The sequence below is a fragment of the Rattus norvegicus genome, chromosome 2, assembly GCF_036323735.1.
Source record: "Rattus norvegicus strain BN/NHsdMcwi chromosome 2, GRCr8, whole genome shotgun sequence".
Lineage (NCBI taxonomy): Eukaryota > Metazoa > Chordata > Mammalia > Rodentia > Muridae > Rattus > Rattus norvegicus.
Window position 1 is genome coordinate 174,969,328 of NC_086020.1, and position 72,089 is coordinate 175,041,416.

General features: G+C 42.8%; 1 protein-coding gene, 1 non-coding gene and 1 pseudogene across 4 annotated transcripts; 1 reads left to right on the forward strand and 2 right to left on the reverse strand.

Annotated features, from left to right (window-relative positions):
* Window positions 1-11,977: 11,977 nt before the first annotated feature.
* On the reverse strand, window positions 11,978-12,111 carry LOC120101284 (small nucleolar RNA SNORA17). Its single transcript, XR_005501658.1, has one exon. It is a non-coding gene; the product is annotated as a small nucleolar RNA SNORA17 (small nucleolar RNA).
* Window positions 12,112-22,898: 10,787 nt separating this feature from the next.
* On the reverse strand, window positions 22,899-35,850 carry Fcrl2 (Fc receptor-like 2). 3 transcript variants are annotated; one of them, XM_039102396.2, is made up of 9 exons: window positions 35,731-35,850; window positions 35,497-35,633; window positions 33,528-33,548; window positions 31,152-31,418; window positions 30,662-30,943; window positions 29,459-29,767; window positions 28,797-29,075; window positions 24,562-24,882; window positions 22,913-23,527 (listed from the first exon to the last, which is right to left on the reverse strand). In XM_039102396.2, the coding sequence occupies exons 2-9, from the start codon at window positions 35,525-35,527 to the stop codon at window positions 23,508-23,510; spliced, it is 1,530 nt and encodes a 509-aa protein (XP_038958324.1). In that variant the 5' UTR covers window positions 35,528-35,633; window positions 35,731-35,850; the 3' UTR covers window positions 22,913-23,507. The 3 variants fall into 3 exon arrangements, with proteins under 3 accessions (NP_001101172.1, XP_038958324.1, XP_038958325.1); XM_039102397.2 differs by having other exon boundaries at window positions 35,751-35,769; NM_001107702.1 differs by lacking the exon at window positions 35,731-35,850 and having other exon boundaries at window positions 22,899-23,527; window positions 35,497-35,650.
* Window positions 35,851-57,902: 22,052 nt separating this feature from the next.
* Elp4-ps1 (elongator acetyltransferase complex subunit 4, pseudogene 1) lies at window positions 57,903-59,521 on the forward strand (annotated as a pseudogene).
* The last annotated feature ends 12,568 nt before the right edge of the window (window positions 59,522-72,089 follow it).

Consider the following 72,089-nt stretch of genomic DNA (forward strand, 5'->3'; position numbering starts at 1 on the left):
CTTTTAGATTTTCCAAGTTGGTGGAGTCCAGGTTTTAAAGCATATTAATATGATTCTTTGGATTTCCTCACTGGTATTGTTATGCTCCCATTTCATCTCTAACTTTGTTAATTTGCATATTCTCTTTTTGCCTTTTAGTTAATTTGGCTGTCTCTCAATCTTGACGGTTTTCTCAAAGAATCAGCTCTTTATTTCATTGATTCTTTGTGGGTTTGTTGTTGTTTTTTGATCATTTGTTGTTATTTTATTGATTTTAGCACTGAGTTCTATTATTTCTTGCTGTCTACTTCTTTGGGCTGATATTTCTTCTTTTTATTCCAGAGCATTCATGTGTGGTGTTACGTTGCTAATGTGAGATCTCTCCAATTATTTATGTAGGCACATAGTGCTATGACCTTGCCTTTCAGAACTGCCTTTATTGTGTTCCGTATGTTTAGTATGTTGTATTTTCATTTTCTTTCAATTCTAAGAACTTTTTAATTTCTGTCTTGACCAATTTTTCATTCAGTAGTGAGGCGTCTAGTTTCTATGAGTTTGTAAGCTTTCTGTTGTTTCTGTTGTTGATATCCAGCTTTAATCTATAGTGGTCAGATAGGACTTTTGTATCTGTTAAGACTTGCTTTGTGTCCCAGTATGTGGTCAGTTTTGAAAAAGGTTCCATGGGCTGCTAAGAAAGTATATTCTTTTGTGTTTTAGTTAAATATTCTATAAATATCTGTTAGGTTTATTTGGTTTATAGTATCATTTAGCTCCATCATTTCTCTGTTTAGCTTTTGTCTAGATGATCTGTCTATTGGTAAGAGTGGGTTATTGAAGTTTCTCACTATCACTACATGAGGGTCAATATGTGATTTTAGCTCTAGTAGATATTTCTTTTATGAACTGAGGTGCCCTTGTGTTTGATGCATAGATGTCTAGAATTGCAATCTCCTCTTGGTAGATTTTTTTCCTTTGATGAATATGCATTATTCTTCCTTATCTCTTCTGATTAGTTTTAGTTTGAAGTCTATTTTGTCAGATATTAAAACGTCTATACCCACTTAATCATTGGGTCCACTTACTTGGATAATGTTTTTCCTTCTTTTACCCTGAGGTGATGACAATCCTTAATGTTGATACATGTTTCTTGGATGCAACAGAAGGATGGATCCTGTTTCTGAATCTAATCTGTAAGTAAGGAATTGAGATCATTAATGTTTGGAGTTATCAATGAGCAGTTTGTTGATTCCTGTTAATAATTTTTGTTCTTTTTTTTCTTTTCTTTTTTTTTTTTTTCCCGGAGCTGGGGACCGAACCCAGGGCCTTGCGCTTGCTAGGCAAGCGCTCTACCACTGAGCTAAATCCCCAAACCCCAATAATTTTTGTTATGGTGTAGGCTTCCCCCACTTCTTTTGAATTGCTGCCCAGATATTATTTATACCTTGTGTTTTCTTTTATATGATTAGCCTCTTCAGGTTGAAATTTCTGTTCTGGTGCCTCCTGAATGTTATGTCTCAGGCCCTTTATATGTCTAGAAACAAGCTCAAGCTGGACTATGACCATTCTGCTTATACCCGCGTGGTGTGTCTACTCTGTGCTCTCTTGAGCTATCTTACTACTCTAGCACTATCTTGCTACTCTCTATTTTCTGGGTTTCTCTGTTCTCTCATTAGGCTCTGTCTCTATCTTCACTATGTTCTCCTGATTTTCACTTCCCTAGCCCTGGCTATGTCCAGTCTGCTTTCTTTACTCTCTGCTCTGGTCTATTCCAGAAGCCTCTGGATATTTTCTCTCTCTTATCTACAATAACCCCACCCCCACCAATGGAGCAGCCATATTGGCAGTTTCTTTATTGTACCCTCTCACACTACACTGTAGAGCTGGATTAGTAGAGAAATACTGCTTAAATTTGGTTTTATCTTGGATTGTCTTTCTTTCTCCATTTATTGTGATTGCAAGTTTTGCTGGGTATAATTATGCTGGCATCGTTGGTCCCTTGGAGTTTGTCCAGGCTCTTTGGCTTTTAGAATCTGCATTGAAAAGCTGGTGTTATTCTAATAGATCTGCCTTTATATATTTCTTGGACTTTTCCTTTGTGACTTTTAATGTTCTTTCTTTGTTCTGTATGCTTAGTGTTTGATTATTATATGTTGTGGGGGAATTTTCTTTCAGGTCCTATCTATTTGATGTTTTGTATTCTCCTTGTATATTGGTAGGTTTGGGATTTTTTCTTCTATAATTTTGCTGAAAATATTTTTTTCTGCCCTTAACCTGTGTTTCTTCTTCTTCCTCTGTTTTACTTACTCATAGATTTGGTCTTTTTTATAGTGTCACAGATTTCCTGGATTTTTTTGTTTAGATTTTTTTTTTTTTAGATTTAAGTTTTCTTTGACTAAGGTATCCATTTCTATCTTGTCTCAAACACTTGAGATTCTCGCTTCCATCTCTTATGTTCCTGTTGGTGAAGCATGCCTCTGTAGTTCGTGTTTGAATTTATAAATTTTTTCATTTCCAGTGTTCCCCCAATTTAGATTTTCTTTTTTGATTCCATGTGGGAGCATGTGTAAGAAAGCTGTAACTTACTGTGAACTATGGATAGGACAGAATGGTTTTCTCACAATGTGGCCTTCTAGAAAGAATTACATAAGCTATGATAAATTACTGTGCTCAAAAGTGAGGGCATGAAGGGAGTCCCCGACATGTCTATATTATCTTTGTGAGAAAGGCAAAGGCTTGAGAGGAATATTCTTCACTCTTTTCACATGATCAAAGATGATAAAGACATGACGCCAGGTGTATTCCCTTGTTGTACTTGTAAATGTCACCTTCTATTTTACTTGCTTTAATAATAAAAATGAAAGCTGCTTTGTTTACACTACTCTTGAGCTTGAAAGTCTGGAGTCCCTTGGTTCCCCATAAAGGTCTTTGGAATATCCTTCAATACTTGAAAACTTAGCCTCACCAGTCATAGGGCAGGTTAATAATTCCATTTCCACTTTCATGTTGTAATAAGTTTTCTTCATCTCATTCTATGGTTGGTTTATGTTTTCATAGATTTCATTAATGGATTCATTCATATCTTCTTTAAGGTCACATTCATAATAGCTATTTTGAAATCCAAGTCTTGCTTCAACTATATTGTATTTCTCAGGGCCTACTGTAATAGGTTTGCTGGGCTCTAATGAAGACATTGCCCAGTCTGTTACTGATTGTGCTTGTACACTGGTGCTTAGGTAGGCATCTGAGCTCAGATGATTGTAATTTCAGGTGCTGATATTTGGTCTTGTGTTTGTTGGGTGGGTGTTTGTTCTTTGGTTTCTGTTGCCCTTTTTTGTTCTTAGGAGAGAATGATGGCCGTGGGTTGCCTGGTAGGGAGTGTATATGAGATCTTGCTTGGTATGGACACTGAGGATCCTGGGTTGGACTAGAAGGACTGTGATGGTTCACAGGAGGGAGGAAAGCTGGATATGCTACCAAGATCTAAAAAACCGCTAGAAACAGGGTCAAAGAGGAAGGAGAGGACACAGCAAGTCATCTGCCACAAAGCTAGGGCCAAGACTGAGCGGTTAGAACTGGTGGAGAGGAAGAAGGGTAAAAAGCATTGACCTGATTCCCTAGGTAAGAGGTTTTCCAGGAAATACCCATAAAGGCTGTGGCTGAGACAAAGGGATGAGGTGGTGGAGGAAGACCACTGGAGATCTGTGATCTGCTGGGAATGGGGTCAGAGAGGAAGATGAGGCTGCGGCAGATGGATTGTTAGAAGTTGAGGTTTAGATTGGAGCACTGGGATTGGAAGGGAGGAGGGAGAGTGAAGGTGTTAGATGTTTTCGTAGTGATACACTTGTTTTCTAGCTTCATTTGCTTGGAATAAATTTTTTGACCTTTCACTCCAATGTAGCATCTATCTTTGACTGTGAGGTGCAGTTTTTAGAAGTAACAAATGAGTGGATTCAGTTTCCAGTCTACTAGTCTCTGTGTTTTGGTGGGAGCTCTGAGACCATATTATTGGAAGGTGTGTGCCAATGCCTGTAACTATACTGGTTCTCTAGGACTTGCTGTTTGTTTACTCCATTTGTTTAATTGCTGTTCTATCACCATCTCCTCTGTCTTCTACCATTTAGATATATTTATCTTTTCCTCCAGTCTAAAGATTTCTTCCAGCATCATTGGAAGAGTTTAAGCCAACTCTTCATGGCCATGAATTCTATTAGCTTCTCTCTCTCTCTCTCTCTCTCTCTCTCTCTCTCTCTCTCTCTCTCATTCTCATTCTCTCCCTCTCTTACCTTTAGTCCCTTTTGCTGATTAGTGATAATCTGAGCACTTATTGTCTTTCAGGACTTGAAACATGTTATTTCAACCCCTCTGGGCTTTTAACTTTTCTGTCACTATCTGCCGTTATTCTGCTTCTAATACGACTTGGTATTTTCTCTTGAAGCCTTAATATACTTCCTTTGTTTTATTAATCATAATACAATGTGGATTGTTTTCTAGTATTGAGTATTGAGTATTCTAAACGCCTCTTGTATCACAATGGGCCTATCTTTTCCTAGACTGAGGAAATTTCCATGATTTAATTGAAAGTATTTTTATGCCTTAACATGACGTTCTTTCCCCTCACCTTTGCCCATGATTCATGGATTCGGTCGTTTCATGTACTCCAACATGTTCTGTTGGTACATTTTTATTAATTTATCCTTGTCATTGCAGAATGTTCAAATCTCTCTACCAAACTCTGATATCCTGTAATCCCCATTATCTCTTCTATTGTTGAGGCTTTGCACTAAGATTTTTTTGACTTCTTACTTTTTTCCCACTATTTCTGTTTGATTTTTCATCAGTATTTCCATCTCTTCATTGCAGCCCATTTTCATCTGTATTGACTTCCTTATTCGATTTGGATGTCAGTTTGTCTCCCTTTGCAATTCACTCAGTTTGTGACCTGTTTGTTCCTTTGGACATTTTTATAATCAGGAAACAAAATTCTTTGGAATTTCATCTAATTCACTAACTCCCATTAGGGATCATTAATATATGAGTAATAACTTTTGAAGTAAATATATTGTCCCCCCTTTCATGTTTCTTATACCTTTGTTTCAGGATTTGTGCATCTGGAGTTGGGTTGTTGATTTAACTTTTTAAAGCTTATGTTACCTTTATGGTGGTTAGAATAAAAATAGCCTCCATAGGCCCATAGAAACTGGCAGTTTTAGGAGGTGTGGCCTTGTTGAAGTAGGTGTGGCCTTGTTGAAGTAGGTGTGGCCTCTTTGGAGGAAGTATGTCACTAGGGGTTGGGCTTTGAGGTCTCAGAAGTTCAAGCTTTGCCAGTGTATTATTGTCTCTTCCTGCAACCTGTGGATCTAGATGTAGAAGAAACTGTCAGCTACCTCTGCAGCACTATGTCTGCCTGCATGCCGCCATGCTTCCCACTGTGAAGATAATGAACTCTAAACTCTAAAACTGTATGCCAGGCTGAATTAAATGTTTTCCTTTATAAGAGCTGCCATGGTTGTGGTGTCTCTCCACAGCAATAAAACCCTAGCTAAGACACTTTTATTCTTTCAGAGGAAGTGATTACAATGTTTAAGAGTGACTAATTGTAGTAAGGCTTAGGTGGTGTTTCCCTCTGTTACAGGGTGTTCAGGGCACCAGACTCTGTTCTCTCTGTATTCTAGAGAATAGAATACTGCCTGCAACTGTTATTTCCACCAAGGGCACACCCACAGTGAAAAATACAGCAGTTATCAAATAAGAAACAGTCATACTGTGTGTTAAGAAGAAGAGAGGTAGTCACATCATTATTAATTACTGTTGGTGTGAGCAGAGGAGAAAGGGATAGCAGAATAAGGGTAATGATTGTTATTGGACTGGTAGATAGTGGTGGGGGCACTCAAGGTAGACTGGAGAGAGAGAGAGAGAGAGGGGGAGGGAGAGGAAGGGGGTTGGAGAGGGAGAGGTTGAGAGGAAGAGGGAGAGGAGGGGGAGGGAGGAGGAGAGAGAGAGAGGATTAGATAACAGAACAGCCTCAGGCCTCTGGAGGTTGACATGAGATTCCATTCCAGTCTATAGTTTTCTTTTGGAAAGGAAGATGAAAATAGAAGCAGAGTAAGGAGAGAGAAGAGAGGTGTATAGAATCAAGAAGAGAAAAAAAAAAGAATCAAGAAGAGAGCAGGACAGAGCTGCCCTGCTAAACTGCCATAGGGTATTAAGAACACAAAAGGTACTCTTGAGCAGAAGAAAGCCCGATAGCAGTAAGGTGTTTGGTGCTGTCTGGCCTGATTGCTGGAGTCATTGTTTTCTCAGTGTTCTGATCTCACCTCTGGTCTTCCTTGGAGAGATATGGTTACAGATGCTTGCCCAGTCTGTAGATGCTTTACAGTGGAATCTTAGATGCTGGGTCACACCTCTGGGGAGTCCTCAAGACTCCGGTCGGTTTCAAATGCTGGCTCTGCTCCCCAATCCTTCCTACTGTACAGAGTGCTTTTTGGAACTCTTCTGCACCTTTTAAAAGTGTTTCTTGTTGAGGGTGGTGGGATGGAAGAAACACTTGGTTTTCCTTTTGGGGAGCAGAGGAAAATCCCCCTTTTTCTGTTGCTCTCCTAGTGGCTTAAATTTTGACTTAGTGGTTCCAAGGTGCAGAGCTGTAGTGGAGCCCAGAATGCCTGCCCAATTTCAGAGACCGTGTCAGTCACCACGAAGCAAGAGTTGGGAGTTCCCTGCCTAAACCTTGGGACAAAGGGCAGGGGCAGGACTCCTTGGGGAGGTGGCAGCAAGAGCTGCTTTTGTTAGGATTTCTTTTGTTAGCTCCAAAATCACTGTGAGAGGACCAGGGAGGGGCAGTGGTTATCACTGATTCACACTGGGGACTTCCACAGGCCCTGAAATTGTTTTCAGGGAACCCCGTGTTGAAAGGGCTGTTCACTGCTGTCTAGGGTTTGGCCTGCTAGGAGTGGGGCAAGGTACAATGGGTAAGCCCTTTAGGGTTCATTTGCCAAGCTAAGGAGGTTTGTGGAGGCTCACCTGTCAGGTTGGCTAACTCCCTCTGCACTGCACTCCCCCATGCCCCCATCCTGGCCTATCTCAGGAAGGCCTGGGCATCGCCTGTCCTTGTTCTCCGAGTCCACTACACTCAGGCTCTAGTCGGTCTTGTTGCAGGCTCATGTTTTGGAAGCAGGGCACTGGGTCCCTTCTTTGGAGTGCAGCTAGGAGAGTGCAGAGGTGTTGAGTGTTGGAAGGTGGGTGCTGGGGGATGGTCCTTGCTGCCCAAGGCACCTGGTAGACCCTTCTTAATCTCTCCCCCACTTCCCTTCCCTGGGATGGCTTTTTCCTCTTCTGGCACCTCGGAGCACAGAGCTCTTCTGGCTTCTGTGGGTACTAGGCACACAAATGGGGCACAGACATTCATACACATAAAATAAGTAGGGTTTTTTAAAAAAAATATTTATTTATTTTATATATGTGAGTGTACTTCAGACACACCAGAAGAGGGCATCAGATCCCATTACAGATGGTTGTGAGCCACCATGTGGTTGCTGGGAATTGAACTCAGGACCTCTGGAAGAGCAGGCAGTGCTCTTAACCACTAAGCCAACTCTCCAGCCCCCAACTAGTATTTAAAAGTAAAGACAGAGTAGTCGGGTGGGGAAACACAATCAGAATCATCTCACATGTTCTTGAACAAGAGGCGTTTGTCTTTACTGTACAAGCCGCTGTAGACAGCTCTTTGTTTCAGCCTCTGCTTCACTAGTAAAAAAAAAAATAAAAAACAAAACAAAAAACAAAAAACAAAACAAAAACAACAACAGCAAAAAACCCCAAAAAACGCTCACCCACCTTCCTTTCTTGTTTTTCACAAACTCCCTAACCTCCTAAAACACTGGGCTCTCCTGTTCCTTTTTTTTTTTTTTTTTTTTTTTTTGGTTCTTTTTTTCGGAGCTGGGGACCGAACCCAGGGCCTTGCGCTTCCTAGGTAAGCACTCTAACCACTGAGCTAAATCCCCAGCCCCTCTCCTGTTCTTGCAATGTCTTCTTTCTCCTGTAGGAGTTCCTTACTGACCCACCACACCAACACATGATTTTAATTTTTGGTTTTGTTTGTTTGTGTTTGCATGTTTGTTTCTTCAGCCATGTCGTCTTGGCTGTCCTGGAATTGTTCTGTAGACCAGGCTGGCCTCAAACTCTGAGATCCACCTGTCTCTGCCTTCCAAGTGCTGGGATCGAAGGCCTGTGCCTCCACTTGCTGGCTGAACATATGGATTTTTACAGATCTATGGTATTGTTATTTGCAGGGCTTTGTTTGTTGCTAGACAGAGCCTAGCCCCTCTTCACATACACTCTTCCTGCTTTCCCCACAACCGTCAGCACACTGGTAATTCCAAAGAATAAGGTTTTCTACTGCTTTCCCAAGGAAGTATGACTAGAACAGCAACAGTCATAATGGATTCTCATTTCATATATTTCTTATCTCATTCAGCACACATTCCTCTGTATCCTGATGTGGAAAAAAATGACAAACAAACGAACAAACGAACAAAAAAAAAAAAAAAAAAACCCCAGAAACTCTTTGAGGCAATGACTTGAACATTGGAGCTATGACTGCTATATGCTTGGTGGCATTCCTTAAGAGTCTCCTACTACTCCAGTCTTAGATCTGAATGTTAATTTGTTTTTAGACAATCTCTTATGTATCCCAGCTGGTCTCAAACTCTTTTATTCATTTATTTATTTTTTGCCTCGTGCCCCTCCCGCCTTTATTTTTTTTTTTCCAAACTCTTGACTTCCCTGCATGGGGTGTGTGCCAGTAGACCCATTTAGCTTCTGGGTTTAAGTCCTGTGTTGATCTACAGAATTCACATTTTAGTTCAGCATTACCTTTCCTCAGATAACGGCTCATTCTTGTAGACTCAGATTAGGTGCTATCTACTCTAGGAATCATATTTTGGATATCCAGGTGTGTAAATGACCCATCTGAGGGCCTTCAGCGACAGCGGTCCCTACCTGTACCTTAGCACGGAGTGTTAGGGTAAGGTGCAGAATTGCTCTGGGACGTACACATGAAGCAAGTTCTAGAAGACTTCATTCTAGGACAAGCAAAGTTCTCAGGAACAGACCCCTAGCTTTGTCCTCAGGTGGCTCAGAGGGTGAAGCGTTGAAGGCATTGCTTTTTGCCCTCTGCCCTTTTTATTTCTTATCTCTCATGACAATATTTAAGAAGCAAAGCTTCCTTTTTATAAATAGAAAAATAATCAGCATTAATTACAGAGATTTAAAGAATATTGAAAATTAGGGGGAAATAGCAGAGTATAGTCTCTGAGAAGTAAGCGAAATGAATCCTCTACCACTCTGTGGTGCTGAATGCGAGTGGTCAGTGTGGCAGTCGAATCACTTGGGAGACACGTCTGTGAAGTGGGAAGACTTGCCCACTGGGGGTAGTGCCATTCTGTGGCTGGGATCCCAGGGTGTAAGTGATGAAAGGGAGTAGGACCACAGGATGCTCTCTGCTCTCTGCTCCCCGATTGTGGGCGGGGCCTTCCCAGCTGCTCTAAGTTCCTGGCTTAGCTTCCCTGCTGTGATGGAATATTTCTGGAACTGTGAGGCAGAATAAACATTTTTTCCCTCAGCTTAATTTTGTTCAAGATATTTTATCACAGTGACATTCTATTCATTGTACGATTTTAGTTTAATTCGGTTGTGATCAAGTGATAAACACAAAATTATAGACATTTTGCACACATGGGTAAACTAGTCAGCACATTATAGAAAAGACCTGCAGACATGGGAAGGGGTAAAGAAGGGCCAAGTAATTTCTGGAATCCCAAATTAAGAGTACTTTAGTTTATATTTTAGTATATATTCACAAAAATCATATTTTTACACACACACATACACACACACACACACACAATCTCTTCAGAGTCCAGAGTTATACAGTGGAACCATTTATACCATTTGTCTTTAATTTAATCATAATTAAATAAGAAACATTATAATTTAGTTGATAAAATATTTTATTTTATTTTTTTAACTTCTCATTGGTTCTTTGTAAATCTCATATCCTGCACCCCAATCCCACTCATCTCCCCTTCCCATGTGCCCACCCTCTACCCTTGCAATATCCCCCCAACTGAAAAAAAATCTAATTGCAGAAGTTGGAGTGTGTCACTGTGTATTACACAGTATACCCTTTTGTCTATATTTCTTTGCTTGCAAATATTTGTTGCAATGACTTGTTGGTCTGGTATAAGGTCTCTGGCTTCAGCTATTCTATCAACAATGGAACCTCATTGGGTTGCCTCTTGGATAGCCTTTTGTTACCCTGTGTCATGGAAATCCTGTGGTTTTGGATCTGTAAGATTGGCCCCTTCATGCATTCTAGCAGTTCATCTCTGGGGAAGATGTTGGGTGGGTCAGTTCAAAATCCTGGATCTGGGCTCGAGAGGGTATCTAAACTGGTTATCCTGCTATCTCTCCCATTCTCATGCCCTCAGACTGACTCACTGGCAACCCCCAAAACAAGCTCTACCCTGATGCCCAGGTGAGGTGCAGGGTCCCTTCCTCCAAATGCTGCAGCCGGTGAAGGATGTGGCCAGTTCTCCAATTCTCATGACCCCAGGACCAGTTCTCCTACTTGCCATAGGTGACAAGGGACAAGCATGGGGAGAATGGCATCCCTCCCCTGTCCTCGCCATTGTAGGGCAGGCAAGACCTACACTCGAACCCTTGGGGCTGGTTCACCTACACCCCCCACTACAGGTCAGCTCTACCCTGCTGCACCGATGAAGTGCAGGGCTTCTTCTCAAGAGTGTTACGCAGCTGAGGGGCAGGACCAGCTCTCCTGCTGATACAGTGAGAACCAGGAAGGGGAGGGGATCTCTCTCTTGCCAATGCAGTCACACAGGAGAGGAGAGGCTGTTTCTCAGAACTCAAGGCCAGCTCACCTGCAATCCCCCACATCTGTAACGCTGCCCAGGCAAGGTGCAGAGACTACTCTCCTAAGTGCTGCAGTAGGTGAGGGGCAGAGCCAGCTCTCCTGCCTGCCTTAGATGGCAAGGGGTGGGGGCATCTCTCTCTTGCCCATGTCACTGCATAGCAGCTCTCCCACAATCACACCTTTGGGACTGGCTTGCCTCTGCATCTGCCATGAGGGTCAGCCCTACTATACTGCCTCAGTAAAGTGCAGGGCCTGCTTTCCCAAGTTCTGCAGCTGATGAGGGGCAGGGACAGCTCTCTTCTGCCCTCATGACCCCAGGATCAGGTCTCCAGTGATGTCTAAGTGAAGGGTGAGGTCAGTTCAGCACAACCCTTAGACATTAACATGTCCCTGGGCAGGGGCCCAGACCGGGAATATCTCCCTAGACTTTAGTGGCAGCAGACCTCTGCTGATGCATGCCACAGAGCCAGACATAATCTCTGATGGCAACATAGGCCAGGACCCCACCATGGTCCCAGGTGGCATCACTGGCCATTCACATCAGGCTGTTCCTCACTACCTCCGAGTATCCAGTTCTGCCTCTTTTCATTGTGCCCACATCCTTCTGTTTTTCTTTCTCTTCCATTTCTCCCCCACTTACTTGATTTTAGTGGTACCCAGGATCGCTAAGTGTCTGGGGTTGTCTCGTGAGCAGTCTCAGGAGTGCTATACCCTGCTTGTGCACTTTGGCACCAGGCAGAAGTCATCCTGAGCATAGTCTACTTCCCCCACCCCAGGTCTGTGAAGTACCTGAATGGTGGTCCTCTCAGGCTAGCTCCTTGTCTGGACTCACGGCACCAGTCTGGTGGTTGTGTCAAGCTGCCTGAGTGGTCCCATGTGAGAACCGTCTGTCTCTGGCTTACTTATACCTGGAGTCCAAAGTCCCAGGTGGGGTTCTAGTCTCTGGTAGCTTCCTGCTCTTGGAGCTAGTTTGGACCTGTGTGTACCAAACTGGTGGTAGTCTCAGGCTAGGTCCTGTCTGGGGCCTCTGGCGCTGGACTGGTGGTTGTCTCTGGCTCACTTTTTTCAGGAGCTGTTAGGCTACTACTAGCCATTCAGATGTTCACGGGTCAGAACACTGAGCATAGACATGGCCTCTCTCCTCTCTGCCACCTACTGACGCACATGTGACACAGCAGCCACACCTGCAAGGCTTTGGGGGCAGGATGCATTTTATTTTTAAGAGAAAGTGTGTGTGTGTGCGTGTGTTTGTGTGTGTGTGTGTGTGTGTGTGTGTGTGTGTGTGTGTGTACAGCTGTGCACTAACACCCCTTGGAAGTGAGAAGAAGGAGTTGCATTCCCCTGGAGCTAGAGTTATAAGTGGTCGTTAGCAGCCTGGCTTGGGTTGTAGGCTTTAAGTAAAGAGTTTTGATGTTATGGGTTTTCCTCCTGATGGTTTATGTGTCTCATTTGTTTTTGTTTTTAAAAAAATGATTGGGATGCTGAGAAAGGAAAGAATGAGTCCAGCCTGGGTTACACAGTGAGTTTAAATAAACAAAAGCAACAACACAAACAGGCAAACAAGAAAGACTTAGGCTGTACGAATTGGCTTTACTAATCCTTCTTAGCCATCACCATGCTCCTTAGATAACAAGGAGAGACAGTCGAGAGTAGGTATCCTTAGATAAACAATTGTTGCAGTACCTTGGCCAGACTGTACTTGCTCTCGTCTTCAGAAGTGGAGTAGGTCATGTTTTATCTAGGTTTTCATCAACTTGGAAAAACGTTGTAAACCTTGTTTCTTGGTCTTTGAAGGGTGATGGAAGGGGGAGGGGGACAGAAAACAAAAGAAATATGAAATAAGACAGTCTTGAGAAATACCAGGTAGGCTTTTGACCTCAGGCTGGCAAGTCTATCTAATAGCACAGTGTTCAATTGCCTCTTCTGATTTTGAGTACAGTTTAAGGAAAGAAAAATTTTTAATTTTGTCTTTTCTCTTTATTGGCTGGAAAATAACTAGGATTAATCTGTTCCAAGATGAGGGCATGCGCTCGATCCCTTTCATTTCTGATACTTGATTACACATAGGAACAGACGAACAGCACACAGTCTTGGGGACAAGTGCCTGTACCCCTTACTTTTCTTACTACTGAGACAAAAACCTGGCTTATGGGTTTATTTTGACTTACAGTTTGAGGGGACACAGTCCATCGAAGTCAGGTAAGAGGCCGAGTGATCACATTACATCATGACAAATGCTCATGTTTGCTTAGCATTCTCTCTTTTATGCTTTCTGGCTTCCCAACCTTCAGACTGGTGCCACCCACATTTAGGGTGGGTCTTCACATCACAATGAACTAAGTCTAAGTAGTCCTTTACAGACGTGCCCGGACTCTTGTTTCTAGATCTTGTCAAATTGATAGTCAAGAGCAACCGTCAGGATGACATCAACTCTTACACTACTCTTGATTTATCATTGGAAACGCAGAGCGGAGAGATTGGAGGTCAGCCTTCGGGCTGAGGCTTTCAACTGTGGAAGGATGCCATTTTCATTTCTTCAAGGTTTCTGCTCCGATTTTTCTGACAGCCAAATGTCCTCTTGTTCTTTTCTTTCTCTCTTTTAAAAAAAAATTTATTTTATTTTTTAGTTGATTTATTTATTATATATGAGTACACTGTAGCTGTTTTAGTTCACACCAGAAGAGGGCATCAGATCCCATTACAGATGGTTGTGAGCCACCATGTGGTTGCTGGGAATTGAACTCAGGACCTCTGGAAGAGCAGTCAGTGCTCTTAACCACTGAGCCATCTCTCCAGCCCCTCTTTTCTTTCTCTTAAGTTCAATTTTAAAGGCCTTGGAATGTAAGGAGATTCAGCTTACCCTCCATATCAGTTACCTTTGCATCACGGTGACCAACTCACTTGCCAGAAACCATGGAGGAAGGGTTTGTCTACACTCATGGTCTCAGAAGGTTACAGTTCACCCTCGTCAGGAGGACTTGGCAGAACTGCTCAGTGGGTTGGTGACTAGTGCATTCTTATACCAGTGTGGAGCAGAGTGGGGATAAGAACCTCAGGCTTGGCTGCAATGTTCTAAGACCCAGGCCGAGTGAAGGACATCTACCAGACACCTCACGCTGAAAGGTTCCACAGCCTCTCTCCAGACGGCACTGCGAGCCAAAGAGCCATGCAAGGCACCTCAGACTCAAACACATCTCCTGGCAGCAGGTTTCTGTGTCTTCAATCTTAGTGTTCAGTATCATGATTAGATTTATCTTTTCCAGGGATTTTTATAGGTATTTGTTACAAAACTAGAGGACAGCAGGTTAGAAGCAGCTTGTCAGGTATTTATTGACTCTCTGTATAAAGTCTGAGTATGAAATCCAGAAGGCTTAATCCATCATAAAGTTATCATTTGCTTTTATAGGGAAGGTGGCTTACAGTTTTTGAACCATTCAGGAGTGGGAAGAAGCATAGAGTAGGGTTGCTAGTTCAAAACACACATACTCACTCTCTCCCAGGTTGTCCACATAGTTCCTGCACCATGGAGCCAGTGTAGACAGTCAGGACTAGGTGTCAGAGACCACAGCATGCATTCTTTTCAGGGGTTTGCAGTCTAGTCTGCCTCCCCTGCTCATGCCTACAGGTAAAGGAGCAGGCAGGCTATATGTGGACCACGGCTGTTGGAGAGGTGCTTGCCCATCTTTATCAGTCTTCCCCCATTCCTGCTTCCCGTGTGGTAGCAGGGGCACCTCTGGTCGGGAGACTTACATGGGGAATCCTGGGAAGTGATTCAGGCGGAGCAGATCCCTGTGACAGAACTGAAACCATGGCATTTATGGGGAGCGTAAACAAGAGCAGAGAGGAGCTAGGTATGAAAGACGGTTGAGAGAAAGAAGGTCAGAGAAGCCAACTGTCAGGAAATAAAGGTCCTTCAGAGTGATGGGGAAATCATTATATGGTTTTCTCCACATGGGTCCTGGGCCAAAGAATTCCAGGGAGGATAAAGCAGAGGATGGTTGAGAGGACCCTTGAGCAGAGGAATGATCAGAGATAAAGATGTTATACTCCTAGCCACTCAACATCTTTTTTGGCCTCAAATTTAGGCTAGATATGACAAAAGCAGAGAAGTACCTCAGACAGTGACTCTCAACCTTCCCTTCCTGGTGCTGTGACCCTTTAATACAGTTTCTTGTATGGTGGCCCCAACCATAAAATTGTTTCTGTCACTACTTCATAACTGTAACTTTGCTACTGCTATGAATCATAGTGTAAATATCTGGTATGGTATGCAACCCCCATAAAAAAGTTGATTGAAACCCAAAAAGAATTGTGACCGCCAGAACCGCTGATCTAACGGCTGGTGCCAGAGCTGGACAACCCCTTTGCAGCCCACGCTGCAGTTCCTGAGGTTTCTAAGGGACTAAGAGGGTTTGAGACTGCAGAACCCCGTCTGTGCCAGAAGAGGGCACTCTTTCCTAACAGACTGCTCCTACCAACCTTTTAAAAGCAAGCCACACTGACTCTTCTCTCAGCTAGAAGAGACACACTGGGAGCTTTATTCAGAGTTGGGGCACTGCCGCCTATGCAACACAGCCAACAGAACTCCCTGATTCAGACCAAAGGGATAGACTTGGGATCTTATGTGGCTACACACCCTTGACTCCACAAGTGCACAATGAGAGCTGCACACATCAGCCTCTTCCAGGAGAGGCAGATGAAGACGCGGCGCTCTGTAGCGATTGATAAATGTGTATGTGCTAGGATGACTTTAACCATGGTAATAAAACCTTTAAGACATTGAAGAAATACCCGGCACTGCTAAGGGGATCATGATCTGAGACTGATGGGTCATGGGACTAGGGAGAAATCCTAATACTTACTCTGTGAAGGGAACATAGCCACAGAGTGACTTCTAATGACACACTGCCTTGCTATACAGTAGACGGGAACTGACTCAGAGAGTCCCGAATGGACAGTGAGTACAGTGAGAGACTTAGGAGCACCCTGACATAAGTGTGATGTCTTCATAAAACCCTTCCCTCAGGACTCAGGGAGCTACGCAGAAAAGAACGTCGTATATTTGCAAGAGCCGGAGGTGATGGTTGACTGCAAGGAAATAGTGTCTTCCAGAAACAACTGGACTGGGAGGGAGAAGTAGATATGGGCTCTCAGCCTTAAGAAAGAAACTATCTACAATTGATCCCTGCTCAAAAAGGGAAAAATTAGACTGCGATGGAGTCTCACTGGGTACTGACCACCCGCCAGGGTAGGCCCCACACCGGGGAGTAGCTGACTGACACAAAATGAACTTAATGGTGTTTTATAGATTTTTTTCTATCTCATTTGATTTGTTTGGATTTAAAAAAAAATATTTATTTTAATGTATGAGTGCTCTATCTGCATGTACACCCGCTTGCCAGCAGAGGGCACCAGATCACATTACAGATGGTCATGAGGTACCTTGTGGTTGCTGGGAATTGAAGTCAGGATCTCTGGAAGAGGAGCCAACACTCTTAGCTCCTGAGGCTGAGCCATCTCTCCAACTCCTGTTTGGGTACATATATATATTTGTCACATCAGTCTTTTGCTTGTTTAGTTTGATTTCCATTTTTTGTGTGTGTCTATGTGTGCGTTTTTCAGGGTTTGTGTGTGTGTCTTTTTTTTTTTTTTTTTCCCGGAGCTGGGGACCGAACCCAGGGCCTTGTGCTTGCTAGGCAAGCGCTCTACCACCGAGCTAAATCCCCAACCCCCCCCCCTTTTTTAGAGAGAGAGAGAGAGAGAGAGAGAGAGAGAGAGAGAGAGAGAGAGAAAGAAAGAACAAAACTGGGGAGTAGGTGGGTATAAGATCTGGGAGGAATTGGGAGAGGAAAACATGCTCAAAATACATTGTGTGAAATTCTTTTCTCGATTTGAAAAAGAAAAGATGTGAAGTACCTTGAATTAGAGTTGTAGGCCTGCCGATTCCTGTGTGTTCCTACATAATTTACTTAATCTCCCTAGGCTGCATTGTTTTTATCTGAAAGAAGTAAAAAAATTGGCACTGATTTGGGATTATTCTAAAAGCTGAACAAAAAATTCACTTCAATTAAGGCATTCTCATTAAAAGATGGCTATCACTCTTGTTCTTCTTATGAAGCTTGTGCCCCAGGAGGCCTGCCAACAAATGGTTGTCAAGCATTCTGTGTGTGCATGTATATGGGTAGGTGTAAGTGTATGTCTCTATTCCAGGGTCTCTCTCTCAGATGCCGGGGAGTAGGTGGGAAAGACAGATGGACAGCACCTGTACAGAGAACTTGCAAGGTATACAGTAAGAGCATATATATGGGTATGTATATACCCATGTATACATGTACACATCTACATATATACATTTCACTGTTCTCAAGGAAGCATGGGCTTTACAGAGCAAAGCTGGCTTTATTCTCATTTGACCTGGGACTGTCACTTCACCTCTCTGGTCCTTGGTTTCTGCATCTGCTGAGGAAGAAGATCAGCCTCCCTCTGGTGTTGATGGTGGTACTGCCCTCTGGTGTTGATGGTGGTACTGCAGGCTAGTAGCCATGGTGATGCTAACACCCTGAGATCTGCCTGGTGATTCAAAAGCCCATCACAGGGAGTTCCACAGACTTCCAACTCCACCACCAACCCTGTGGTTTCTCATGATGCCCTCTGGAGACATCTTTGTCTTTTATCCATAAAGAAGGAGGCTTGGGGTCAGGGTAACCTCTTAAAAAATCCTTCCAAGGCTAGTATTCAGGTTTCCTGCCAGAAGTCTCAATCTTTTTGTTACTTCATGTGTCTGTAAAGACGCAGATGTTATTTGAACAGATTATATTGTTTGAGTTAAGTTTTAATCGATCAGGTGTGAATTGTCAAGTCCTGTGACTAGAGAACTGCTGGCAGTCACTGCTGATGGCCAAGGAGGAGGTCACAGTAGAGGACTCCTGGATGCCAAAGGGTGGCAGTGGCAAGTCCTTTCTAAATAACACGTGAACTTTCAGTCATTCGCTAAACACGTTGAGTTGGCGATGGCAGCCCTGAATGCTGTTTTCGGACTTTCTGGTTGACATGGCCCTTGCGTAACTTGAAAACCACCCTGCTCAGACCAACATTAGAAAACACAGAAAGCTCAGGGAGACACCCTGTTGGGTATCAACGTTAAAGAAAAGGCAGCACGCACTTCTCCTTCACCTTGAAGGATGTGTTGGAACTCGTTGGAAGGGTTAACTCTTCCCAAGATTCCCCATGCCTGACGGTTCAGTTAGTTTCATTCAGAACACACTGTCTGAGAAACATGTAGAGCTCTTCCTCACTACACAAAGTAAACCATGGTGCTGACATGTCCAGAGGTTACACTGATGCTGATGCTGATGCTGATGCTGATGCTGATGCTGATGCTGATGCTGATGCTGATGCCCATGCTGATGCTGACACAGAGGTAATGCCTGCTGTCAATCAATTCTTCATGAGCTTTGCTGGTGAAAAAGGGTTTGGTCAAAGAGTATGAATTCTGTAGCTCTTGGGAAAGCAGAGTTTGGGAGATGTGTCTTCCTGCCTTGCTTTCTTCATGGGCCATTGCTCTTCAGATTTTCTGTCTCCAGAAAAACCATGGACTGTATTTTTTTTATCCTCCCAGCAACCTTCAATGCATCTTGTTCACTCCTGCTTTCCAGGGCCTCCACACCGGCACACCACTGTGTCTAAACAGTGTCTCCCTCATGTCCTCTGCAATCCAAAGCAGTGATGTCTTACTTCTCTCTGCTATCTGCCGAACTGTTGCCTGTTCTGCTCAGTTTGAATTCACTCTCGGGGAAGAGCAGAGACAGCAATGGATTATCAATATAGAAAAAGCTCTGACTGTGAACGGCAGCTGCCACCTAGCAGTGAGGCGCTTGAGGGAATTACCCACTTCTCTTCTTATAAAATGCAGAGAGCATTATCTCCCCGTGGGCTTCTGAGCACTCAGGGTGATCGCGCAGATGAAGCTGTGCAGTGTAGAGTGGGAAATAATCCAATCTAAAAAGCAAGTTCCAGAAATCCTTCTCATGGAGGACTGTGTCAAGCTCATTTCTATCTCGTTATGCCATGTGTCGTGCCTAGTACACAATAGGGTCTTAATAACGACTCTGAGTATTTTTTTATTTTTTTATTTTTTGGTTCTTTTTTTGGCCTTGTGCTTCCTAGGTAAGCGCTCTACCACTGAGCTAAATCCCCAGCCCCGAGTATTTTTTTATTAAGAATAATTTTTCATACGATATATTCCTGTTACACTTTCCCTTCCCTTTTCTCCTCCCTGATCCTCCTCATCCATCCCACACAATCCCTCCCTCTTCTTCTCTCTCTCCTTCTCTTTCCCTCTCCCTCTCTCCCTCTCTCCCTCCCTCTCTTCCCCTCTCCCTCTCTTCCTCTCTCCTTCCCTTCCTCTCTCCCCCTTTCCCTCTCTCCTTCTTCCCCCCTCAAAAACAATGTGTTTGAAGAGAAGTCAATTTAAATTTAGCACAGTCTCGTTGGCACTAGAACTATTCCTTGGCCTTTGGATGTCCAATCAGCTGTAGCTTGTTTGCAGAATCATAAAAAATAAGAATCTGGCAAGGAATGCCATTTTCCCTTCCGATCCCGTTTATTAAGGGCAGCCCAAGCATCTAAGCACAGCAGCCACAGGTGATCACAGCCCGGCTGGGACACAGGGCAGCCTTTATAAGCAGAGAAGACAGACAGATGCCTTTGCAATATGAAATCCGTTCAAATGCTTTGCTGCTTATTTTTAGAACTCAGTGTTTTGAAACGGGAGCAGGAGGAGAGGCCTCTCTCTCTGAACCCCACTCTGTGAATGTCAGTTCTCAGTCTGCGATCTCGAGGAGACTGAGAGGCGTGGATGACACATATGCACACTTGCATGCAGAGTGAAAATGCTTGCTATGTCTAGCTTTGAGCCACCATGGAAGCTTCTGCTCAAGTAGCTGGAGACTGTGCTCTGTAGGCCCAGGGCCTCAGCAGCCCAGTCCCGCAGCCTGCACAGGGCTCGGATCTTGTGAACCTTAGGAAGAGCTCTGATCCTCTAACACAGAACATCAGGGTCGCTGCTTATGGAAACAGTGTTCTGAAGTGGCAATGATATAAGAAATGGGGGAAGCACGGCCTTAAAAAATAGTTCAGAATAAGGGACTAATGATTAAATGCTGTCTTTGTGGATTGATAACAAATAAGAGAAATGATAGAACCCAGCAGTCCAAGGCAGAACACGGGTAAGGAGAATTGGTTATTGGGAGAAGAGGCTTTTGTTTAAGATAGGTTTACTTAAAGTATTATTAGCCTAGCAGAAATAAAGTATTCTAAAGAGACAACATGTGTGTCTCAATCTGACTATCAGACTATAAAAACATCAAATCCTAAGGGAATGAGAATTTCTCCAGGAATCTCATGCTGGGAGAAGCAATATGGGATAGCCTGAGGGGGAGCATGCCTCCTGGAAAGAGACTTCACACTGTTCTAACAACTTGTTAGAGCACCTTGCAGGGTGAGCCCTGAAGTCCAGGCAAGGCTGGGTCAGTGGAGGGCGGGACCACGCCCTGACCAGCCCTGCTTAGCCATGCTATATTTAGCTCCTATTTACTTTAAACTCGCTGCAGGACCCCGAGGGCTTTGGAGAATTCACAAGATCTACTGTTCTTGCTTCCCACTGTAGCCAGGTTGAATAAATCTCCTTTTTTAAAGAAAAGAAAGTTGGATTTTTTATTGGACTGTAGAGGACAGGTAGTCAGACCTGATGTGGAATGTGGGCTGTGACTCTCAAGTTTGATGGTGAAAGTCAGTATGGATTGACCATGCAGAAAGTTCTAGTGGTGAAAACGTCTTCTAAAGGTTTATTTTATTTTATTTTTATTTGTGTGTCTGCCACATATATATGGCCAAAGCTTGAGAATTGACTGGGATGAAGACGGCTATAGATTGGATTATAAAGATATTATTCAATCTTTTCTGAACCTTAGAAAGGTTAATAATTCGTGGAAAGATACTCTGAAGTAATGTTTATCAAGAGACGTTTGTTTCTTTACATTTAAGTTCAATTCCCATTCAAGAAAATAAGATTGACATGTGTTACATGAAAATAAGATTGATATGTACATGTTTGTCCCAGGGAGTGGCACTATTAGGGGGTGTGGCTTTGTTGGAGTAGATGTGTCTCTGTGGGCGTGGGCTTTAAGACTGGAGTCCTAGCTTCCTGGAAGCCAGTATTCTGCTAGCAGCCTTCAGATGAAGATGTAGAACTCTCAGCTCCTCCTGCACCATGCCTGCCTGGATGCTGCCATGTTCTTATCTTGGTGATAATGGACTGAACCTCTGACCTATAAGCCAGCCCCAATTAAATGTTGTCTTTATATGAGTTGCCTTGGTCATGGTGTCTGCTCACAGCAGTAAAACCCTAACTAAGACAACATGCTTATACCAAGAAAATACAAAGGTACCACAAGATTAGAGGAAATTCTCAGGGAGGGTCAAAGTAGGGAGCATAATGGAATGATGTGGTAAAAAAGCAGACAAAGAGAGCACGTGGGGTTGGAAAAGAACCATCTAGAAGGAGACAGCATAGGGAAGGCCAGTGGGGGAGGGCAATGACTGACAACAAAGTATAATGACACATACAGATCAAAGTGCCACAAGGGAACCTGTTATTTTGTTTGCTAACCTAGAAAGATTCGTTTTTAAAGTACTGTTATAAAAATGGTTTTCGAAGAGGAAAATCTATGAGTAGATTCATGGAATCATATATCTGGTAGGGTGTCACACTGACTAAGACATTTATGGTGCTGCCATTTTATCACATGATCCTGGGCTTGGCAGTCAGGTGTGTGAGGACCCTGCTCTTCAGAATTCTCCGCCTGGTATCGTTCTTGGTTAGCACGATCCACAGGAGATATCTTGTGCCGTATTTGTAAACTAGCTGCTATCCTCTTGATTTGATTGAAGGGTTGTGAGTGCTTGGCCCTGCTGCAGCTCGCTTCTGTAGCTTCATCACTTGTTTTGCTGGTATGGAGAGGTAACCAGTAGGGATTCCAGTTCTCTGGATGACTTCTCAGCTTCTCAGCCTCCAGGCCTCCTTTCTGCTTAAATTAGTGAAAGAAGCCTCCTTCTCTCCCAGAACTTTCAGAGGAGTTCCTGTTGGTCCTGGTTCCTCTCCTGACTCAGCAGAGGCCTGGTTGTCTCTGCTAGGTAGTGCCACTGCTGCTGATTTCGTGTTTGCTAGTCTGACTCTACCGAACTGGACTGCTTGTGCATCCATGAAGTGTTTGTGAGTGGATTGAGCTGCTGCTGCTACCTGTGAACTGCAACGGCTGATTTCCTGACAATGAGATGGGATTTGTTCCAAAGAACAATTTCTAAACAGGTCCACTTCCCCTGTATCCTTTCTTTTCTACTACCTCTGGTGGGTGGTGGGTGGGCTAGAAGGACGGTTGAAACGTTTAAGAACCATCATTAAAAGTATGCTTTGAAAAATTAAAGTTACAGAGCAACACACAAAACCAGACACAATAGCACATACCTGTAACCCAAGCATTCAGAAAATGGAGGCAAGGGGAACTTGAACTTCTGTTCAAGGTTATGCTTGGCTATATCACAAGTTTGAGGGTCATCCTAGGCTACAGTGATAGCCCATCTGAGAACAAACAAACAAACAAAATGAAAAGGAATACAATTTTAGAATAAGGAACACCAGTGTAAAAGTGTTTACAATAATTTCGAGAATGCATATACACATCTATGTGTGAGTTCTGTTCATGTATATCTATAGAGAGTCCTTAAAATTAAGTTGTTGAGCCTGGTGTGGTGGCACGTGCACTTGGGAAACAGAGGAAGACAGATTTCTGAGTTTGAGGCCAACCTGACCTATAGAGTGAGTTCCAGGATGTCCAGGGCCTTACACAGAGAAAACCTGTCTCCAAAAAAAAAAAAAAACCCTAAATAAATAAATAAACAACACACAAACAAATAAATAAATCATTGAATTTAGATACTAAAATAACGTGCAGTTTATAAAGCAATCGATTTAATTGTTTAATCATCCATTTATACAAATTCATTATTCATAATTCCTTTGATTAGAAACAGCTACTTCTGACTGTGTGACTTTTGGCTGATTTTTCTTTTCTACATATCACTCTTTTTTCCAATTTGCTTTATATCTATAACTTAAGCAAATTGTTTAAAAAGATTTTAAAAAAAGCTGGTTTCTTCCTATGTCAAGAAATGAACATAGACACTCAGAGTTTCTTTTGCTGTATGTGCTTCATTAGACCACATTCTATTCGATGGAAACTCAGGCACACGTGATCCTCACTTGTGCCACCTCTACATCTGCCCAAGGAGGCAGCTAGAAGGAACCAGAAAGGCAGGGAACCTGGACAAGGGAACAATTTTTCCAAGCTTGGCTTCTGGGGACAAGGGAAAAGAGCTTTCTTTGTAGCTGTTAGGACAATATCTCAGAGCAGATTGTTTCGAGTCCTCTTGAAGGATAAGCCACAGATGAAGTCCGGAAGTCCACTGGGAGCTACAGACTATTAGGCCTTTGAGGCCAGAGTGCAGAAAGTAGGAGGTCTGATGGTCTCTGGTCTCTATATCTTCAGAAAGTTCTGGGTATGACTGTGTGTAGAGGGAATGAGAAGAGGTTAGGATGCAGAGACCCAGTGAAGGGCTGTACAGAGACAAATTTTCTAAGGAGATGTGCAAAACAGAGTGAAGACAGGAGGCGGCCTGAACCACAGAAACCCATCAAACTATCCCAAATCAGCCCAGGGGACTTCTTCCTACACATGGACTTTCACCAAAGGTCCTGGATATGCACAGTCCTAATTTTATCTTGACTCAGTGAGGTCTAGACACCATGCTTCTCTGACAAAGATAATCAGTCACAGAGGTTTGTTACTTCCGGGGATGGTATATGGGGGAAGCCAACCTCAAAGACTCTGTAGACCCCCATGGGCTCTACAGAGCCTAGTCCTGGTTCCACTACCTTGAACAAGCTACCTCCCATCTTCCAAATGTCTTGCAATGGGCATGGTACCAGTAGTTCTAATTCTCGTTTTACCAAAGTCCATTCATGCATTCAGTGGGCTGAGGCCAGGGAGGACAAGTGTCCCTGGCTTCCTCTCTAGTCACAGGCTCTGTGGAGATGTGGGAACTTGCAGCAGTCCTCAGAGTTCTTTCTTTTGCTTTGACTCTCTGGAATCTGCCTTTTATAGCCTGATTCCTGGGCCTGACTCTTGGGACCACCAATGTCTTTCCAACACTACCATTAGAATCTAGGGCTTCATTCCAACTGATGAAGTTGCAAAGGAAAAAGCTCAAGAGAGTTTAAGGGACTTCACAATAATGTTAGCATCATCATCCTGACTGAAAACCACCCAAACTGTATAAAGTGATGGCTTTGTAATGATTTTCTTCACATCATGCTCCAACAGCACAACCATAAAAATACTAATGTTTTGTCTTTTGAGATGGCCAATAAGGACTGGTAACACTCGCTCACAGACAGTTTTCTGTAACTGTGGGCCAATCTAATGTGATCTAAAGTGTTGCCCCAAGAGCATTCTACTGTAGAATAGGTCCAGGAAGGAAAGAAAAAGGTGGCAGCCTAGGGAGGGACTGAGCCGCACGTCAGCTCTGTCATTGCTCACCTTCACACACAGCTCCAGCATCCTCGTCATGCCCACAATCAAAGGCCTCGACCTGGTCACATTCAGCCAGGGTCTGTTCTGTGCCGTTGCACAGGGCTACCTGAATGAGCACAGGCAGAGCTTCGTCAACTACTGGAGGATACAGTGCGGCGATTGGTGTGTGCCGGGCTGCTCCACAGCCCAACTCTCGGCACACCACAGCCACGTCCTTCATGTCCCAGCCATCGTCACAAACAGTGCCCCAGTGACCGTCCTGTTCCACTTCTACGCGTCCTTCACAGTGGTGGGGACCATTCACCAAACGCACTTTGGGCGGGGGCTCTGCAAACAGAGTAGGTGAAAGTATATTTAAAAAATGTGCCTACCGTGAAGCACTCCCACATACACAGGTCTTTAGATGCAGTTCATGTTAAAGGTTGGTTGACAGTATCTGGAATCGCCTAAAAGAAAAGTCTGTAGGCACCACCTATCAGCGGTTATCTAGGTCAGGTAGGCTGGTGGCCATACCTATAGGGAACCATTGATTAGGTTAATCGAACTAAGACTTGTCCACTGTGGGTGCTAGTATTCCCTAGGCTGGGATCCCTGACTGCATTAAAAGGAGAAAGATTGCTGTGCACAACTGTTGATAGCTCTGATGATTGTAGATGTGATGTGACAGATGCTTCAAGCACCTGCTGCCTTGACTTCCCTACCATGACCCTTGAACTCTCATCTTTCCCACCATCTCGGGTCACATCACCAATGTTAAGTGAGCCCTACAAAAGCTTCTGCTTACACTGGGAAACACAGAGATTTAGGGTTTTTTTTTATAAGCCAAAAAAAAAATATCTAGAAAACACAGAAGGATATAATTAAATCTTCCCTAATGATAGAAACTGAGATATAGAATGGAGAAAGGCCTGGTTCGATTGTTCTGCGTCCTTTTTTAAATACCTGTTTAATCTCCAATTTCTGCTTATTTGTTATTTGTTTTTACTTAGTTTATTAAGATGGGGATGTCACTTTGTTTCCCAGACTAATCTTGAACTTCAAGCAATCCTCCTGCCTTTGTTACCCACTATGCCCAGGTTTCCTTAAAACATAAAGTTAGAGTTATTAGAAATTAGAAAGGGATTCTCCAACCCTGTCTGTCTGTCTGTCTGTCTGTCTGTCTTTCCTTTGAAGCCCATTTTTGCCTTTAACTCACAATGGTCCTCCTGCCTTAGCTTCCTACACATGTGGGGTTGGCGGCCATGCATCATTATATTCTTTTGATACAGAATCTTTTACATAGTCTCGAGAGGCCTTAAACTCGGATCATTGTTCCTTCTCTGAGATCTCTCAGATAAAATATAGCTACAAGATTAACGTTGGTGGCCAACATTGCTTGTCTGAGAAAGAAGATGGCAGAATGAAGATGAGAGCTTGCAGATCCCAACCCACAGGGAATTACATCTACTACTGATTTCCTGTTAGCATCGCTTATGGGAAGAGGCAGGTCAACTGGGACAAAATTTCTATCATCATCAGCGAGCATACCATCTTAAAACTACTCGGATCTTGGCAAGATCCCCGAAGAAGGCAGATAGCAACATAGGTAATAGTAATGCAGACAAACCAGGAAAGTCACAGGTAATAACAATGATTTTCTAAAGTAGGCTCGGTGGTACCCACCTTCCATCAACTCAGCACTGAGGAGATGGAGACAGGAGGATCGCTGTGAGTTTGGGTTCAGTCTATAATGAGTTCCAGGACAGCCAGGGCTGAATAGTGAGAGCCTGTCTCAACAAAAGCGAAGCAAGGCAAAGCAACAAAACCTTGGTAGATTATAGTTCCCAAAACTTGGTAGATCAATGAGACCAAACACATATAAATAACATTATAGAGACTGAAGTATAAGACTAAATAAGAAAGTAGTTTAAAGAAAAACAATCTAGACTCCATATATACTCCATTCACAAACAAAAACAATTTTCCACAGGAAAATTGATAGCATGCAAAACCATTAACAAAGTTTCAACGATTTCTTTGAAGTAAAAATTCTACAGGCCACATTTTAATAAATGCTAAATACAAGAGCAAAGGTGTATCTAAGAAATTAATAATTAAAGATTGATGCAAAGTTAATTATAAGAAATTATGAGTTCTTTTTAAAAAAGAATTGAGAACCCATGTTACACATATTGTAGACAATAAGCAAGTGAAGATATTATATATCAAAACTTTTAAATAAAAGAGAAAAGCAGTACATGAAGGAAAACAGTTTTAAATATATTTCTTAGAAAACAAAAAAGATGAAAAAGTATTTATGAAATTAAAAAAAATGTGAAGTATAAGAAAGAAAATATATAACAGATAAGTAAATGAATTAGAAAAATATTTTGAAATAGTAAACTAATATGAACTTGAAGAATCAAAAAAACCAAAAAGTACAAACAAATGAAACAGTAAATTAATATGGACTTGAAAAATAAAAAACAAGCAAAAACAACACAACCCCAGAATATTTTTAAGATTTATTTCATGTATATGAGCACACTGTAGCTGTCTCAGACACACCAGAAGAGGGCATCAGACCCCATTACAGATGGTTATGAGCCACCATGTGGTTGCTGGGAATTGAACTCAGGACCTCTGGAAGAGCAGTCAGTGCTCTTAACCACTGAGCCATCTCTCCAGCCCCAACCCCAGAATTTTAAAGAGAAAATATAGCTGAAAGATCTCTGGTAAATCTGGTGGGGAAAGGGGGACATCCGGGTACTTTAGACATGGGAAGAGAGCATAGTCACACACTGGAAACTAAACACGGATATAGTGCTCAAGAGTCTGTGACAACTTGGAAAATCTAGACTTCCATATGCCATTCATTTTGTGGGGGAAGGCAGAGAAACAGTTGTAGAGGGAGCTGAATGAGGCGTGTGTGGGCCTACAGTGTGTGCACGCTGAGGGAGGGAGGCAGAGGAGGATGCTGAGTAGCTTCCTCCAGCGCTCTCTGCCTTGTTCTTGGAGACAGGCTCTTTTGCACAGAACCTGGACCTCAGCAGTTCTCAACTGCTAGTCAGCAAAACCCTGCAGTCCTCCTGTCCCCACTTCCCCAAACAACCATGTTGAGGTGGGCTCTGAGGATCCAACCACAGGTCCTCATACACGTGAAGTCAGTGATCTTACCTACCCAGCCATCTCCAAGCCTGATCAGAGTAACCATGTAACAAATGATTGTCTTAAGATAATTTTTAAAATTGAAAAGGCCGATTAACAGAAAAGATTTGACAGTAGAGGTAACACTCTACTGGTCTCAAAGAATCTTTGGCTAGCTCCAAAGACTTCAAGTAGTAGGTAATCTAAATGTTTTAACTTTCTGAACACAGTATTCTCGGCTGCTCCCTGAAACCTTTCCGGTGAAGCTAAGCTATCCCTGGCAAAGACAAACAAACACTCATGTGTTAATAGGATGCCGGGAGTCACAGAGCACATGCTTAGCACACTTGAAATCCTGAGCGTGATACCTAGCACTAAATAAACAGACAGATGCAAACGCCTGAAATAAGACATTAGCAAGTCATATAAAGCCACTGAGATGAGTAAGATGAGCTTAGAAGGGAAGCTCAGTAACTGCTCCACATTACAAAAATCATGAAAAATTTTCTCTCCAATAATGGATTAGAGAAAAACAAATAAAAGATCACGCTGCCATCGGGATGTATTCACACAGTGGCTCTGGCTGCCTTCAGTTCCATCCTTGTACCTGTTCACCGTAGTCCTATTAAATAACCTTGGACAAGCTGCTTAAGTTAAATCTTATTTCTTTGTTTGTGTAACAATTATGTTGCCATGGAAACTAAGTGAAGCTATCTAAATAAGCATTTGAATCCCAGAATCTGTTTTGTTTGCGGCTTTATTTTTTTCTTTTGTTCTTAACTACAAGGGCTAGTGGGAGCTCCCTAGTGGCTCTGAGTGAGCCTCAGTGAACTCTGAGGACATCTGCCTTCTCTCTCCATGCTTTAACTAGGCCACCTGCCACACCACCCAGGTCCCCGGTGTTACACATATGTGATTCAACGAAAAAGCAGACAGGAAGAACAAGCAGTGGACGGTGATGCTACTGTTAAGACTGAAGAGCACACCTTGGGGTAAGGATGGTCCTCAAGCGGAGCTCCAATTTCCGGAAGGGTGCGAGAGTACAAGGAGAGGAAGAAAGCATGGCTCAGCACAATGCAAGCTGCACCCTGGAATGGGACATTAAATTGTCCTACCTGTGACATTTAGCGTTACCACCTCACTGCGCTTGGTCCCCCAGCCATTGTCAGCCTCACAGGAGTAGTTCCCAGAATGCCCTGCAGTCAGAGAGAGCTTAAAGGATGCTTTTCCTCCAAAAGGTGCCGAGGTGTTTGCCAGAGTGATATTTTCGTGATAAAACCGGTACAGAACGGGAGGAGACGCTCTCTTGTCTTCACAGTGAAGCTCGGCCACATCCCCGATGAAGGGTAGGACCCCAGGAACGCTGATGGAGAAGAGAGGCTGCAACACTGGAACTGAGAGCACAGCAGAGATTCAGAGGGAAAGGCTGGGACTCATAGCCTACCTTGTTTTCTCCCAAACTCTCCCACTCCAGCCCCGTGGTGCATTCGTTCCTAAGGTCTCCCTGCTTTATCTAACCATCTACGGAGGTTCCAGCAGAGCGGTTACGCACTGAGGAAGATTTCTGGGGAGCACGCTTCTGGTTACCCCATACCATCTGCCTCCTGTTCCATATCCGTGCCCTCTTTCAGCTCCCGTGCAGCACTTCGACATCCACCACCCAAACAAGAACTCTGCTGTGTTCAAACATCTTCCCAGCCTCTTCCTGCCTTCCTTGTACCTCGTCATCTCTTGGAACACTTTCCCCAGCTAGGAGTCGTTGGGGGATGCCACTCACCTTTCACGGTGATGTTCACTACTGCGCTCTGGACAAGGCCGTAGTTGTTGTCTGCAGTGCAGTAGTATCCTCCAGCATGGCTTTCCCTGATAACAGGGATCTCTAGCTCCACTCTCTGGGAGCGCTGACTTTTACTTCCCACACTTTCCTTCGTGTCCTGCCTGTGCCAGGAGAACATGATTAGCCCCGTGCCTTTAGCCACAGAACAAACAAGGACCAGTGGCTCCCCTTCAAGGCCCAGTGGCTCCCCTTCAACTCCCCAGCCCCTTGAAGGCTGGATCTCCATGGAGACTTGAGATACAGGGATCCCTGTGTGAACAGAAGATAATTGTTAGAGACCAAATAGGGAACTTCACGGCAGGTAGAGTCCAGTGTCACTTTCTAGGAATTTTAGCACGTAAATATTTGGAGTTGAGAGTTCACCCTGCTTGCTTGAGTGTTTTTTCATGGGAATGGTGCATACTTAGGGGCATTACCTGGGACCGCTCTGCAATCCCATCAATACTCAGTAGCAATCCTATTCTCAGCTTCCTGCACTTTTCCCTACCCACACTCATGACCACATCCCTCTGGGTTCTGCCCTCTCTTGCCTTCCTTGTGAACCTGAGGCATTAGGAGAGGGGCTGGAATCTCATCTAAAAGGGGGATTTTCTGACCACAGTAACGATTACGTTCTGCCATTTAATAGTTGCAGAATCTGAATAAGTCAGTATCTCTAATCTTCTGTTTTCCTCAGTAGCATTTGGATAATCATAGTAACCTCACAGAGTTCTCTTGAAGATTGGTCAAGACACTTACACAAAGCAGTCTCGACCAGCACTGTTCAGTAATGTCAGCTAGTGCTGCTGTTATCCTCTGACAGGGCTGGCTAGGGAGTGCTAGTAAATGTTTAAAGTATAGTCACGGTTTAAATTCTGGGACTCCGTGCTGGCTTTCCTCAGTCAAGTCTCTAACAGCTCTCCTCAGAGACAGAGGCTGGGCTTCACTGACCTTTTGTTTTTCTGAGTAAAGTTATTATTATTGTCTCTTTTCTGAAAGGCAGGGCAAAGTCATTGGAAATTATGCCCCTACAGAAATTAGTGTTCAAGAATCTCGGTGAGCCATGATGTCTTCCACCCTCAGGGATAAGGAGGAGCCTACAATCTGGTGCTCCTGCTGTCCCTGCCGTACTCAGCCCCATCAGCCCAACCCACAGATGCTCACTCTCCACATCTATATAGGACCGGTAACTCTGCTTTGAGACACTGCGAGAGGCGGTCATTGCTTCACACCAGTAATTTCCTGAGTCTTCCTTCGATATTGCTGAGATTGTAAATTTCGGTGAGGTCCAGCCCGATTGCAAAGTGTGGCCATTTTTGAAGAAGGAATAGCGTAACTGGGTCGTTGCCCTGTCTGAAGGGAGCCTGGTGTTGCAGGACAGGGTCACTGAACTCCCCTCTATGGGCTGCAGGAGGCTGGCAGTCAGCCCAGGTGTTGGAAACAGCTCTGGAGGAAAGGTAGAAAGGACCACCTGTTAGTATAGAAGACCATACAGTTCTCCAGAAGTGCCTTAAGGCAAGACACACGTATCCGTACTCCAGGACAGATTGTCCACTATCATTTATCCACCCCCGGATAGTGTCATAGGCACTGTAGCCTGGCTCTCCTACCCGGACACTCTAGACACAGACACTTGAAGAATGACGCCCCCTACCTTGGACATTAAGCCACTTGGATCCTGTTTCTTCTGTTGTGTCTATAAATAGGAACAATTTCCTATCTGCCTTACAGAAATAGTAGCCACTGTCACCAAGTCCTGCATTGTCAATGGTGTAGCTCGAAGAACCGCTGTAAGTTGCTATGTGATGGCTATTCTTGAAGTACTTCACTCTCTTTATGTCACCATTGTTTTGCCCCGTGCACCTTATAACTACTTGGTCTCCTTCATAAGCATGCTGTGGAACGCTGATGCTCAACCAGTCTGAAAGGGAAGCAGAGGTGCAGACCGTGACAACCTGGACTCCACCTTGATGCCCCTGAGAGGCTGATGACCCACAGCTGCCTGGGCACCCACTAGCTTTGCTAATTTTCTGCCTCAGCGGAGTGGGCTCTACTTCACTGGGTGATTTTTTTCAGACATGCATTTTGTATGCATGTTAATAGATTTTATATTGTAGTTTCCAACTTCCAACAGCTGTACTAACCATGGATTTAAAAGGAGCCCACCGGCTAATGGAGATAGCACAGCTGTGGGATCACAGCTATTCATGAAGTTGGAGCAGGTGGGTCACAGATGCAAAGCTACAGATTAAGTTTGGAGCCAGCTTGGGTGACTTAGACTCCGACTCACAGCCAGCAATAACCAGCGGGGCTGGGCATAGACAGCTTAGTGATGGGGGACTTACCGAACACATGCAAGACCCTGGCTTGAGCCTCAGCACTTCTCTTCTCTGTACTAAAGATTCCACTCGTGTCTACTTACACCTATTGATGTGGTCTCACATCCCCCATGGCAGCCATGATTAACCCCTCTGCTTGTCTCGTGCCTTGGAAACCTTGCTGAGTACCATGATAAACTCAGAGTCCTTCCCATGCACACCAGTCTCCTTTGATAAAATTAGTGGGGCTACTGAGGCACAAGCTCCGGAATCTATGTTTCCAGTCTCTGGAGTCAATTAAAAACTCTTTCGGAAGTGTTTGCAAATTATTGTGATGCTTGGCCCTGTAGCATCCCCACAAAGAAGAAGTGGGGCCTCTACTTAGTCATGCCATTGCTTCCCCTGGCGGGCAGTGGTAACCTGGGATCTAATGAATAGCTCAGGTGTCTTGGATCTGCCACAGCACTCTAGCACTGAACTAAATTCTCAGTTTACCTTCTCATCCTTCAGGATGTTCGGTTTATGTATGTATTTTTCATTGTTCACATATATCAATGTACACCTCTCTACATATCTATATCATGTTTGAGCTGCTCATGCAGATGGTTTCAATAGGACTAAGTGGCCAGCCAAGCTCAAAGGTACCTTCTGTGCAGTTTTTACTGGCTTCGAAAGATAACGGAAGTAGAGGTAGACGCCAGGGCACAAAGGTTGATAAAGAAGTGGTGAAGGCCAGTTTTCTTTTTCCTACATGGTGAGGCTGGCTAATATTTTCCTGTGGGTATTTTAGAAATAAACTCAGCTTGATTAAAGAAATATTTGAGAAGTTTATGAGGCCAAACTGAGAAGATGGAAGGGCTAGGAGACAGAGAAACATTGTAACAGTTTTCCCTGAGACTGAAATAAGGATTTAACTGCAAAACACTTGGGTTAGTGGTCTTAATTTCTGAGATTTTACTTAGAGCTGTTTCCTCAATGTGGCCACAATTATGCATCTGAACACATTTTCTCATAATTTCTGAGAGTTCACTGGATGCCATGAGGTTGCTATAGAGACCTCCCCTACTAAGTATTTTAAAAATCCTTCTTGTTTAAAATTACAAACCTAGGTACAGAAGTATCATCTCCTCTCCATATTGTAGAAGGAATGTGTTCTCAAAGGCTTAAGCAAGGAAGAAAGTATAATTTCCCGGGCTGCCATGAAAGTGTTTTCTTAATTTCATTATATTAAAATTCCAGTAAGAAAGGAAAGCACATTAGGCACTGGATGGCTTCTGTCCCAGTAGGGAACTAAGGGTGTCCTTGCCTTCTGCAGAGCACCAACTTTGCCCTTGCTGCCTCTCTGCTGTAATATATTCTCAATCACCGCTTGTGGTGGCCATGAGGATCTTTTCCCCCAGTGGCTACACGATGGCTTTCCCTTTGCAGCTATTCCTTCCTGTCTGCCAGGTCAGCAGCAAAGGAGAAGTAATTCACTGCCTTGAGGGAGTCAGGACTCTGTCTTCTTCCCATCCAGCAGTAGCTGACAAAACAGAGATGGTATACTCTGCCTTGGCTGACCAAGGGTGAGGAGAGTGCGGTGCCCCAATCCTGCCTCTCTCTTCACCCTAACTCTGCTACCTTCTACTAAAACACTTTACTAGGCAGAGCCTCCCATGCCCAAGTGAGTGAGGTCCCAGAGATCTAAAGGAACAAAGAGAAGACTTGCTTACCCGACTGGACTCCGACAGGAGCTGCAAGGGAACAGAGTCAGAGAGATTACACAGGACCAAGGTCTTCTTAAAAGGTTCTAATCCCCTGAGGACTCCCAAGAACTTCCTTCTCTTTGTCTTTTTGCTTCTTCCTCCCCCTTTCCCTCCTTCATTTCCTCTATAGTTTCCCTCCATCTTTCCTTCATCCTTCCTTCTCTCTCTCGAACAACATTCCTATGGAACCCCGGGTTCATTTTTATAATTCCAAGCATGATATAACCGGTTCTTGTCCGTTTCCAGAAGTTTGTCTTTTGCAAGCAAAATTTCAAGATCTTCAAGTCTCCTCTTCTACCTTTTTAATTTAAATGTATTGAAATTAAAGTTTAATTATATCATTTCCATCATTTTCTCCCTTCTCTTCTCTCGCCCCAACTCTTTCCCAAATTAATGGCTTCTAATTCAGTCTCTCTCTCCCTCCCTCTCTCCCTCCCCCTTTCTCTCTCTCTCCGTGTATATATACATATGTGTGTATGTGTGAATATGTATATGATGTATATGTATATACATACATCACACACATCTATATATAATACAATCCAGTCAATCCATGTTACATATATATATATATATATATATATATATATATATATATATATATATATGATTTTAAGGCTGACCACTTGGTATTGGATAGCCAATCTGGGGGCTCCACCTCGAAATTGTCCAGACTATTTTGCTTAAGGGAAATTACCTACACAGGGGCAATCTAGGTGCCAGGAATATCCACAAAAGAAACAGAAGGTCTGCTCATATTTCATTGGGATTAGTTCCCCTCCTTTCTGCATTCTAGACCTACTATTATGTATGGGGCAGTGTAAGAGAGTCATGCTTATAGGCACGGCCTACAATATCAACTATGGTCAGTCAGGCTTGAAGTCTATGTAGTGTCTAAATGTATGGAGATATGAGTTCAGTTAAAAATGATGAAGCCTGAAGTCGAGTATGAATTTGGGGTGTGATATTTATGTGGGCTGTGTTCACTCTAACGGAAACCACCTTTGAAGCCCTTTTAATGAAAATGCACTGTTTTCCTAAAGATCAAACAGAAATAATAGATAAAAATAACCAGCCTTTAGTAAAGGGACACACACACACACACACACACACACACAATCACACACACACAATCACACACACAATCACACACACATAATCACACATACACAACCACACACACACAATCACACACACATAATCACACACACAATCACACACACACAATCACACACACAATCACACACACACAATCACACACACACAATCACACACACACATAATCACACACACACAATCACACACACATAATCACACACACACAATCACACACACACATAATCACACACACAATCACACACACACATAATCACACACACATAATCACACACACACAATCACACACACACACAATCACACACACATAATCACACACACACATAATCACACACATACAATCACACACACACAATCACACACTCACACATAATCACACACACACATACAATCACACACACACAATCACACACTCACACATAATCACACACACAATCACACACACACACATAATCACACACACACAATCACACACACACAATCACACACACAATCATACACACACATAATCACACACACACAATCACACACACATAATCACACACACAATCACACACACAATCACACACACATACACACAATCACACACACACACACACACACACACACACACACACACACACACACACACAGTCTTCTTTTCCTGGGAACCTTGCTCTGCCCAGCTCCCATTTGCATTATACCTGCTAGCACTGGATCAGAAGAAGAAACCCAGTGCTGCACACCCCAGCAGAGAGACATAGCTCGAGTGTCCAGAGTTGCCCAAGCAGAGGTAGTCCTGCCCTGGAACCACCCCAGGCCTTTTCAGCATCCTACTTACCAAATACCAGAAGCAGCGAGTACAGCAACATGAGACTGGAGGCCAGCGGCTCCCTTCTAGGCAGGCGCAGCTCAAGTCCTTTGGACAGATGGACCAAGGATCTGGGATAGAACACTGAGGTTCAGCAGGGATCTTAACTGAAATAGAAAAAGAAGGAAGTGGCAAAGCTGTCTGTCAATCTGTCCATACCCCAACCCAGTGGGTGCTGCAAACGCAGTCGTCCTTCCTCTTTACCGACGTGCTTCGATACTTGCATTGGTGGGATGTGATGCCTCCTGCGTAGGGTGCCTTCCTTTTATAGACATGGTTTCCGTTGCATTTGACCTGCAGAGAATCCTGAGTTTGGGGCCCACTGAAATTCAAATCAGGCTCTTGGTAGTTTTGAACATTTAAATCTCCTCTTAGCACTCAAGAGACCGTCCCTACTAAGCGTCACCATTGCCAGAGATGGATTGACTCCTCTCCAGAGGTCAGTCCAGACCAGATGATAGAAAAATGGGAACTTGTAAGAAATGATGACAGGTTTAACATGTTATCATTGCTATGTTAACATGTTATGCATGTTCTGGGCACCTAGAAGGTGCATTTTTCTGCTCAAGACTTCCTGTTCATTCAGGAGATGTTTTAGTCAGATACAAGTAGGAATGAAGAATGAAGAAGCAGTATGGACACTGGAAGGTTTATCTCTGAACCGCAGGAGAATCTGAAGGGTTTTGACTCACATAGGAAAATTTCTTCTTCCTCTCTAAATAATGTGGAAGGACAAAGTGCAGGGAGGTTGCATAGCTGGCTATGCCAGTTGGTTTGTGTCTGACACAAACAACAGTTTTCTGGGAAGCAGGACTCTTGACTGAGAAAAATGCTTCTATAAGAGTCGCCTGTAGGCAAGGCGGTAGTGCATCTTCTTGACTAATGGTTGATGTGGGTGGGCTGAGATCTCGGGGAGTTGTACCACTCCTGGCCAAGAGTACTGGACCACATAAGGAAACAGGTTGAATAATGGGGAACAAGCTACTAAGCACGATTCCACCATGGCTTCTGCTTTAGTTCCTGACCCTAGGTTCCTGCCCTGACTTCCCTTCACGATGGACTTACCTGGAACTGTAAGCTGAAATAAACTCTTTCCTTTCCAGAATGCTTTTGGTCATGGAGTTTTTCAATAGTATTACAAACTCTAACTAAGAATATATATATATATATATATATATATATATATATATACATACATATATATACATACACACACACACACACACACACACACACACACACACACATATATATATATATATATATATATATATATATATATATATAACTGGTTTCAGGGATTTTGAGACTAGCTTAGAGTGGGGGTTCCTCAATGGTACCCTACAACTCTCTCCACAATTTGAGTAAAGCTCACGTGTATTGCTTCACTGTCTCGGTGTGGAGAAGACTACTGGGGGAATGGGAAGCATCATTTGAAGTAAAAACTTGAGGGCTTTTTGAAAAGCCAGCTGTGTTAGATGGTGATTGTTGAGACAGACACATACTGGAGTGTTTTTCTAAAACAGACACAGGTGAAAAGATGTTCTGTTAAAGTAAACACATAAAAAGACATATAATAAAGGATTTCTTGCTAACAACACACATATATTGGTTTGCCTTACACTGTGTAGTTGAGCTCCATTTGTTGGGACTCCACAGAAAAAAAACACACCAAAATATCCTTTTGATATGTGGTGGCTTCTTGCCATTTTTTCGGACTGAGGCCGACTGACAAAATGATGTCAACTGATGCAGACTCACATAAAGTTTTGTTAAGACAGACTCGCATACTAAGAAAAGACATGTAGTGAGACAAGACCCATGGAGGACACGTGATGTTCAGAGAGATTATAAGTAAGACTCAACTGACTAAGAGCGGCTTACTTATAGAACTAACTGCACAGCACCGTTTGGTCTCATGTCTTTGATGATCTTTGCTGAGAGACGCATAGCAAAAAAGTTCTCCTGGCGTCCCTGTTGGTCCTGATCCTGCTGACTTGTGCCTGTTTGGCTGAGGCCTGGTGATCTGATGGGTCTTAGCATTGCTGCTGAGTCCTGTTTGCTATCCTGACTATAAAGCTGGACTGCTGGTGTATTTGTAAAATATTTGTGAGCAGATCAATCTGCTGCTGACCTATAAACTAAACTATGGATTTCCTAACAGCACAGATAAGATTTAAAAACAAACAAACAAACAAACAAACCAGGTCCACTTCCTCCATATCCTTTCTTTTCCACTATCTGTAGTAGGTGGTGGACTAAAAGAGAGGTTAAAAGGTTTAAAACCCATCATTAAAAAATAGACTTTAAAAAATTACAAGTTACAATCATTACAGTAATGGTAATTTTCTCTGTGTTGAATGATATTTAGAGCTTCAGGGAGCAGATCCAATGAATTTAGAAATGGTCCCTCTCAGGACACCAGAACCCATGACTGGAAAAGAAGTTTCTCTGGCAATGTTCTAGGGGGCAGATTTATTTCTGTGCTCATCTCCCAATGGTGCATCCTTTATGCTGGACTCCTATACCCTACCAAACCTAATCGACTGACACTGTCATACAAAGATTTGAAAGAGCAGATTGGAGTGGTTTTCCTTAGTCTAGCACAGGCTCTGAGGGCAAGCCTGGAACACGTGACATGCCTGGACAGTAGGTGATAGCTACAGGAACAACTTTTGGTCTGGCCAATGGCTTAAGTGCACGTAGAGAGACCCAGGGTTCAGTTATAGACACAAAAGGATCCTACTTGTAATAATAATCCAAACTCTCGCCGTTCCAATGCACCCTTGTGTAGGTAGGAGCTCCTGTCTTTCTCTGGGACTAAAGATGGCCAGGAAAACACAAAAGTGCAAGCACAAGGCTCTGCTTTCAACTCTGGAGATCGATGGCATGTAGAGAGTATCGAGAAAGTTGAAGTCACTTTGAAAGAGTAGGTGTCCAAGCACCGTTCCCAAGAATAGAGAGACTCGAGGCTCTAAACTGACATTTGTTTGACATTTGGGTGTCTTTTTGCTATCAGGGAGGGAAGATGGAAATGTCAGCAAGTTGTTCCTGCCTGGGAAAAACCCCCAAGGTCTAAACAGAAAAAGAACAATTCTGTCTGTCTCTCCATCTCTCTGTCTCTCACTGTCTCTGTCTCTCTCCCTTCCTCTTCTCTCCTTCTTCCCTGAGCCCCACCCCTCAGATAAAACCCAGGACCTTGAAGACATAATCAGTTCTACACGCAGTCCCAATGATGTAGTACTCCAGCCTGCCAAAATAAAAATAAAACCCAGTCAGCTCAGGCAGGACAGAAGCTTCTCTCTACCAGGTTTGTCAGGACCACAGGCAGACCTAAGATTAGAGACACTAAGATTCCAGGAAAGGAACTTAGGAAATAAGTAGGTAAAGTGCTCGTTGCACAAGCATGAGATCAGAACTCTAGCAGCCACCTAAAATGCTGGGTGTGTTGGGTAGAGCAGATCTCCAGAGTTTTCTGGCCAGCTAGCGAGAACTCCAATAATAATAAGAATAAGAATAATAATAAGAACAACAACAACAACAACAACAACAGTAAGAGTAAGAAAGATATCTGATGTCAAACTGTGACTTCCAAACACACACACACACACACACACACACACACGAGCGTGCACTCCAGGAAGAATATGCATTGCAAAAAGTTACAATAACTTGACATGTCCTTTGCCATTAGAGTCTGACAATAAGGCCTACAATAAGGCCTACAATAAGGCTCTACAATAAGGCCTACAATAAGGCTCTACAATAAGGCTCTACAATAAGGCTCTACAATAAGGCTCTACAATAAGGCTCTACAATAAGGCTCTACAATAAGGCCTAACTTTGGGGCTTTATGAATTAAGTAATAAGATTCTCTTAGCCTCAAGCTTCATTTCTGAGTTTGGAGTCCAGTGAGAGATTTCCAAAGTAAAGAAAGTGGCCAACTTGTAAAGGACAGACTCTGAACCCCAAATGAGAGTCAACTGCAGTGCTCTGGGTATCCGGGCAGATATAATTTGTGTGTGTGTGTGTGTGTGTGTGTGTGTGTGTGTGTGTGTGTGTGTGTATGTTTTGATCAAATCCAAGCTTCCCCTTTTCTGCACTCCAGTTCCTCCCCTATGCTCTATACCCTACCATTTATTCCCTCAAAACTTGATGTATTCACTTATTTTTTAACAGAGTCCACTCAGTGCTGTGCATGTGTATAGGTGTAGGACATTGAGGCCACACCCTTGAAGAAAACAGACTCTCCCTCTCCTGATGGCCACTAGTCGCCAATAGCTCATCAGCTACAGGGGGACCTCTTGACCACCTCCCTGTGTGCTCCACACATGCATTATCTGGCATGACTTGTGCATGCTGTCACAGCTACTGTGAGTTCATACGTGCAACTGCCCTATTGTGTCCAGAAAGCACTGCTCTTGCAGTCTTTCCCACCTCTTCTGAGATGATTCCTGAGCCGCGGGAGGAAGGTGTGTGGTACAGATGTTATAGACTTAGGGCTGAGCGCCCCACAGTCTCTTGTTTTCTGCAAACTGAGTTAGGCTAATGCTGGGTTGATTGTCATCTACGACTGAAAGACACTTCTCTGATAAGGCTGAAGAGATGTGCTGATCAGGTAGAACGATACATCACTGAGAGTTGGTTTAGTACTATTTCACTCATGAAATAATATTTACAGATTCTCCTTTAGGCTCCGTGATTTATCTAACCACATACGTGGATAAAATTTTCCCTTTGGGATTCACAAATGTTCACACTGAGTGTGCCAAGCACAGTGTTTCACGGTTCTAAGGGACTCGTCTCACTAACAGGAGGAAAAGGCGGGCAGACTAGTCACCTCAGTTGTCTGGAACTAACACGGAGTTTTGTGAACTCTCTTTTGGACTCAGGTATCCTAGACTTGGACCTGAAGCCGAGAGCCTTTAAGGCTGATGTGCTGGGAGACAGCCCTGAGAAAGGCTGGCACTCTCTTCGCCAGAGAGCATGGGTATGTGCAGTGCAGGACGACAGACACATGTTTTGAAACAATAACCACGCTGCTTTAGCTAACACCACAAGAAAAATGGGGGCCTATGCCCACAGAGAAGTAGAGAGGGAAGCCTAGATCTCTGAATGATGGGTCCATGGCTGCCCACTCTGTCTTAGAGTGCTGTGGTCAGAGAAGCTTGCTTACTGGTTAAGTAAAGGCTGTGTGAGGTGCCTGCCCAATAGTAATGAAGTGGCCTCTCTTCCCCGTCTGCTTTTTCTATTGCACAGTGACTTAATTCAGTGGCCATTTATATTGTAATAAAAACTCGTAATACAAAATTACAGTTTTAACCAGTTTTAGTGGGTGGCTCTACAACACTGAGTACACTGATGCAGACCTCACCATTATTCATCCAGAGCTTTCCTCTTCCCTAAATCAAGCACTACCCCTTAACATTAGCTCTCCACGCCTCCTCCTCCTACCCCACAAACCAGCACGAATAGAGACTGTCACACCCGTGGAATCGCACAGTGTTTGGTTTGTGTGTGTGGCTGGTTTATTTCACTTATCGTAATACCCTGAGAATTTATCTGTATTGGAGGAAGTGTCACGATTCTCTTTCTTCTTTTTTTTTTTTTTTTTGGTTCTTTTTCCCGGAGCTGGGGACCGAACCCAGGGCCTTGCGCTTCCTAGGTAAGCGCTCTAACCACTGAGCTAAATCCCCAGCCCTTTTTTTTTTAAAGATTTATTTATTATGTATATACATGAGTACACTGTGGCTGTCTTCAGACACACCAGAAGAGGGGATCAGATGGTTGTGAGCCACCATGTGGTTGCTGGGATTTGAACTCAGGTCCTCTGGAAGAGCAGTCAGTGCTCTTAACCACTGAGCCATCTCTCCAGCCCACGATTCTCTTTCTTCTTAAGACTGAATAATGTTCTGATGCGTGTACGTATACATGTATGTGCCATGTTTTATCCATTCATGTGTCGCTGTACACCTCAGTTGCTTTTCTTCCTCTAACATTAACATAAGTAGTTCTATTGAATCCTGAGAGCAGCGAATACCAAGAACAATTAAATAATCAAGAGCAATGGCAATGGCCTACAAGGCTGGGGGTGTCTGTGAGGCCCCAGAGGCTAACAGCTCCAAAAGACACAGCTCATTCCTAGCACGTGACTTTTCGTAGGGATAGTGTATTCCTACATAAACTCCTCTGATGGAGTTATAAGGTAACTCCATTTAAAGTACTTTTGCATGTATATGTGTTGGAAAGCTTCTAAGAATCTATCTCAAAGACCCCAGGGAAGAACTTACTATTATTTTGCTAAGTATATATAATATTAAACTGATTTCTAATGACTTATCATTATGCCCATAGGCTAGTACATCTCTTACCCCTCATCTGAGAAGTTCTTTTAACAACAGTATGTGGTGGTCAACACAGACATGACTGCTCAATGTACAGGCAACAAGAGGTGGTGAAGTGTTTAGCTCTAATGTGGCATACCTCTATCATCTGTCTATATCACACCCCCTCCTTCTGAGGGTTCAGGGTCACTGTGGTAGAGGGGACAGAAAGAATATGAAAGCCAGAGGCGGTGGATGATGACAGTGAAACCATGTTTTCTGGGCACAGCAGGACAGCTACACCTGTGTGCTCACAGTGGTTGGAATGGATTGTGCTAGAGCTGTGCAAGCTCAATCAGACATGGACGGGGCAGATGGGCAAACGGTCCCATCCCTAGCCGAGGGTATTGGCGATTGATAGCCTCTGTGGGAGGAAGAGCTAATGTCATTTAAAGGTGCGACTACTGACTACTGGTAGGTTATCCATGCTCCAGGAGATGGCCACATATCCAAGAGTATCTGACTTAAAAAGAAGGAGGAGGAGGAAGAGGAGGAGGAGGAGGAGGAGCAGGAGGAGGAGGAGGAAGAGGAGAAAAGGGGAGGGGAAGGCAAGGAGGAAGAACAGGAGCAGGGGGGGGAGGAGGAGGACATGAACTGGGTGGGTAGGGAGATGAGAGAGGATGTGAGAGAAGGAGTGGGATGGTCAAAGCAGAGTATACAAGATTCTTAAGGAATTCATAAAATTATTTTTATATTAGGTTCTCTTTTGTCCTTACACAATTGAGCTCTCTATATTTTGAATATCAGCATTTTACTATAATGTACTTGGCAAGGACTTTCCCTGTCCTTTGGATCTTCTTTCGCTTGGCGAATTTCACATTTGATACACAGAACTTGTTTTATACAATTTATATAATGTTTTATACAGCTAAATTTATTTTTTCTTTTATTGCCTATGCTTTTGGTGTCAGAGGCAAGAAACTGTTGTAAAACAGAACGTCATTAGCATTTTCTTATTTTTTTAAAAAATGTAATAGTTCTGGAACTTTTACTTAAGTCTTTAAACTATTTTGAGTTAATATTTGTATGAGATATAAGACATGTTCTTTGTTCATGTGTATATCCAGTTTTCCAGCACCATTTAAAATATTTTAATTGAAATAATATTATATTACTCCTTCCCCTTTTCTTCTTCCAGTTCCTCCCAGCTACCCTCCCTCAAAATCCTCCTGTGCCCCCTCAGATTGATAGCCGCTTTTCTTCAACTATATGTGTTACATACATATGTGAGTATGTGTGCATGCACTCATATGTGTATATATGCATCCGTTGAAGCTCTTTTTGTTGTTTGCATGTGTACAGTTTCAAGGATCACCGCTCTGCATTGGAAGACCAGTAAGGGGGACCATCCCTTGGAGAAGCTAACTCTCTCTCCCAAGTCAACAGTAGCCTGTAACTCTTTGTTTAGGGATGGGACCCCCTTCCGTGCTAGACAGCAAGATCCTTACTAAAAAATTAAAATAAAATCGTGTCATTGGTTGAAATGACTTCTTTTTATATATATATGATCTTGTTTGGGTCTTTCCCTCTGCAACTAGCTAAAGAAGTAATTTATGTTTTCAAAGTGTCAACTCTTTTTTTCCTTAATCACAGGCTGCTTAGTCTGTTGCTTACTGCTGCTCTGTTACTCACTGTCCATTCTTCTCCCTGAACTGTAAATTTTGTACTTTTTCCTCTTAATATTCAACTTCCTTGATGCCCAGTTTTTGTCTATTCGTTTGTGATCATTTGCCTCTTCTCCTTTTTCTCTCCTCTCCTCTCCCCTTTCCTCCCACTCCTTTCTTCCTCTTCTTCCTGTTTCTCCCCACCCCCAGACAAGATTTTACTATGCACTCTAGGCTGTCTTCAAACTCAGTCTCCTGCCTCATCTTCCTTCCTTTTCTGATGCAGGGTATACAGGCACAAGCTCCCCTCTGAGAACTTCTTTCCTGTTGTTTTGAGACAGTGCCTCTCTATGTGCTCCAGGCTTGAGTCAAAATTGTCATATTTTGCCTTAGCCTGCCAAGGGCTGAGGTGATAGACATGTGGCACCGCATCCAGTTTAGAACTTTTTGGTGTTGTTTCCTACAAGATTTGATGTGTTCATTTCTATTCAACTTATCTCTTAAGTTTTAAATGCCATTGGCCACTCAGGAGCATATCGCTTGATTTCTGCACATTCTGAAAGTTCTCTTAGTTCTTCTAACAATTCTCCTCCAGTTTTATTCCATTGTGCTCAAAAGAAATACTTGAAATGACTTAGAGCTCCTTAAATTTGTCCACTGGTTGGTGGCCTTACATTGGTCCAGTCTGGAGAATGTTTAATGTGCACTCGGGAAGAACCTGTGTTCTGCTGGTTTTGGTGGAGTTTTCTGTAAATGCCTGCTACCTACTGTTACTGTAGAGTTTATATACGGTATGTCTTTGTTGGTTTGAATGTCTGGATACTGTTTCAATCACTGATAGTAGGATGTCGAAGTCTCCCTCTATCTTAGTTAGATTTCTGTTGCTGTAATAAAACACCACTCACTACCGAAAGCAACTTGAGGAGGAAAGGTTTATTTTACATCGTAACATACAGCATTCTCGAACAAAGGTCAGAGCATGAGCTCAGGACAGAAACCTAGGAACAGGATCCTGAGTAGAGGGCATAGAAGAATGCTACTTACTAACGTGCTCCCCGTGACTTGCTCAGTTTGCTTTCTTGGACACTCCAGGAGCACCGGCCCAGCAACAGCATTTCCCACTGTGGACTGGGCTCGTCTACATCAGTCACTAATGAAAGAAACACCTGCATAGTCATGCCTGCAGGCCTCCCTGACGGGACATTTTCTCATTTGAGGTTTCCTCTTCTCAGATGACACAAGATTGTGTCAAGCTTGGAAAACAGTAACAACAACAAAAGGAACCACTACATGCACTGTTTGTATTACAACCCATGTCTTCCTTTAGATCGAACATTTCTTGTGCATACTTGGATTCTCTGACATTGGGTGAATATATATTTATCATTGTTATATTTATTTATCACTGTTATATTCTCTAGTCTTAATGAGTTGACGCCTTTACAGGTGTCTGGTCACAGCTTACCTTCCCCCTCCGACCCCCGACCCCCGGCCCCCAGATCCTTTAATAAAGCATGTATAAAATGCAAAGTCTGGCTCATCAGATATAAGTCTCCAAACTCCCATCTGGTTCTCATTTGCATATGTTTTTCTATGCCTTCCCCTTTAGCTTATGTGTCTTTTCAGGCAAAATTCATGTCTTCAGACAATATAGAGTTGGCCTTGCAGTTGGTCCATTACCTGATTTTGTTTCTTTCAGGTAGAGTTACTGGACTCTTGGACTTACTCCTGCCATTTTTGTGCAGTTTTCTAATAGCTTTGTGCAGCCTTTCTTCTTGTCTTCCTCTTTTGCCACTCGGGTCTGTGGTTTTGTGGCCTGGGGAAATGCTAAGCTGTTTCCTCTCTCATTTGTTTATCTGCAGTAATCACTTTATTGTTTCTGTGTAACTCCCACTCGAGGATCTGGTAGTTGCTGTATATGTTTAATCCAGTCACAGCTTACATTTGGCTTCATGCAAATATTCAAGATTTTTCCACATACAAATCATTTTATATGAAGTTTGCATTTTTAATATGTGTATTACTGAACAACTTGTGTCTATAATTAACTATTGGGCATTTTATTCTTTGTAGTAGAGATTTAAAAAGATTTACATACTGCTACTAGGCTAATGTGATAGGTGAGTGAATTTGGCTGTGAATTTATTCCATTGTCTCTATGAAACCAAGATATTTTTCATCGCTGATACTAAGGTATTCTACAATTCCTATGTAATATTATTGTTACCAGTCTTCTCTTGTTTCTCAGCGTAGCAGCCCTTTTGATTGCCACACATTTAGTTTTATTTTTAAAAATTTATAATTATAAATTTGAGGGAATTATTAAAAAAAAGCATAAAGAAGTTCCACGTACCTTCTTTCAAACCGCCTGCATGCCAATAGTATTTTATATAATTATAGTACACATCAAATCCAGAATACTGCTATAGATGGAGCTTAGATCTGAGGCCTTCTGCCTTCCATCCAGAGGGCCCTAGGGATCTAGGAACACTCTGTGCGGCCTCCTTTCCCTCCAGGCAATATTAGGGATGACTGCCGGTCATTCACTGCTCTAGGAAAGAGCTGCATTCTCCCCCTTTGCCCACCATCTGGGAATCAGATGCAGGCAATGACTGCAAGCACTTGGCACAGATCACAGACTAAGCAGGCCTGCTGCCCTGTGATGGAGAACTTCCTCCATACTCTGGAAACTCTTAAGAGTGGGTACATTCTTTGCTGAGACTGAAACCTCTTCCTTCAGCCCTGCACTGTATTCTTCATGCATGAAGAAGATTCCTTTCAGATCTTTTCTAACTTCCCCTTTTCCCTCTCTGAGAATCTAACAGTCACCCACTGTGTTTAGTTAACACTTCACCAGTCTATACTTGCATTTATTTTTGTGATTCGTGCATTCATCTGTATGAAAGTATCAAGTGCAGTTTTGTAGTTTTTGCAGTCACCACAATGGGATATTTAATTACATTGTTACACTAAAGGTCCCTAGGGATTACTCTGTCCTAATCACACCATTTGTTAGCCCCTAGCAGCTACTAAGTTGTTTTTTATTTGTGAGTGTTTGCCTTTTCACAAATGCTGTATAAATAGAATCATGTGCCAGGCATTTCTCCCTGTGTGTTTTCTTATTTTCTTTTACTGTTTGCTTTTGGTTTTGTTTCCCTGTGTAGCCCCAACTCTCCAAGAACTCACTCTGTAGACTAGGCTAGTCTTGAACCCAGAGATCTGCCTGCTTGTGCCTCCTAAATTCTGGGATTAAACATATGGCATGCTCTCCCCTCCCCCACCTCCTCCACTCACTTAGTATACTTTTCTTAAAGTTTGTCCATGTTTTTGTCATATCTATAGTTTGTTTTCTCCTTGAAAAACACCAGTTGCTTAACCCATTAAAGAGAATCTAAGTCGTTCTCAGGTTGTCAGCTGTTATGAATAAAGCTGATGTAAACATTTGTATAAAAGCAGCTGTCAAATGGTAAATTTCCATTTCTGTTTCCGGTTTGGGTGGTAGGTGGTAGGGTAAGTCCCCTCTGCCTTTGTTTACTTTTCTTTGGCTTTTTTTGCGATAAATATCCCAGCGAAGCTCAGGCCTTAAACTCTTCACCCAGCTGCTTCTGTCTTTTGCACTGCACAGCTGGCTCCACCCTTTTGAAGATGGCTGCAGTGTTTTCCTGAATGTCCCAGTTTAGGTTACCACACCTTTACACAGGGTCATGATTCTCCTCTTTCTCACTGGTGTTTAGTGTATAACTATGTTTAAAGTTTAACTCTTCTACTGGAGAGGTAGGTAGTATTTTCCTGGAGTTTTAATTGGCATTTCTCTTGTAGCAAATAACCTTGCACATTTCCCATGCATTTATTTGCCATTTGTCTCCTTTGTCCATTTAAGATTGGAGTTTCATTTTTCCAATATTTACTTTTAAAGTTTGAAAAATATATTACCCAGTCTTACCGGGTCTATGACGCAAATACTTCCCCAGTTTGTAGCTTATAAAATGTTTTTGAATTATTAGAAAGTCAATGTTTTCGATTTTAACCCTTGTGGATTTCCTTTTTATATCCAAATCCAAGAATTATTTGCATAGTTGTAGATCCTGAAGATGCTACTCTTTTGATTACCTCTAAAACTTTTATAACCTTATCTTTCATATTTAAGCCCATGCTCCATTGAAGTTAGCTTTGTATAAGATGTGTAATTCATTCATTCACTTCTTTCTTCCTTCCTTCAGTGAGAAAGCAATGCTATACTATATGAATTATGTAGTCAAGGTTCCCACAGTAGGGAAATCACAGGAGTAGGCATACCCAGCATGCAATGGACAAGCCTTGCCTTGAGAGAACCACGTCAGTCCTATTTAGCCAGATAGTGTTTTGATTTGTTCTGTTTTTGTTGTCTGTAGATGTTCGATTACTTCAACATACTTGTTAAAGACTATGCTCAATGATTGGACCAGTTATACTTACTTATAGAATATTAATCGAAGACTAGATACATAGACCAGCCCATTAAGGCCTCAAAACCTGACTGTTGAGATCAATTGCTAGGAGCTGCAAAGTAGGAGAGAAAAATCACCTGCAGATTGCCCTCTGATCTTCATTCAGGCACCCACACCTACCCACACAATAAACAAACAAACAAACAAATAAGTGAAGTTAATTGGACAGGTTCGTGCTGTTCCATTTCTGGATTCTTTGCTTTGTTCCACTAACTTGTGTCTCACCGTCTTTCTGTGAGTACTGTCTTTTACTGGAACTACATCACAACACTTAACACCAAGAACAGTAATTTCTTCTGCTTTATTCTCTTTAAAGCCTGCCTCTAGGGACTGGAGAAGATGGCTCAGTTATTCAGAGCGACTGGTTGTTCTCTCAGAGGACCATGTTTGATTCCCAGCACCCACATGGCAATGCACAACTCTCTTTAGCTCCAGCCTCAGGGGAGAAAGCGCCATCATCTGGCCTCCACAAGATTGATCTACCATTTTTTTTTTTTTTTTTGCAGACCAAGTTATTTTAGGGCTTGGTTTTAGCCATAATATGAGTGTATATTGTAATGTATAATAAGACAATGAATAGTTATTGCATGACATAATGTACCATACACTTCATAGATATGGAAGAATGAAGGGCTTTAGAAAGTTTCCATCAACAAAGAAATGATAAATATTTGAGACAAAAGGCATCTTTTAAACACTACACAATGTATGTGTGCCTTGAAATGTCAAAATAATATATACAATTTTCATAATTTTATGCTGCAGTTAAAAAGTAACAACTCTTACTAAATTTTGATAGTAGTTTATTAAGGAAGAATTAAAAATTTTCTGGTGTTGAGTGTCTAGTCAATAAGCATGTTATATTTTTCTAAAAATTTATGTATTTGTGTTGATTTGATTGTAAAATGTTTCCCATAGGCTCGTGTGTTTGAACAGTTACTCCCCAGCTGGTAGAGCTCTTCTGGAAAGTAATGGAACCTTTAGGTAGTAGATCATCAATGGAAGAAGTTGGTCATGATGGACAGACCTTAACCTTCTGTTCTCAGATTCTTGACTGGATACAATGTGACCAACTGCCTCATCCCCCTTCCTAAACAACTTCCCTGATGGGATATTGCTTTTTAAATAGTAAACCAGAATAACACTTTCTTCCCTTAAGTTGCTTCACGTAACATATTTGATCACAACAATAAGAAAAGTAACCAATACAGGCAATTGGTACAGGGAGTGGGGTTATTGCTGTCCTAACTCTGACCATGCTATTTGTAGGCCTTTGGAATTGGTTTGCAGGAGGAATGTGGAAGACTGTGTACTGTTAGTCTAGAAAAAGCACTAGAATGTTTGTTAGCCATAGTCAATTTTGTAAAGCTCCTTTATTAAATAATGACCAGTCTTAAACTAAAATAACATTGTTCCCCAAGATAAAGCCACTTAATATCTTTTAGATCTTTGCCCTCCATGCCCTCTCTAGCTTCAGTAAAAGCTGAACATGGGCATTCTGTAGCTCATCACTTACTGTACTTCCTTAGCAACTATCAACCACAAGCTGAAAAAAAAAGCTTTCAATCTCCTTCCCTATTTCCTCTTTGCACTGTAGAGTTATCCCAGCCTAGAAGTGAATAGAAGCCTTTCTTGCTTTTACACTAAGGTTCCACAACTCCAGTCTTTTCCTGAATAAAACCACTGCTGTTGGATTGTGCATTCCCTTGTCTGTCTGTCTTTCTCACTGGGTGTGAACAGGACTTAATGGGCCATTTTGGTATCAGTTTGAGGACCAGTGTCTTAGTGTTTTATTGCTGTGAAGAGACACTAATCACAATCATGGCTACTCTCTTTTTTAATGATTTATTTTTACTTTTATGTGCATTTGGTGTTTTCCCTGCATGTGTGTCTGTGTGAGGGTGTTGGATCTCCTGGAACTGGAGTTACAGACAGTTGTGAGCTGCTCAGTGTGGGTGCTGGGAATTGAACCTAGGTCCTCTGGAAAAATAGCCAGTGCTTTTAACCACTAGGCCATCTGACCATGATAACTCTTATAAAGAAAAGCATTTAATTGGGGCTGGCTTAAATATAGTTCAGAGGTTTAGTCCATTATCAACATGGTGGGAAACATGCAGTACAGAGGCAGATGTAGTGCTGAGAGGTAGCTAAGAATTCTACATCTGGATCCGCAGACAGCAGAAAGATTGAGTAAACCACTAGGCCTGCCCTGAGCTTCTGAAGCCTCAAAGCCCACCCCTTAGTGATGCACTTCCTCCAACAAGGTCACTCCTACTCCAATAAGTTCATACTTCCAATAATTCCACTCCCGATGAGTCTATGAGGTCATTTTTCATTCAAGCCACCATAACCAGTATGATTAAAAAAATAATATAGCTGAGTTCTGGCACTTGAGAGTTGAGAAAGGAACTAGAGGGGCTAGAGAGCTGGTTCTACTGTTAAGAGCACTTGCTGCTCTTAAAAACACTAGCAGCTCACAACTGCTTGTAACTCCAGTTCCAAGAGACCCAGTACCCTTTTGTGGCCTCTGAGTGCACAGGCATACATGTGTTACACACATATGCATGCAGGCAAAATGTTAGTCATATAAAGTAAAAAGAAATCCTAAAAATAAAAGAAGGTAATAAGAACTCTTTTGAGAACTGGGCATGAGGCCATTTGTAATCTGGCTGCATTCTGTACTTGTCCTGAGAACTGAGTGATGCTGAATTACAAAGCAATGGGCTAGTTTTTTTTTTTTTTTTGGCAGAAGGAATTGCAAGACAGTACAGCACTCTAGCTCTGTCATAGTATTAACACTCTGTTCTTATCCAGAGCCACGGTGAGAGAGAGCAAGCATAGCCCAAGGATGTGAAAAGTGTGGAGTTTGGTGAGAAACATGGACATCTCCATAGGACAAAACTTGTGCTATGAATTGTGACTACAGCAAATTTGGTTTCACATATTCCAAGTTTTAAAAATGCATATTTATTTGAAAGGAGAGTGCCTAAATGGAGAGTGATCCAGAAAGGATTCCCGACTCAAAACAACTGCTGTAGAAAATGTCCTCTCAGATTGAGTTGTCACGTATATAGAGACCAATATACCTTTGGTTTAAGGGAGCAGATAAACTGTCATGTTGGAAACAGAACTTTCCACAGGCACTCGTTTTATAGGCACAAAACAGGTAAGGTGGGTGGTGGGTCATAGAGGCACATACCAAGGCTTCAGAAAGCCACTGAGGCTGATCAGTATATGCCAGAGTCGTATTTTCTACAAGAGGGTTGTCTTAGTTAGGGTTTTACTGCTGTGAACAGACGCCATGATCAAGGCAACTCTCATAGGAACGACATTTAATTTGGGCCGTCTTACAGGTTCAGAGGTTCAGTTCATTATCATCAAGGTGGGTGCATGGCAGTGTCTAGGCAGGTGCAGGAGTGGCTGAGAGTTCTACATCTTCATCTGAAGGCTGCTAGTGGAAGACTGGCTTCTAAGAAGATAGGACAGGGGTCTTAAAGCCCACAGTGACACACCTACTCCAACAAGGCCACACCTCCAAATAGCGCCAATCCCTGGGCTAAACATATACAAACCATCACAAGGGATGCCATAGAATGAAACTGTGAAGGTGAAACCTAAGTTTCAAAAGATCCCCGGGTCATAAGATGTCAGGAAAACTGTAGACGTGGTGTGGAGCTGGCTCAAGAGAGAGGCTATATATTACCTAGGGGAGCCCAGGGATTCCCTTGGAACCCAGATGTTGGATATGACACTGCAAAGCTTAATGTTTTGGTATGATCCTTCCATACTATGATCTTCTGTAACAGGCTTGGTTGCTCTGTGTCATAGGATGCAGGAAGGATCTAAACATGTAACTTACGTTTAGATTTTACAAGGGCTCATAGTGAAAAGATTGGCTTACATTCACAAGAGACTTGGGCTTTCATTTTGAATGTTGTTGGCATAGAAACCTTTAAAATTAGAATGAATACAGTTTGTATTGTGGGATGGCCATGAACCTGTGGAGGCCAGAGGTAGAGTGTTGTAACTTGAATATGAAATGTCCTCTATAAAGATTGTGTTTAGAACGCTTGGTCCCCAGCTAGTCAAACTAATGCACAGTTGTAATCTTAAAATATGTACTCTCCCATGCCTCTGACTCAAGGTGATGCATGCGTACCATCAAAAAGAGAGGTTGGAAGCAGTCTTATAAAACGAGTGTATAAAGATCTGTTGTACATAATATTTGGGTAATGCTTGATAAACAGTGATGTTCATAGTGTGGTTTGTTATCTGGGTCAGTTGGAGTCTATGACTTAATCCCTTGGGAAACTCTGTTAAAGGTTTCTGTAAAGTATCCCATTCCTTCCCCCATGTGATGCTTTCTGTGCAATTCAATAAAGACAGAGCAAAGCCCTTTGCCAGGGACAGATTCACAAGACAGCCGCAGAGTCAGACTCACAGAACAGACAGACAAGAGGACAGTAGACAAAGGAAGAATAAACTAGAGCATTCAAATCTGGGCTCACTCTTGTTAAATGACACTAAAGAAAAGAGCTTTGATTTGGTTCCTTAATGGAACACTGTACCTTATTACTCAAGTTTATTATTAAAGTGCTCGAAGTGATGGCAGTTTATTTTCTCATGTAAGCTTAACAGAACTTGTTTAGTAAAAAAAATCATTTAAAATATTTATGGGGATTACATGATACCAGTGTGTATATTGACTATAAACTATATGAATACATGAAAATTATAAATATTTTGTAATATTGGTGCTCTGAGATTAGGATTTACACTGCTCTATGTCTCATGCTATCTTTTCATTAAAATTTGAATTTTTAAATAAGTTATATATTTCTGGCTCATTACAAACTATTATTAATTTTTCTATTTGTAAATACAACACTTACTCTATTATTACCAGCTGGCATTAAAAGGCTAGATCCATATTTACAAATTATTTAACAAGATGATTATATAACTACAAGTTGACATCCAAACAGTCGAGTTATTCTTCCTTTGCCTTCTGTCCTCCTGTCTGTCTGTTGTGTGAGTGTGACTCTGTGACTATCTTCTGAGTGATATGAATAGAGAAAAATTACACCAACCCTTCCTACTCCTACACTAATGCTTCGCTTCATATTAAAGATCCAAAGGTTATCATAGTAATCTACGTGGTCCTGTCTGTATTCTGGCTTCCTGGAGAAACTCAGCGTAGAGACTTGCAATCTTATGGCCACCCTCTTTACTTTTCCCTAACATTGCATTGAGCAATATATGGCATATGTACTAGATGTATTTGCTTTTCCTCTCCTCACTACAATGTAGTTCCAGCAAAGCTCTTCTCTTTGTTTATTGTTCTGTCATCTACATTTCAGTGTTCAAGACTGGAAACAGTAAGTCTTGGCAGTGCCATTGTATTGCACCTAACCTCATGGATTTGCAAAGGAATCACACTTCAGCCTTGATCAGATCCTTTTGTTGTTCAGGATCCACCTGGAAAGCTGTGATGGCTTGAATGAGAATGAATCCCTGCTTGTATATTCAAACACTTGGTCCCCAGTTGGTGGAAATGTTTGGGAAGAATTAGGAGGTGTGGCCTTGTTGGAGGAGATGAGTCACCAGGAGGAGGCTTTGAAGTTTCAAAAAGGTCATACTATTCCCAGTTAGCTCTGTTTGCTTCATGCTTTTTGATCCAGATGTGAGCTCTCATCTCTGCTCCAGCACCACGCCTGCCTGCTGCCCTGCTAACCTACATGATGGTCATGCACTCTAGCCCCCAGGAAGCATAAGGCTTTCTCTTATAAGTTGCCTTGGTCATGGTGTTTTGTCCTAGCAGTGGAAAAGTAACTGAGGCAGAGGTGCTTCTGTGCCCAGAAAGATGAGAACACCGTAGAATTACCCAGCAAAGACAGGGTCACATGTACAGAGTGCCTGTCTATATTCACAGATGTCAGAGGATTCTGCTGAAATCATTTCCTTTTCTGTCTCCCACAGGAAGTAAATGTCTGGAAACAGGACCTGTTTAAAACATTGTTTCTGAAATAAAGCTGGTCAGGCGTCTTAGAAGGGAGAAAGCCAGTTTTAACTGTGAGAGGTTTCCATCCATTCTACTTACATCCTCCTTACTGGAAAAGAAAGCAGTCATGATGAACTTGGAGAAGTGGTGATTCACTTCTTTTTAGACTGCCTTCCATATATATGTGAGAATGGGTCCCTAGGCTCATATGCTCATACATTAAACACTTGGACCCCAGTTGGTAGAACTGTTTGGGAAAATTAGCATATATATGGAACAATATATATTATATATACATACATATACATATATACACATTGTACACATATATACATACATGTACATATATACATACATATACATTATACATATACAGACACACATATATACATACACACATATACATATGTATATATGTGGACATGTGTATATGTGTATATACACATATACTAGGGCAGGCATCAATAACTTGATGGATAAGATGTCTAAGCTTCCTAGAATCAGGTATTTATTATTGCTTTCTCTTCGAGAAAATATTGAGTGAATTTTGGATCCCACATTCAGACTCTGTGTGTAAAAATTCATAATTTAAGTCTTAAGTCACCTGTTTGTTTGAAATTTAACCTCAAATTGAATTTTTCAAAATTTACTATTTAAAGTTATTAGCAAAAGAATGCTCATTGTGAAGTATTGTGTTGAAAATAATGAAATTATTGTTAAGGAAATGGTCACATTACTACTATAAATTCACAAAATGGGATGTTATATAGTTACATATAAAGTAAATTTTGAAAAATAATATTTGTATTAATTAATTTTGTGACGGGACCTGGGCATCTGAAACTAGTTTATTGGTAATGTTTCTTGGTATGGATTTTTGCTCTAACCTTTGACGGCTTTTGGATCCTTTGCTCTGACCCAACTTGTTAGGCTGGGGATCAGCAGAATTATATTTGGTATTCGGTCATGGGGCCACTCTGTGTTTGTTTGTGAGTGGACTGTCAGAGGGGTCTCAGCTCAGGTAGACACAGGGCGACTCTGAGTCGTAGAGCTAAGCCTCTGTAAGCTTAAAGGATTTTCTCTGTGCACCTTCAGAATTTTGTAGTTGGCCCACTGTGCTCTGGTCCTTGGATAGCAGAGACAGCTCTGGGTTGGACTCCATGCTGGTGCTGGGTGGGGGGAGGATGGGCTAACTGACAGGCAAGGGAAAACAGGTCCGAGTTTTAATTGGTCTTCACCTGGGGCCTGCAGCAGGAGAGGTGTCTGACAGGCAGGAGATGTGGGAATGGGTATGGGCAACCTACCCAGAATTCTGGTTGGACTCCATGAGGTGCCTTGCCAGGCAGAGGGAGATGGGGTGTCTGACAGGCAGGTAGGTAGGGAAGCAGTCTAGGTGACCCACATATATGTAGTGAAGTTATAAAGTGCCACTGTCATAAGATCTATCGCAAAAATGTCTCAAATTTTTCCATTTAAAACCAATATCAACTTGTAAGAATTAATCCAGTGGTAACAAACAAAATTTATTACAGGGAGAAAACCAATTTCTTCTTAAAGGAAAGAGCATGACATAGTCCCTGGTCAGATTAAGAAGTGCTCCTACTTCCACCCTCACTGTCACCATGCCTGGGCGGTAACGGGAAGACGAAGAATGAAAGCTCTTCTAATAAAGAGCCTGAAGAGCATGGGAAATGCCTTCAAGGCTATAACACAGGTTCTTCTCTCATTGCTAGATACTTACTCTCAGCTGGAGCGGCCTTGTCCGAGGCTGCCCCTCAAGACTTCTCTGACAACACCGGCCCCTTACCTGCCCCTCGCTGGGATAATGAGCACCGTATCATTTGCTGAGCAAGTCATTCATCAAAAAAAACCTGACATCTAAGTAGAAGGAGTTGATGGAAAGTGCTTAGCATTGGCTCTGGGTTCTGGCACCTAAATAAGTAAGACACAGGGAGACACCCTTATCATAAGTAAGTGAGGAATCAGATAATAGACCTGCATTAGCATATCCCCAACCTTAGAACAAGTAGTTACTAAAGACTATTAGTCTATATTTTAGACTTAGCAACTCAGTTTCATAGCATCAGGGCTGAATGCACACTACCGAGCCAATTAACTCTTCAGATGTACTAAAGTCTCATTTATAAACTCAAAGATCAACATTTTTTTAAAATTTTACAATTTTATTCACTATATATATATTTCTTAGGGCTCAAAATACTTGGTAACTATAGACAATTCCCTCTTATTTTTACTATGACAATTGAAAAAAGTTAATCATTCAAACATTTATTTATTGCTTACATTTATGTTTTGCTGAACCCAGTGATAGAGGCTGGTTTTTGGATGACATACAAAATACAAGTAATCCTTATTCCTAGAGTTAAGTGTGATAGTGTAAGGCAAAAGATAGCTATTGGGTGGTGGGGGGTCATGCCTTTAGTCCCAGCATTGGGATTAATTGGGAGGTAGAGGGAGGTGGATCTCTAAGTTTGAGGCCAGTCTGGCCTACAGAGTGTATTCCAGAACAGCCAAGGCTACACCGGGGAACCCCATCTCAAAGAATAAAAAACAAACAAAAAGAAGACAGCTATTTAGGGTTTTAGTTAGGGTTTTATTGCTGTGAACATCCATCATGACCAAGGCAAAAGGCAACTCTTATAAAGAAAAGCATTTAATCGGGGCTGGTTTATAGTTTCATTACATTATAGTTATAGTTATAGTTTTAGTACATTATCGTGGTGGGAAACATGGCAGCACGCAGGCAGACATGGTGCTAGAGAGGAAGCTGAGAGTTCTACATCTTGATCTGCAGGTAGGAAGGAGGAGACGGTATGACTGCTAATCTGTGCCTAGTACTGGATGCTTCTAGCCTCTGCGCTGTCTTACCTGGGGCTAGAATGTTTTCAGCCTCTGAGACTTGCTGCTGAATAAGCGCACCCTCTCTAGTTCTTTCTGAGCTCTGCCTGGCTGATTCAACTCAGCTGTTCTGGCTCCAATCCTTCTCCAAGCTGACAGATTCAACCTGCCTTCCTCTGTCTTCTTCTGAATTGCTCTGCCTGGCCTCGTACTAACTTTGGCAATCTGTTCTATCTTTTGGCTCCTTCTCATTCTCTGGCTTGTTTTGTGTTTGCCTGTGTCTAGCTTGTTCTCTCTCTGCAACCTGTCTCTGTGTAACTGTCCCAGTAAAACTCCCTCTCTCCTCCGCACTGTTCTCTGTCAAGTCACCCCTCTTTCATCTCTGTTCTCGTGAGAGTTGAGCGTATCCTATTCCGTCAAATCTTTCTCTGATTCGTTTCTTTGTCCGCCACTCAATTAGACATCACTTTCAAATGTGGCTGCTTCTGTCTACAAACTAACTTTACCTTCACTGTTTGAGACTAAAGGTGTGTACTAAGGATGTGTCTGTATTCCAGCCAGAGGGATTAAAAATATGTGCTAAGGCTGGGCCACACCACAACTAGAAACAGTTTTTTTTTTGTTTGTTTGGGTTTTTTGTTGTTGTTTTTGTTTTTTTTGAAACAACACAAATCTTGGGGTTCACAGTGTGATTGACTACCTTGCAGGAGTTTAGGGGTTCCTACTTATTCAAACCACCACAGCTATTAAGAATTGCAATATGTGCCACGGAGAAAAATTATAAAATGCAATGTACAGACAGAGGAAGAGACATCTATATTTGGAGTTAATAAGTTATAATTCTTGTGGATGACAGAAATCCAAATTTAGGTTTAAATAAGAGAATACAAGAGGGACTACAATAGGTAGAATCCTCTGGGTTTTCTAAAACTCAGAGCCTGGAATAGGAGGTGAATTGTTGACAGTTTTGGGGGGAAAGCATATGCCCAGCAAAGGTGAGGGGGAAGGAAGTTAGGGAAGCACAGTTAGGAGGGACTGTGAAATGGAGCACTGTCACGCTAGCCTTGAGCTCAAGCCTGCGGAAAAACAATGTCATAAAATAGATGAGTTAAGAAGACTTCTCTTGGAATGTGTGGCTTCTGAGGCGGGCCAGAGCCGCACCTCTAGCTTCCAGAGGAGGGGCAAGGCCTCTGGGGCCCCTGGAGGGGGTCCCCGGCTGCTGTCCATCGCAGGCACTCGACCGTCGGTGCGGAATGGACAACTGCTGGTGTCAACCGGGCTCCCAGCCCTGGACCAGCTTTTAGGTGGAGGTTTAGCTGTTGGAACACTGCTTCTGATTGAAGAGGATAAATATAATATCTATTCGCCTTTGCTCTTCAAGTATTTCCTGGCAGAAGGAATCATCAATGGACACACTCTGTTGGTTGCATCTGCTAAAGAAAATCCTGCCAACGTTTTACAGGAACTCCCAGCACCACTACTTGATGACAATGGTAGAAAGGAGCTTGAAGATGTACACAGCACTAAACCCCCAGAGGCAGACGCTAACATGAAGATAGCCTGGCGGTACCAGCTACAACTCAGGATGGAGCAGGTTGGGCCAGTCTTATCGTCACGATTTGGTCACTATTATGATGTATCAAAAAGGATTCCTCAGGAGCTACTAGAGAGTTCAAATTGGCATGGATTCTTCCTTCCAGAACACACCCCTCCAGGTCTTAAAGGAGAACCCTGTTTTTTGTCCTGTGGCTACATGAAGCTGCTTCAGTTCTTTCAGAACATCATTTATACTGAAGGATTTGATGGAGCTAATCCCCAGAAAAAACAGAAAAACATTTTAAGGATAGGAATTCAGAACCTTGGCTCACCATTATGGGGAGATGACATTTGCTGTAAAGAAAACAGTGACAGGGTTTGGGGATTTAGCTCAGTGGTAGCGCGCTTGCCTAGCAAGCGCAAGGCCCTGGGTTCAGTCCCCAGCTCTGGAAAAAAAGGAAAAAAAAGAAAAAAAAAAAGAAAACAGTGACAACTATCATAGGCTTACCAAGTTCCTCTACATTCTCCGTGGCCTTCTAAGATCCTCACTGTCAGCCTGCATCATCACAATGCCAGCACAACTTGTCCAGAATAAAGCAATTACTACCCATGTGAGAAATTTGTCAGATACAGTAGTTGGTCTGGAATCTTTTATTGGTTCAGAGAGAGAGAGACCAACCCATTGTATAAGGATTATCATGGTCTAATCCATATACGGAAGATTCCTCGGCTTAATAACTTGACTTGTGATGAATCGGATGTCAAAGACTTAGCTTTTAAGTTAAAAAGGAAGCTGTTCACCATTGAGCGACTGCATCTGCCTCCAGACTTGTCAGACACAGTGGGTCGTTCAAGCAAACAGGATCCGGCACCATCCACCACTCTGCTGGGCACAGGCTGTAGCGGGATGACCGGAGGCAAGAAGCACCTGGACTTCTAGGGATGCTCCTTGGCCACCTTGTGCGAAGTTATCTGACCCTCTAATCTTTGAGAAACACAGGGTTACAAAATAGAGTCACCATTCTTCAGTTTGGGTTGTTTCGTTATTTGCTTTTTCTACTAGCCTCTGTACAAAAATAAATATGGCAGAAATGCTGTCATTTGACATTTAGCTGCTGTTATGTTTTTTTAAATACTAATTAATTTTTAAATAAACACCAAAAACTACCAAAAAAAAAAAAAGAAGACTTCTCTTGAGAGGTTGCAATGGTTCCTCAGAAGGAATGGAGAGCCTGTGATTCTCCGCGTCCTGAGTAGTGAGTGATGCTACTTAAAGGTTCTAACTTATAGGTTGTGACTTTCAAGGATCCATTCACAGGGGTCACCTAAGACCGTCAGAAAACACAGATACCATAAGTAGCAATGGAAATAGTTTTGTGGTTGGGGGTCACCACAACATGAGGAACTGTATTAAAGGTTCACAGTATTAGGGTGGTTGAGAGTCACTGCCCTAGAGAGTTTTAAGTGCCCATAGTGGAGTAAAGAACTTGTTATGCAAACTGTGGTAGAGCTAGATTCCCCTTAAAGAGAGCAACTGTGCATTGACGGCACGTGTCTTAAATCCCAGCACTCAAGAGGCAGAGGCATGTGTTCGAGGCCAGCCTGGTCTACAGAGTGAGTCCCAGGACAGCCAGGGCCACACACAGAAACCCTATCTTAAAAAGCAAAAAATAGAGATAGAAATAGATAGATAGATAGATAGATAGATAGATAGATAGACAGACAGACAGACAGACAAACGGATGGATGGATGGATGCTAGAGCATTTCAACTCATACTGCACTGAGGCACACTGGTTGGGATGGTGTCTGATGGTGATGGCTGAGGCTGCTGGTATCCTTATCATTTATTTCCCACTATCATAGCCTCCCCTGTGTCTTCAGATATCTTCACTTTGCATTAGTTTGCTTTAAAAGTATTGCCTGATATAAGGAAGTACAATGCCTGTGGGAAAAGAAGGGTACTCCTTGTTGCATTTGAATGGGGACGGGGACTGGCTTCTGATCACAGTGGATGCTCAGACACACGTACCCCTGGCTTGCTTTCTATCCTAGAACAGGGTAGCCACTACCTGAGGCTGGCAGTGAAGTCATCTTAAGGTGTGCAGCAGTAACTGCTCGTCACAATGTATGAAGACATGGAAGTTTGCAGGATGCAGTTCTTGGAGACATGGGAAAATTAATCTCTCTCTTCTGGCTTTTGTTTGCTTTGTTTTAAAATATCCTATTCACTCGTGACACGGTCATCTAATGGCCACAAAGTTCTCTGCGCTCAGTGAGCTTCCATAGATGACCGTGGCAAAGGATTCCCATCAAAGGTCAAGGGGAGAAAGCTGAGAGCCATTGACTATGTTTTTAAACATAGCCACTGATGGTCACATTGCTAAATTCTCAGCTCCCCGCCTGGAAGGGAAGAGGTTTCAGCAAAATTGAACCTAGGATGCTATCTGACAGCAGTCTCTGCTCACTGGACACTGGAAACCAGGTGTGTTCCTGCCTTCCAGAGGGTTAATTTAGTGGTCACAAAGATGTTAGGGTGTGTACAGGAAGGCAATAAATGGCTATCGATGGGGGTGGGGTAAAGAGACCCCAAGATAATTTGGCTCTGTGCTTGCATTGTCCGACCTCTCCACACCATTAAACCTTGCGGAAGGTTCCGTGGAAGGTACAGACCCTTTCGAGCACATTGCTTCATATTACAGTGGCTACAGAGACGATGTGCACAGTTTTGAGGTTACTGTTTTAAAATGGTTGCTAAGATACCTAAATGAGATGACACCTGAGGGGCACCTGACAGGATTGCACTCAATAAGGTGACGTGTAAAGTCACCCAGGCTGGACACACAGGCTGGGGAAAGGAAGGAGGCCCCAGCCAAGCTCACACACACTCAGTCACTAGATTGAGTTTACTGCTGTTTTAGCATAAAAAAAGCTACAATAAAAATATATAGAATAAAATATTTAAAAAATGAGAGGAATATATTTTCTGCATCAGCAACCGTTAGAGAAACTGTTTATTGTGCTGGGATTCTTGAGTCTCTGGCTGGTGAGAGGCTCTTACCAGACTCCAAGCTGAGACCCTTCCCCCTCCTGTGTGCCCACTAGGCCCCTCTTTCCAGCTTGCAGCACTTAGAAATAGAAGAGATTATGCAATGGAAGCTCCAGGAAAGCAGAGAGTTCTAGAAAGGGTTGGAAGTAACAGCTCTGGTGCTGAGTACCAGTGTCCAGCAGAGGAAGAAGAAACAGGGGCCATTTGGCTTCATATTATGTGAATTTCTCTGTCTATGGGTACAGTTAGGGAAGGGATCATTTTCACTATGACACTATGATGGCCACAGCTTCTGACTTACATGTAAATCACAATTCTGTGTAAGTAGCAGGACTATGTGTAAGTAGTAGGATTATGTGTAAATAGTAGGACTATGTGTAAGTGGCAGGACTATGTGTAGGTCGTAGGGCTATGTGTAAATAGCAGGACTCTGTGTAAGCAGCAGGTCTGTGTGGAACTATAGGACTATCCCCTATAGAAATACTGTAGAGCAAACACCAAGGCATTAATAGTACTCTGCAGAAATAATGCCATTTTGTTTTTAGACCTGGCAATTTTGGGGAGATCTAGTTCTAGTTCACTGAGGCGAGTTCACTGAGTTCTCTCTTTACTCATCTTCTGTGCTATCCCACTGACAGCAGGGAGAGGTCAGAGACACAGATCCAGATCATCACCCTCACTAGGCTGAGAAGTTCCCTTAAGCTTTTAGGTGTCTTGTCGCAGGCCCCACTAGGGTTATAGCTTTGGTACTGAAGCAAATTTCAGGACTAGTCAGGTTAGTGAAGCAGACTCAGGGCTTTTACAAGGCATCTTACTATAGGCTTAGGAACGAAGGACAAAAGAAGGAGATGTACTCAGAAGAAAGTGTGATTTACTTAAGTGGGGGTCTGTGCTTCCCACGGAGAGTAGGGTAAAGTAAGGTGTACCCATGTGTGGGTACAGGCTTCTCTGATAGAGTACACAGGTTTTGTTGGGAGCAGCCTCAAGATGGTGGAATCAGCCTTCATGTTAAAAAGCAATTGTATGTCTCTGCTCCCAAACCCCGTGGGAGAGAGACCTCACCGCCTGATCAGGTGGGCACTCCTGAGGCTGCAGAGCGGAGGAGACCACCAACACTGCCCACCCCTGCCCACATCCCTGGCCCAAGAGGCAACTGTATAAGGCCTCTGGGTTCCCGTAGGGGAGGACCCAGGAGTGGCAGGATCCCTGCGCCTGAGACACCGCCGGAACCTAAAGGAAACAGACCGGATAAACAGTTCTCTGCACCCAAATCCCGTGGGAGGGAGAGCTAAACCTTCAGAGAGGCAGACACGCCTGGGAAACCAGAAGAGACTGCACTCTGTGCACATCCAGACGCCAGAGGAAAACACCAAACGTCATCTGGAACCCTGGTGCACTGAAGCTCCCGGAAAGAGCGGCGCAGATCTTCCCAGTTGCTGCCGCCGCGGAGAGGACTTAGGCAGTACCCCACGAGCAAACTTGAGCCTTGGAACCACAGGTAGGACCAACTTTTCCCCTGCAAGAAACCTGCCTGGTGAACTCAAGACACAGGCCCACAGGAACAGCTGAAGACCTGTAGAGAGGAAAAACTACACGCCCGAAAGCAGAACACTCTGTCCCCATAACTGGCTGAAAGAAAACAGGAAAACAGGTCTACAGCACTCCTGACACACAGGCTTATAGGACAGTCTAGCCACGGTCAGAAATAGCAGAACAAAGTAACACTAGAGATAATCTGATGGCGAGAGGCAAGCGCAGGAACCCAAGCAACAGAAACCAAGACTACATGGCATCATCGGAGCCCAATTCTCCCACCAAAGCAAACACGGAATATCCAAACACAACAGAAAAGCAAGATCTAGTTTCAAAATCATATTTGATCATGATGCTGGAGGACTTCAAGAAAGACATAAAGAACTCCCTTAGAGAACAAGTAGAAGCCTACAGAGAGGAATCACAAAAATCCCTGAAAGAATTCCAGGAAAACACAATCAAACAGTTGAAGGAATTAAAAATGGAATTAGAAGCAATCAAGAAAGAACACATGGAAACAACCCTGGACATAGAAAATCAAAAGAAAAGACAAGGAGCTGTAGATACAAGCTTCACCAACAGAATACAAGAGATGGAAGAGAGAATCTCGGGAGCAGAAGATTCCATAGAAATCATTGACTCAACTGTCAAAGATAATGTAAAGCGGAAAAAGCTACTGGTCCAAAACATACAGGAAATCCAGGACTCAATGAGAAGATCAAACCTAAGGATAATAGGTATAGAAGAGAGTGAAGACTCCCAGCTCAAAGGACCAGTAAATATCTTCAACAAAATCATAGAAGAAAACTTCCCTAACCTAAAAAAAGAGATACCCATAGGCATACAAGAAGCCTACAGAACTCCAAATAGATTGGACCAGAAAAGAAACACCTCCCGTCACATAATTGTCAAAACACCAAACACACAAACTAAAGAAAGAATATTAAAAGCAGTAAGGGAAAAAGGTCAAGTAACATATAAAGGCAGACCTATCAGAATCACACCAGACTTTTCGCCAGAAACTATGAAGGCCAGAAGATCCTGGACAGATGTCATACAGACCCTAAGAGAACACAAATGCCAGCCCAGGTTACTGTATCCTGCAAAACTCTCAATTAACATAGATGGAGAAACCAAGATATTCCATGACAAAACCAAATTTACACAATATCTTTCTACAAATCCAGCACTACAAAGGATAATAAAGGGTAAAGCCCAACATAAGGAGGCAAGCTATACCCTAGAAGAAGCAAGAAACTAATCGTCTTGGCAACAAAACAAAGAGAATGAAAGCACACAAACATAACCTTACATCCAAATATGAATATAACAGGAAGCAATAATCACTATTCCTTAATATCTCTCAACATCAATGGCCTCAACTCCCCAATAAAAAGACATAGATTAACAAACTGGATACGCAATGAGGACCCTGCATTCTGCTGCCTACAGGAAACACACCTCAGAGACAAAGACAGACACTACCTCAGAGTGAAAGGCTGGAAAACAACTTTCCAAGCAAATGGTCAGAAGAAGCAAGCTGGAGTAGCCATTCTAATATCAAATAAAATCAATTTTCAATTAAAAGTCATCAAAAAAGATAAGGAAGGACACTTCATATTCATCAAAGGAAAAATCCACCAAGATGAACTCTCAATCCTCATCTTCGGTTGGTTTATATACAAGTGTGCAATTTCTAGGCTTGAAAGTAAAATGATGCTATCTGGTGCTGGATAGAGGAGCCTTATTTTTTATTATGGCAGCTTGCTATTTTTGTAACATGGTGATTTGGTTGAACACAATAAAGTACAGTAGTAACTGATCTCCCCCTCTTCCTGGATGAGTGAGGAGATGATTAAATGTTGATGTCAGCATCCATGAGCATATTCAGATGAGCTTCTGCTTCTGTTGAAAAGGATGCTGTGTTTGATTGTGGTCCGAAGCTTTGAAGCACTACTTGGCATCTCCTTCCTTGGAGGTCTCACTGTTTAAACATAACAGATTTGATAGCTTGTTGGTAAGGTGAGGTCCAGCTTGTCTCCACTAGGTCATCTTCATGTGAACCCGGTGGTTATACGGTTTTGTTCTAGGGATATTTCATTTTTTTAATAACGGTTTTAGTTGACATTCATGGAGAGAATGAATCCTTAGAACTGTGCCACTAGTGAAAGGAAATCCTGTCTAGAATATGTTTCTTTACAAAGCTGTGTCACACCATCCTTTGGGCCCTCTGCTGGAAAAGTAGAATCAAGTCTCAAATAATGCCTTTTAAATTGTATCCTCTAGTATTATAGATGTAGGACAGTACTGTATCATATCTCTGTGGATGTAAAATAGCTTGTACCTGCTTTATGATACGTAGTAGTGACCGTGCTTTATCAGAACTGTTTTTAATGATGTTGCTCAGAATGTTTTCTTTCCAGATGATGATTGAGAAGCTAATTTAAAAAAAAATGGTGCCAGGTACCACAAGAGTAACAGAACTGTGCTGTTTTCTCGGGTTTTGTTTTTTTACTTTTTTTTTTTTAATGGAGTGTGCTGGATGTCTCTACAGTTTTGTTCAGATGACTGCAGAACCTGGAAAAGCTGTTGCTGCTGTTGATGCATAACACACTGCTATTATTGGTCTTTTTATATAAATATAAATATATATATACAGATATATAATTTGAATTTTTTGAAACTTTACCTGTGCTGTCAACTTTCGAAAAAAGTATCCCCGTTTACTGTGTTGAGTTGGCACTGTACAGAAATTAACAGCCATATTGGTCTAGAAATGTTGAACTTAAGTTTTTTCCATTTGTACAGGGGTAACACACTGTATTAAATATGTAAGGTCTTATATACGTGGGTTTGATTACAAAAACTAATAAAGTATTCTCTAAATTAAAAAAAAAGCAATTGTATTTTAGCCTTATGTTAGATCAAAAGCAGCCATACCCAAGCCTGCTCCTGCACATCTGCTTGAACTCAGTAGACAGAATAAACCTGGTTGCCAGATCGTTTAGCACCGGTGGTCAGGTCACTAAACAACCCACCCTACTGTTCCCCCCACTGACCGATTTACCCAGTCAATATCCTGGTCATCGAGCCAGGCCCATTCTTTTGTGATTACCTAACCCCTCCCCACATCTTGCTTCTACCAGTATATCTTCTGCCTGAGAAAAATGAAAGATTGTCAGCTTGATCAGACTTCTTGACTTGCTGTCTGTTCTTTGTGTCTCTTGTCCCCCATTCTCTTCTAGGTGGACTCCAGACCCTGGTCGACTGCCCTGCGAGTTGGGGCAAAGTTTCAGCATTAATCATGTGTCCTTTTGGTGCCTCTCAGGTTACATCTCAAAAGGTTGCTAAGAAAAACTTTGTTAATAGGAGAATGGAGTTGGTCCATGAAAGGAGCTGGTATATAATTATGCCTTAGAGTTCTTCAGGTTGGGAGAACATTAGAACAAAACAACAACATATTAAAGGCATAAAGCAAAGGAGAGGCTTCCCTTCAAACCATTAGAGGATATTCGCTAAAAGTAAAAATGAGAGCTAGGGAGAGAATGGGAGGCCATTATGAGGTATGGAGGACTGAATAAAAAATGCCCCCCATGGAGGTGGTACTGGCTGAGGAGGCTTAGAAGTGCAGCCTTGCTGGAGGACGAATATAACGCCATGTTTGAGATGATACAGCTTTGGCCTACTTAAGGTTGTCTCTCTCTCTCTCTTTCTTGTTTGTGACTAAAGATGGGATCTCTCAGGGCCCTGATCTTGCTACCATGTCTACAACTTGTGGCCATGCCTTCTCCTGGCCATGATGGACTCTTATCCCTCTGGAATGATATGCATAACAATCTATTATTATTATTATCATCATCATCATCATCATCATCATCATCATCATCGCAGTGGTTTTATCACAGCACTATAAAAGCAACTAATACAAGAGGGGTGGGGATGGGGTAGTCATCCCCAGAGGAGCCTTTGGAAAAATCCCATGAACAAAGGAAATATATGACATTGTATTTTCCAGGGCTAGTGGGAAGTTTTATACTCTGTGACTTGGTCTGGTATAGCCTACATAACAAAGGAACATGGAGGAGTCAGATAAGGAAGGACTATAAATCAGGAGCTATAAAACCTCAGCGCAGAATAGCCTCTTAATGCTTAGTCCCAGTGGCCTGATTTCTTCTGGCTGTGAGATTTGGTTTGTAAGAATGATTGTTGGGGTATGCTCTAACACACACACACACACACACACACACACACACACACACACACACACACACACACTTTCTTTGTGTCTGTCTTGCCTGTCTATCTTACACATACACATATACTTTTTGTGTCTGTCTTCTCTCTCTCTCTCTCTCTCTCTCTCTCTCTCTCTCTCTCTCTCACACACACACACACACACACACACACACACACACACACACAGGCACACGCACACCATCCCTTCTCCTTTGATGAGTACCAAGATAAGGTGGTGCTTGAAATGCCTTGGATAGAATTACAATATGATAAATGGAAACCAGAAGCTAAGAGATCTGCTCTGAGCAAACAAAGGGCGTACTGTAAATGGAGTTCTGCTGGGATTCCTAGAAAGCTGTGGGTTCGCTGCTGAGAATGCTTTTAAGTTGTTAATTGTGCTAGAATTCCTGCCCGGCGGCAGTTGCTGCTGGGGTGCTGCTGGGGCTGCTGCTGGGGCTGCTGCTGGCAAAGATTTCAACTGGATTCTGGAGTGAGGGGCTCAAATCTCCCTGTCTTTCTATCCTGCCTCACAATTTTCTAAATAATGGGTGTCTTTTCTAGAAGAAGAAAGGCAGAGATAAACTCTTGTGCTCTGTGAAAGCATTCACCTGTCCTTAGAAATGCTTTGGCCAATGAGCTGAGGCAGGAATAGAAGATGGGGCATCTGACAAAGAGGGGCAGAGGATTCTGGGAAATAGTGAGGTGCGGAGGTGGGGGGATTCACCCCAGGATGCTGATGGTATGGATGCATGAAAGCTGAGCACAGGTAACCAGCCATGTGACGGAACTTAGATTAGAATGAATAGGATAAGTTATGAGTTAGTGGAGGACACACAAAGCTCTGGGATAGGCATTTGTAACTATATTTAAGTCTCAGAGTCCTTATCTAGGAGCCTGGGGCTGGGAGGAAAAACATGGCCGCAGATGGCACTGACTACAGAGAAGTCTTGAAACTGTTCCTATGGAAAGTGAGTCTCCAGTGTCTGCTGCTGATCTACCTCAACTTGAGCGCTCTGAGTTGATGGCTCCTTTTACATGGTAATGAGTTGACTTATAACTGGAAGCCCCTTCTGTAGCTAGAATCTGGTCCCTAAAAACACCAAGGCAACATAAGAATGTTGGGACTCATAGCCTCTCCCTAAAGAAGGGAGGGAAGAAAGCTGAAGGGTTAGTTGTTCGGGAATAGGCAATGTTTAAATTAATTATGGCTACATAATGAAGATAACTTAACCCCCCCCCCCCCAAACAAGAACCATGGAATTAGAGAACATATTGTAGCCCTGCAACCCTGTCTTACTGGAAAATGCATGTTTCATCTATATTCTTTGTGATAAACTTTAAAATAATCCAGTAAATGTGTTTCCTTAAATGCTGTCGGGAACAAAAATTATTCACAATCAACAAGGGAATTGGGGAACTCTGACGTAGCTGGATGTTCAGAAGCACAAGTCAAGCAACCTCTTTTGGTATCTAGAGTAAGCTAGCAGAAGTCAGGGACCCAGCCTTTAAGTTCTGAGACCTGATGCTATTTCCAGATAGACAGTGTCAGAGCCACCAGATCGGCAGCTACTCAAATGGCATCCACTGCTGTGAGACTGCCTGCTTGTTTGATAGTAGAGATGGGTAAGAGCATAGAGTGTAGTGTGGAGTGGAAGGGGTCACACCGGAAGTTAACAAATGAAGGGCAGCCAAAGGCAGAGAAGCAGCTTTGTGTGGGCTTCATTCCTCCAAGAGGCTCTGTTCAGAGAGTCCTGGCTAAAAGATGTGGGAGAAAAGGATACTATGTAATGAATCCTTAGAGATCACCAAGCCCACATCTGTTCAGGTCTTTGAGCTGGACCACAGTCTAGGTCTGGCACAGCTCCAAGTTTGTATCATCCTTCAATAAACACTCTTCTTTTCTGTAAATATCTATGTGTCTTTGTACCGTTCACTATGAGTAGGCACAAGAACCTAGAAATCAGCAGCTCTTCTCCAGACCCAGATCCATGCCTGCAACAGGGACAAATGTCACTCCTCTTAGGGTCTCAGAAACCTTTTATATTGATTGTGATTGTGTTACTTTTTATATGTGTGTGCATGTGTGTGCGCACGTGCTTGTGTGTGTGTGTGTGTGTGTGTGTGTGTGTAATGATTAGCCTCAACTGCAAACTTGGTGAAATTTAGAATCACTACAGGAAAAGAAATCTCTGGGTGCATCTGTGAGGCATTATCTGGGTTTGGTTAATTGAGGTGGCAAAACTCATCCTAAACATGGGTGCTACTATGCCAGGGACCAGGGCTCCTGGCTGATGTAGAGGAGAACACTGCTGAGCCGGAGCACGGTGTGCTCTGCTTCCTGACTCTGCATGTGACATGTTCAGTTGCATCAAACTCCAGACTGTTACTTCCTCCTCATGACGGACTGTACCCTTGAGCTGTGAGCCAGTACGAATCTCTCCTCCACTACGCTGCTTCTTGTCAGTGCTCGGTCACAGAAACAAGAAAAGCAGTGAACACGGTGGCTTAGGGTAAATGGAAGCAGAGAGTTTGTGTTTTCAACCCAGTAGCTTTTCATTTGCTCCAGCACCATTTTTGAACTGAATGTCATTAAGGATTCACTTTGATATCATGTTTCCATCAATACGAGAAGGTTGTGTGAAGTGTACTGGGAAAGTTGAGGAGTATACTGAAGAGAAAGAGCTGAAAAGGGGATTCCAGAGGCGTGAAGGTTAACGTGAAAGAATCCAGTTGGCAAGAGTAGACCCCTCCCACTGCTGCCTACACAGAACAAGATAGGTGCGTGTGCGAAAGCCCCTGAACCTGAACGTGGTGATACTGCATGAGTATCATTGAGGGTCAGTAAGATCAGGGCTTTTGTGTGTTGGTCTATCCTCGATCTCCAGACCATTTCCCCTCATGAATGTCTTTTTCTTCATTAATAAACCATCTATTTCTGTCACTCTGTGTCCTCTGACCAATTCTTCCTGGTGGTATGGAGGAATCTGGAAATCTGTGTGTGCCACCTGGATTTAGATCCACAGCCATCACAGAACTAAGTCTACACAGCCTGGGAGCTAAAGAAATGCTGGAGGTCACATAGATACTGCAAATTCCAGCTGACTCCTACTGTTACACTGGGATTGATGGAGGAGACATGGGAAATTAGAAAGCACACAGCCATCTCCAGAAGCAGAACTGCTTTCTTTGGTTTCTTTGGAACAATGGAAGAGTCGTAGCATCTCCGAGAGAGAGAGAGAGAGAGAGAGAGAGAGAGAGAGAGAGAGAGAGAGAGAGAGAAGAAGGGAGGGAGGGAAAGAGGGAGGGAGGGAGTGTTGGGGATTCGTTGGACAGAAAAGGTAGGGATAGAAGATTCTACCTGCAAGTCAATTTTGCAACAATCTCAAAAATGATAGATGCAACTCAAATAGGTATATGGATCAGAAATACCTAACAATTCATGATATCATCAGTAAGGTCAAATTTCTGGTACACAGCTTCTCAGTCCACCTGAGGCTTTATGTCGTTAACCTTTCACCTGGGTTAACCGTTAACTTGATGTCATCAGGGTTGTTCCAAGATCGGTAAGAAATTAGAATTTAGTACTAGCCCCAGGTAGGTATCGGAATAGTGACATCTGGTGGTGTTAATTAAGCAAAAGCTCTATAGCACGCCATCTTGAAAAGTCCAGCACAGCCAACTGTGTATTCATGTTGAAATCAAGCATGTGAGTGTATAAGAAGCCAAAACAAGCAAGGCAGCTAAGAAGTAAGAATGGGAAAGATATATTAGTTGGACACTTAAAGGAGAGCATGGTTATTTCTAAAGCAACCCCTTCTAGACAAAGGAAGTATAGAGCGTTATTTGGAAAGGTTATGCATGCCCACATGGGAAAGGATTTCAGAGGCAGGCACACTGTGGATTATTGTTAGTTAAGGAGCATCCACTGTTTAAGGACACTGTATACCGTTCAGTGAGGAAGGATATTGAAATGTTAGACACAGTCAGCTCAAGGTAACGTAGTGAACAGTCGTAAGGTTAAAATGGCTGAAAAGAACACTTTCGGGGGCATTCAGATTGTCACCATAAATACAACAGACAAAAGTGCCTCTGGGCATGCTCAGTTTATATCAGTTCTAGAAGACAACAACAGCAAAAAAGACTTTTATAGGCACATTAATCTAGACTTTGCCTCAATTATATTTTTAAAAGCTTTGAAAAAATTTCATTAACTTTAATGTGTGAGAAGTCATTGGGGATGAAAATCAAATTATAATATATTCAGCACCCCCCATTCTTCCCCTTCACAGAGAGTTTCTTGTTTTTTATCATCGGATAAGCTTAAAGTCTAAGGATGCCAGCTGTGGTGGAATGTGCCTATAACTCTACAATCAGAGACAGAGGCAGAAGGATTGTTGCAAGTCTGAGGTCTGCCTGGTCTACATTGGGAGTTCTAGGCCAGCCAATACTACAAAATAAAACCCTGTCAAATACCAAAGAAAACCCAGAAAACCAACTAACCAGGGCTCATGGAGGCTCACAGAGACTGAACTAACCATCAAGGGCTCACAGAGACTGAACTGACCATCAAGAGCCTCATGGGTCTGACCTAGGTTCTCTGCATATATGTTATAGCTGTGTGCTTAGTCTTGTGGGAATCCTAAGAGCAGGAACAGGGGCTGTGTCTGACTCTTTTGACTGCTTTTGGGACCCTTTTCTTCCCACTGGATTTCCTTGTCCAGACTTAATATGAGGGGAAATGCCTAATCTTACTGCAACTTGATATGCACGTTTGGTTGATATCTATGGGAGGCCAGAGGCCTGCTCTTTTCTGAAAAGAAATAGAAGAGGAGTGGATAGAGGGCTCCAGAGGGAAGGAGGGAGGGGAACTGCTTTT

Excerpts from the sequence above, each read along its gene's own strand:
- Fcrl2 (NM_001107702.1), bottom strand. The coding sequence starts at position 35,527 with ATGTTGCTGTACTCGCTGCTTCTGGTATTTG. Across the intron at positions 33,549-35,496 it reads CTCGCTGCTTCTGGTATTTG|CTCCTGTCGGAGTCCAGTCG; the intron begins GTAAGTAGGATG and ends GTTCCCTTGCAG. Across the intron at positions 31,419-33,527 it reads TCCTGTCGGAGTCCAGTCGG|ACTGGTTGAGCATCAGCGTT; the intron begins GTAAGCAAGTCT and ends CTTCCCTTTCAG.